Source organism: Bactrocera tryoni, chromosome 1 (genome assembly GCF_016617805.1).
Source record: "Bactrocera tryoni isolate S06 chromosome 1, CSIRO_BtryS06_freeze2, whole genome shotgun sequence".
Lineage (NCBI taxonomy): Eukaryota > Metazoa > Arthropoda > Insecta > Diptera > Tephritidae > Bactrocera > Bactrocera tryoni.
Genome location: NC_052499.1, coordinates 16,510,422 through 16,566,276, shown reverse-complemented (window position 1 = coordinate 16,566,276; position 55,855 = coordinate 16,510,422). Strand labels below are relative to the sequence as shown.

The following is a 55,855-nucleotide window of genomic DNA, read 5'->3' as shown; positions in this document are numbered from 1 at the left end:
AAATTTGGTTAGAAATACACAATTTGAGACAAATTCTTCGTTCGATATTTTTATCCATTTTCAAAATCGCAACGTGTTACTGAGTTGTACCGACTTAGCAGCTGCTGTAAATAAACTGCTAGACAGATCGCGCTCATATTTGGCATAGTAATTAAGGATAATCCTATAAACTTTTTTAAATATCATTTACCCGGGTAATTTAAATTACAATTTCCGGGAACTTTTTTGTCACAATGTATACTGACAAACTGTCAGAGTCTAGAATCACATTTGAGTCGAGACTATATCCGCAATTATTTGGATAAATTTTCGCACAATTTTAGAAATGATATTGCGGAACAGAGAGAGTGATTCAGCCAAGATCTAAAAATGTTGGAGGAAAGGTAGTATCAATGCTGATGGGATCGTCATATGATGGCAGATTACTGCTAGTTCTTGAAAAAGATTGTCGACTGGAAACGTATAAAATAAATGTTCCTAAAGGGGGTTTATTGAAATTTTGTATAATATATGTTTTCGATATTTTTTCTCTGTTTGCTGCTATGCATCCTTATTTTTTAAAACAAAATTGGCATCTGTTATTTTGTTTCATCTTTTCTGATTTTGGTAATAGGAAAGTAAATAAATATTTAAAAATTAACGATCGAGCGAACAAGTCTTATAAAACCATTGATAGCTTCATGAACTGTGGAAACAAATATATCCAAAATCGATATTATATCTAAGACAATAAAATCACTGTGTATCACTGTAGTTCATGCCAAATTTGCTATAACTAACTTGTCAAATAGAAAAGTTTACCATACAATAACTTGAATTGGATCGGTCAAGCACTAGTTGTGAACTAGTTTGATATTTTACTGCAGGGTGCATTTCTAGACACTGTATGTGTGCTTTATCGCTTATTTTCAACATTTTACTTCAAAACACATCATTTCAATATTTGTATGTGGAATAAAATTTGGCATTATTTTTACTATATAAATAAATCGTTCATACAATTACAATAAATAAATAAGTATATATTTACTAGTAATAGTAAATTATGCATAGGTACACATACAGCTAGATACTTATATGTCAACATATGTACATATATGCATGTATATCGGTATGTTTGTATGTAAATGCAGCTTAAGTGCTAGACAATTTCTTTGGTAAATATATATTATTTATAGTACCGCTTGCTACTGCACTTGTTGTTGTACTCGATAACTTGAGGTAGCAGTTACATGTTGTAGCTAGTATGTACATATGTAGATATTTCACTACTTACAGCTGGTTATGTATATACTACATGTTTGTATGTATGTATATGCTATGTGTTCTTAATATATGGTAAATGCCCGTACAACCACTTGGTGGCAACGAAATACACACTTATATATATTTATTTATATAAAGGGTGGTCCATTTGGTGAGATTGTTAGACACACAGACTATTTTGACAGTAATGGCTCGTATAAGAAAGGATAATATCTCTGTGGATTTAGCAGCGTACAGACGCTTTCAACTAACTAAAAGGATTGGTTGGATAGCTAACTCACCGAGCTTTCTCGCTTCTTCTTTTCAAGGAGGCTAACGCTAGTCTCCACCAAATCCACAGCGACCATTTTACTAAGGAGTGCATACTAAATCCAAATATTGCAGTCGATAACATAAAAATTTCGACGCTAAGATTTTTGGTGTTACACTCCACAGCCTGTATTCTTTCACTCCGCATACGAACTCGATTATGGTATTGCCAAGATACAAAACAAATCTTTAAGTTTTTAGTCGACCTAGGAAAGAGTTTTCTCTAAATGCTGTCACCAATCAACCTACAAGGCAATCAGCAGGCCATAAATACCGATATGGTCGCCTGCACTGCACTCTCTCCTGCATCTTGAGTGACTCTTAGGCAACTTATGGACTCTAACTACCTCCTCAATGAACATAGCTCGCGCCCGCCCCGACCCGACCTTCCGTTGAAACTGCACGTTTCCTGGACCTTCCGTTACACGATTTCGATTGCAATTAACTTGAGTTTTGCCTCCCCAAATAGGATTTAGATAACCGATTTAACAGCAACAATGAGAATAACAGTGTAATTGATGAGTACATCATTCAATTTCGTGACTAACTATTCCAAAACCAGAGTGGAAAAGAACCTAAGGAATGCAGAAAATAGATGTAATACTACAAGGCTCAGTACTTGAGTAACTGCTCTGGACTATAATATAAGACGGAGTATTGAAACATCACTTTCCGATAAAAGTAGAAATACGTTAACATTTGTAGTCTAAAAATAAGTTAATTTAAGATAACATAACGGTATAAAGGTTAATAACATGAATCTAATCTGCTAAACTCCCTGCAAGCCTGAAGAAAAAAAACAGATCGCTACGTTGTGCATAACGCGAACTTTAAGAAAAACTCCAACCTGCCACCTCTTGACCTATTCGCTGAAAACTGCGCAGCAAAATCGGCGAGACGACTGCTGGCTGCAGGAGAATTTACATATTGAACCTTCGGCCATAGCACGGTGAGTAATGGCAGTTTGGAAAACACCGACTACATGACCCCACTTTTCAACTGGGAAAGAAGATTCAAAGTAAACAAAGAAAAAGATGGCTGGCGTAAAAGAATGTTAGCTGCGTACAAGACTATAAACAGCTATACGGATGGCGCGAAAAAGGAACGATGGAGTTGGTCCAGGAATATACTGTCCAGAGTTAGGTATAAGGCAATCTTTTAAGTTGCCGGATCACTGCTCTATATTTTAAGCTGAGGTCTTTGCTATTGCGAAAGTCGCGGAACTGGCCTCTAATGCACCTGCATGCAATTTCAGAGTCAACATCTAAGTAGACAGCCAAGCAGCAATCAAGGCAGTAACTTCGTATCGCATATCGGCCAGAAGTGTCTTAAGAGACAGGGCAGCAATGGAAAGTGTTGCCAGAAGTAAGCAACTTCACTTCTCCTGGGTGGGAGCCCACAGAGGCATCGAGGACAATGTAATAGTGGACGAGGTTGCCAACAATGGTGTACGGTTAATATCCAAAAAACGTGATGAACATTAGGAATTCAAGCATTGTTTATACGACGATCTTGACAGAAGCATAATAAAGAAAATCAAAACTCGATGAAACGAGTTACCTAGGTGCAAAACTGCAAAAATCATGTGCAAAACGATAGATCGGAAGTACACAAAATTCCTATTGGCAACGATAGAAGATACTGTAGGAACATGATGGGAATACTAGCTGGTCACTGTCTGCTGGAGACGCACGGCCACAGGATGGGACAGCCAGATCGAGGAAACTGCAGAAAATGTCTAGAGCAGGACACCAGGAAAACAATGGAGTATATCTTGTGCACTTGTCCCGCATTGAAAATACTACTCTGTAACCATCTGGGGCCGACACGGTATGATACACTGGAGAAGGTATCGATAATGAGGCCGCAGAGTCTATTAAAATTCGCTTCAAGCGCAGGCATCCTAAAGGATGACTACTCCTCTTGGACCTAAACTCCATCCAGTATTTCAAAGGCCCGAAACTGGTCTATGCGTGGCTTATTGACCTACCAGATTAACCTAACCTAACCTAACTTATTAGGTTTAGAAGAAAAACCAATTCCTCCAGGGGAAACCAATGCATTTCTGAAAATGTGAGTTTAAAAAGTAGCAACATTGGTCCATTTTTCTTTCGAAATACTATAGGATACTTAATTACGGTTAATCGCTATAGGATCAAGTTAGATCTTCTTTAAGCTAACTTTCTTTGAGATAATTAATGATAAATGCACTATCATTACACACTTACTTTCTGCTTACCGCGAGGCCCAAGTTGTAACGAACTATTCGGGAACGGGAACGTTTCGGGTGCAGGACAACCTCGAGATAAAAACATAATAAGTCACTTAAAGTAGGAATGTTAATCTACCAAAAACCAGTATATGAACCACCCTTGAATTTATATTTATAAGAGGAAAGTTACTCTCAGTGATTCACTGTCAGCGGTATGGCCTTGCTCGACGATTCATCTGCAAGAAGGTTGAAATTTGTTAATATTATTGTGATTACCAAAACAAACACTTGAATATACACACACGCACACACACACGACTCACTTGTTAATGTTTGTAACTCACCCGGATTTGATGATGCTGTAGCGGTTGCAATTGTCGTCGCCAAACCATTGGACGGATCAGCACGACGCCGCGATGTTATTTTCTTCCAACCGCGCAAAAGTATTTGATTGCGATATTTCGGTGTGGTGAAGGTGTACAGCAGCGGATTGACAGCGGAATTCAGCGGCAATATGAAGACTACCAACCAAGCGTAGATATCGTCTGCTCGTAAAAAAGAAGCAAACACATATATACACATGCATACAAGCATGAGTATATTGCATACCGCGTCCAACATTGCGTATGGGTAATAAAATTTACGATTTCTTACTTACCCGAAATGTTATAGTTGAAGAAGACCCAAATCTTCATGGCAATAATAGGCGCCCAACACAACACATCCGTAAGCACAATGAAAAAGAAACGCACCGCAAATTCACAATCCAACAGGGAGAGCGGTGTCGCTTTACGTGTACGCCAAATGGATATGAGCAACGCTGTATAGAGTAGCGCAATCATTAGTAGTAAAAACAAATTCACGCCCAAGAAGATGAACGCCGAATATTGCCAACCCAGTGGATATGGTTCCTGTATGTGTAGCGGGAAGCATGTGCCCGAGTAGGTGCCATAGAATTTGGTGCTTGAGTGCCAAAGTGCAACCGGCGCTACAGCAATGCCCACGCCCATCAACCAAATAGCGAGTAGAGCTATAAAAATATTCTTAATACCGATACGGTGTTGACTGCGAAACGGATCGGCGATAAGTAGAAAACGTTCGAATGACATGAAGGCGAGTATCAGCATGGACACCTCGGATGATGTGACGGCCAGCGAGCCGATAGCGGCGCACTGCCAGGAGGTGATCCAATCGAGTGCAACTCTGTATGTGAATGGGGTAAAACAAGAAAAAAAAAACTCATAAAAATAAGTGTGTAGAAGATGGCAGCAAATTTAATTAGAAATGCAAGTTCATTTGGTAGCCATGAAGTATGAAGAAAGTATGAAGACACGAGTTTTGACAAGTGTTTAGACGACGCATAGACATGGGATTGCCGTTACGAAGAACAAAAAATTCACTTCAATTCATCACGTTATTTGAACAATACCGGACTGGTAGTTCAAAGAATGAGTAGTTATGTGTTCTTTTCCTAAAATATGTGGCCAAGAGTGCGAGATATGAATGTAGTATGCTTTTTTTTTTTATATAAGGGAACGTTTTGTTTCTCAGAACTACAATCGATGATGATTGCATATCTACGGAGCGATTAAGTTTCACATAAAAAGTCTGCTTGTCATGCTTTGTTTAAGAAATGAGACTATTATAAAGAAGAAACAATTCTCTAGCTTTAGCTAGGCTCGTTCTTTTCTTTCTTTCTCCCCATCTCGGTACCGAGATAACACTGGATTACGCTGCTTTTATGTAAGACCGATATCGAGAATCTTCTACTTCTACCAGCGTTAACTTTATTGAGTCAACTTTGAGTTCCAGTCTTTTTTTCTACTTTTTCATTGGCACATATGTATGTATATATGCAACTCAAAGCTCTGCATATAGAGCGATTTTTTCAGGTTTGAAAAAAGAAAGCAGTCGCTCGAAGTCAAATCTGGAGAATACCTGCAACCTAATTTGTTCAACGTGACGTGAAGACGACAGAGGTGTGAGCCGGTGCGTTTGTTTTGGTAGAAAAGTATTTTTTGACGTGAAACGTCTTTAAAATCGCGACGAAACATACGGGTACCAGGTTTAAAAAGTGGACCGTAACGAAAAGGTCTAAATCATCATACCTTAATAATTAAAAAACTATTAGTCTTAGAAACAAAAATATGGTGTGAATATTTCGCTTATATAGTCAGCTCGCTGTTATGACATTGAGTTCGTGTCCGGGTCGAGCGGTGCGGCGGGGAAGGCATACTGCGTTAGCTGTGCAAAACCGGCGCTCTCGCTTGTTTCTATTCAGTGTAACTCGTGACTCCGACTTTATAGCGCAGTTATTCTTTCGTGTGTTTATCAAGTTTATTTAAACCGATTGGTTTATACAAAAATAAGTGTAATTTGGATAGTATTTATATTTAAAATAACCAGAAAGTGATAATAAATATATAAACTTTTGCTATGTCGGCCTCAGCTCGTGCAAGAGCCAGCCAGAAATATAAATTACGGCTATCATTACAAAGAGGGGGCTATGGGCCACGCATAGGTACCCCAATTTCCGGCGCCGAGCGAGCAAGACGATTTCCGGAACGTCGCAAAGCTGCTACCGCCAACCTCGCGAGTACCTCTACCAATGGAATACTTATACTTATGGACGTAACGAATGAACAGACGATCGATATGTCTATTGGATCTGCTACGGAACTGAGAGATGTAAATATAAGTAGAAGCGAAGCAATGCAAAATCATTGGCGTTCAGCGGACAAACGCCTTAAAACGGTATTTGAAGAAAATACGTTTGGTTTATCTTGCAGCGTTTGTGATCGACTTTGGTTAGAAAGAGAATTAAAGAAAGTGAAAAATCGTAATATTTCTCTCCTTCAAACAAAATTACCCGATGAAAATGTGACGGAATTTCGCTTATGCAGTACCTGTAGCAAATCGATAGATGCAAATAAAATCCCAACGCTGTCGCGCTCAAACGGTTTTCGTTATCCTCCAAAGCCAAGCGGACTGTCGCTGCTTGACCCGAACAGCATTCGATTGATTTCACCGCGGTTACCATTTATGCAAATTCGTCGATTACGCTACGAAGGTAACTATGGTATAGTCGGCCAGGTAATCAATGTACCTGTCGATGTAAAAAAAATGGTACAGCAATTACCGAGACGGATAGACGACGATTTTGCTTTGCCCTAAAATCTGACATCCTGCTGGCTCGACAACATACTTTGCTATGGAATGAGGAACAATGTTTGGATATTGCTCCGGGACAGAACTCATCTCCGATTAACCTAATCTATGATGTGCACGGCGATGAACTATCTTTCCCTAAAAAATACTACGGCGTACCTCGTCAATTCGACCTCAACGTGCGGGTGACTCCGTACATGATGGCAACCAGCGATTTTCGACGTACTGATCGACGCGGTGCAACTCCGGATCATTAATTATTAAAATACTTCAAACAGCGTCAATCTTGTTTTCATTTCAATCTTTTACTTTAAAAGGGATTTGCTAACGTAGACGTTTCACGTTAAAACCAACGGCCGTGTGCTCCGGCACAGCCTCACCCGATATTTTTTTCTTCTCCAGTTCGATGAGCATGATTGAGGCATGTGACCGTTCTGTCGTTTTGGAAGTTTTGCATCCGTTTTCACCTTCTTCTTAGCAGGTTCACCGGGTGAAGTCCACTATTCCGACCGTTTTTTTGGATTCGGTCACACCTTCGAATTACCCTTAAATAACGTCAAACACTGAGTGTTAACATATTCATCACACCAACAGCTTTCTCATACCCAATATTTCATGCAGAAGTTTAGGCAAATTTTTGCGATTTCAAATGTCTCAGCTCACTTGCGCATTTTGAACGAGCGATCTGTCAATTATAGAACATAGACTTTTGTGGCGTTACTCTCCGAGATGGCCATTTTGGAGGCATCTGAGTGTGGCTCGGCAATGGCATCGCGCGATCAAGTTGAAAATCATTACCCCAATATTCGATTTCTCTTCCAAAAGCAATAATCGAAGCACCGACCGATAATATTTAACGTGTAACCGTCTTGGAGACTGTACTATCGAATGTGGGTCGATTTTATAAGTTTTTGAATGCTTTCGTTGCCATCACCGACGTTCTTTAGTTCAAATTTATATGTTAATTAATAGTCCACATCACATCAGTTTTCGAAATCTTATAGAGTTGAATTTAATTTTGGTTTCCAATATTACCTTCCCTTGCAGAGAAGAGTGGGATAAGGTGGTAGAAGAAGGCGCGGAGAAAAGCTTCTATATGGGAAATTCCAAACAGGTCCTTCTCCACCTGATATCTCTAACAAATTGGAGCCCTTCTTCTTCCTCTGCTTCCATCGGCGGGTACTGAATCGAAAACCTTCAAAGCTGGAGTGTTCTCCTCCATCCGGACAACATGGCCTAACCAGCGCAGCCGCTATCTCTTTATTCACTGAACTATGTCAATCGTATATCTTATCGTTCCATTGACTGCGGTATTCGCTATAGCCAATGGGCAAAGAACCATAAATCTTTTGCAAACCCTTTCTTCCAAATACTTCTAAGACCGACTAATCAGATGATGTCATTGTCCACACCTCCACACCGCATAGTAAGATAGGTTAGTGAAATAATGCTTTGAACTGTTAGTGGATGGAATATCCTACTGAGTTCCAGAACAGAGTGTTATCCAGATACAGCATAGCCGTAACAGGCACCACCCTACAATTAGACACAGGAAAATAGCGAATTTCTATGTCTTTTGCTACTTGCTGATATCTAATCGCCAAATGTGTTACAGACTTAGCTGAGTCTCGGCAGAATCAATGCCGGACTTGGTGAACAACGACATGCCAGTAGAGTGGGAACGCCATATAACGACTATTGTAGAAGCTATCAGGAGGTAGAAACGCAACTATCGGTTGGTACTGATCATCATCAAAAGAGGTGGTTCAGAGGGGAGCTAATAGAATGAAGGAACTTTAGTCCAATCTAGGTCGGGATTGCCTTTACGATGTCCAATTTTGCTTAATTACAAGCCATAAAACATTAATAATTAAACTCTTCCACTTACTTGTAATATTCGCTTCGATAACGATAATCCTGTACGCCAATTGTTATTAAGTAGAAACCCATTAATATATCAGCCAGTGCCAAGTTACGTATAACCATTGTAACGGCAATATTCTCATCGCGATAGATGAAACGTCCCCAAAGTACCATTATATTTCCTACCACCGTTACAAAAGCCATTATCCAAGCCGAGTAGCGCAGCACCGGTTTACTCAGCAGATCGCGAAATGATGAAACACCGTCACTATTCGGTTTACACATACGAACTTGTGGTGTCATCGAGCAAAAATAGAAACGCTCAAACACAATATACTTGAGATTGGACATCTGATTGATGGCATCGAAATCTATGCGCTCGAATGGGATTCCCGTCAAATTAAGATAAGAAATATTAAGAGATCCAATTAGCTGTTGGCTGATGTATAGGGGTGTGTGGCTGAGGGAACTGTGAAAATAATAATTATTTTTAATATTAGCAGCTATGCTCATTAAGTATTCATTAAGGGTGCATTTTGTTATACTCACAGCGCTTCCAGACAAGTACTACGCAGAAATACTTCACCAGAGAGTTCCTTCAACGGATTGCCAATGAGCCGACTAAAAAAAATATGTGAAAATAAGTGTTGAGTGTGGAATTATAAATGAGAATTATTAATTTTATTGATATTTTCACTACTTTTATATTTATTTAACAGTTTTATTGATTCTAAGGCATGGTCAGCGATATACGGCCAATCTGCTGAAGAAAAAAAAACGGACAAAAACAAAATTCGGAAGTAGTTGTAGCAAAATCAACTATCATCGAAATCATGTAACGTGTGGTCCAGGGTACGGGCTGTTTCGACGGAGTCGGAACAAACTGAGAGGGGTTTTAGGTGCGTTTAGTATGTTAAGTCAGGCTAGGAGTATAACCTGTTACAGCATCCAGAACGAAGTTGCATTTAGTACACGTCCGAAATTGTCTCAGTATTCATTGAAGTTCGTTGTTGTTTTGTAGGAATGTTTTCTTTTTGTCTCTAGAATGCAGAAACTATTTGGCGAAGAGTCATTATGTCCTTTAGGGAGACATCCTCTGACAATCCCCGATATTCTGACTTGTCTGTACCTTCTTTAGCTGCGTCCTATTGCATTCAGATGACCATATTGGGGCCTTATATGACTGGCCTGCTGTTTGACTTGTAAGTGGTCTGCAACATTTCTTTGTACATGTGGCAAATACTACCGGCTAGTGACTTGAGGACCTTGTTGCGGTTCTGTACTTTGATAATGGATGCGATTGTATGTGTAGTGAAGACTTTAACACTATGAAAGGTAATATCGAAAAGTTTGTCTTTGTTCACTCTTGGAATCGTAATGTCATCAAGGTCTAGTCTGCACTTCTTATTCCAATAGGTAAAAGTGGTCGCTGTGGACTAATCATAAAACAGTTTTAAACTCATTTTACTTTCGAACACATGTCATCGGTAGCGGACGTCAATGTCGTGCAATCATCAGCGTTCTATCAAGTACCATATTGATGGCTGGCTGAGCTCAGATGATGTGTGAAGCTGGGGTATGGTAAGAACTCAAGTGGCTTTACTACTGGGAGAAGGAGAGTAATCGAGCGATAAGACTCTACTATGTTGGGGGTATACCCAGATTTTAGAAGTGATACCATTCCTTGGAAATTTTTTTACTGCGCCTCAACTGTAGTCTTTGGACCTTACTGTCTTCTCTGTATTGATATCAGTAAGAAATATTCTTTCCAGTGAAGAAAGTTGGAAAGCAGGTGACAATGAATCTTACAATATCTTTGTATGAGAAGTAGGGGTGGAAGGGAATTTTGTCGATATTGGAATTTAATCCCATAGGGTTATTAGATCCTGTTTGGTGGAGAAATAGTAAGTGAATTAAAGTTATTGCTAATACGATGAATGGTAGAATGAAGTGGAATGTAAAGAATCGTGTAAGTGTAGCGTTATCCACAGCAATTTTTTTAGACTCGCTCTAAGTAAAGCGAAATAATTCTAGAGAGAGCTTAGAGTAAGAGCTTCATGTGAACCTTAAGAAGAATTAGTAAGAGAATATCGCGAAAGCGAGGAAAATTTCAACAAAAAAAATAAACTGAAGAAAAATCGAAATGCTTTTTTCAGAATTAATAAAGACAAAAAAGAAATATTATAGTTTATTTCACACGATCACTTGGGACGAGCCAGTCTCGTAGCATAGGTAATTATAATAATGCATAAAATTTTATTGGATCTAGTGTACATATGTATATAAATCGACAAAGAATACGTTTTGGGCTCAGCTACCGCATACCAGCAACCAAAAGTGCAACATAACATTTGCTGGAGACTACTGCAAGTTTTTAGGTCCGACCTTTTGCTGAATAAAACAACACAACAAACTTCGCGAGTAGGTGTGGAAGTTCACGATCAGGCACGTGCCAAAAGTATAACCGTTATATTTTTACTATAAAACTTATGGCTTGCTCCTATATTTCCACACTGCATTTCTAAAATTAAATAAAAAATGCAGCTTTATGCAGCACAGGCTAAACGTTATGCACACATTACTCATACGTCACGTAGTACCTATTTACATTTTCCCTTTTAATAGCGTATGCAATTTTTATTAGTTATTTAAAAGTGAATATAACAGTTATTTGCTCAAAAATTCCCAGTGTGACCCACGAAAAGGATTACACGTGTATTTGAACAACTTTTGTTACCTTGAAGCTGGCAATGTAGCGTCAAATATCTAGCGCAGGCCAAAAGCGGCATAACTAGCCTTGACGCATTCGCTCGGTGGCATCAATGGTACGTGCCGTTTGTTAAAAAATGCGCCGATATGAGCAAATTTGCAAAGTAACTGCCACAATACATGCACACATACACAGTTTTTATTGTAATACCGTTAGCTTCTTTTGCTGTTGATTTGCCAAATGCTTCAACAACACAACCGGCAACAGTTAAATATTTAGACATTTTTACCCTTAAATATTTGTACTCGTGTGTGTGAAGGCTTATGGTTATAATTTCGTAACGAGTTTGATCGGACAGGTCTGAGCGAACGCAAAATATTGTATCAATACTTTTTCCTAAAAATGATGGTAATTGCGCTGTGCGACTGTGAATAATTTTTACTTCAACGTGTTGTTTGTGAGATAATGAATTGGAAAATTATATTCAAAAGCAAACACTGCGGCAAACCCGGCACACTAATAACCAATAACCAAGCGGATGCACGAAAATTGTTAAGTACTCTTTGCTTTCTTACTTGCTGCTTTTATTTGTTTGCTTGGCAGCTGATTGAGCTTACAATTATTGTTGTGTGGACACTAATAAATAGAAGGATGTTCGTTATACTAATGGAGGGATTTCTACAAAACGCTGATTTTGAGTAATTTTTTTATGTCGGAAATACTGTCAAATTTGATTCAGGACTGGTCCAGAGTTCTGTGAAGTTCTCTGAGCGCCTTTCACTTGGAAGTGGCCAGAATCTTTTACACATGGCTCAAGTAGCCCACGACTTCCGGTCTTGGACCAAGTATCATCTGGGTAGACAAAGCCAACCGTGTAAAGGTGAGCTAAAGTGAGAAGGTGAAACATTCCTCCCCCTGGTTTTGCGCTGAGTTTGGGACCCGCCACGTAAAAAACACCCCCAATGAAGAAGGGAAAACAACCTCAGATGAGAGATTCATTAAACTACCTGGTTATGGTTCTAACAAACGGAAAACACGTCTCCAGTGTTTTAGACGTACATATGCTCCGAGGTCCTAGAATTGACTCGGCCCAACATCTTGTTGCAGTCAAAATACGCACCCGCCTTTGTGCAGCAAAAAATGCATGTCAACAAACATAAGGAAGGTTCGACGTCGAGAAACTGCAATTACAACAGTTGGCCGAACGATTTTCTACTCAACTTGCACTCCTGCTCTCTGAGAGTGGGAGGGCATTTCAAGATCCTTACCCAGCTGTAAACAAAACCATTGATTTTACGGAAAAGGCAAAACAACACGTGCGGGATGCGATAGATATCGAGACCTGAAGATGGAAGCGAGACGCACTAGCAAAGAGAAAAGAGAGAGGCCGAAATGCGTGCGTACAAAGAGCTTGACAAACTGCCCACAGGGTTAATGCTCGAAAATTCTACGAAAATATGCGGCGACTAACAGAAGTTTCCAGTCCGAAGAATACTAATTTAGAACCCCCAGAGGTGATCTAGTGACTGATGCCCATAGCATACTAAAATTATGGTGGGAACACTTCTCCAGCCTGCTGAGTGGCAGTGAAAGCATAACACTAGTAGATGGTGAACGCGATTCCCCAATCGATGACGATGGAGCAGACGTTCCATTGCCATGTAGAAGTTCGAACCCACCTGAAAAACAACAAAGCGGCGGTTGCGGATGGATTGCCGGCCGAGTCATTCAAACACGGCGGCGAAGAACTGATAAGGAGCATGCATCAGCTCCTTTATAGAATATGGTAATATAAGAAATATGCTCTGTCCAATCCACAAAAAGGGAGCCCCCCAATCTGCGAGCGTACTGTGTGCAAGATTAAAGTGCACCGTCAACAAACTGATTGGCCCACATCAGTGTGGCTTTAGGCCTGAAAAATCAACAACTGACCAGATATTAACCATACACCAAATCTTGAAAAAGCTTATTCCATCAGATACAATCGTAGTGTACAGCTGCTGACGTACGCCGAGCCTTAAAATGAAGCGCAGAATCACTCTTGCCAACAGATGCTACCTTGGAATGAGTTGGCAATTGAGAAGTAAAGTCCTCTCTCGAAGAAGAAAGGCCAAGCTCTATAAGTCACTCATTATTCCCGTCCTGCTATATGGTGCAGAGGCTGACAGGTGCTTGGCTATAACCGCGTAAGCGGTGTGTACGCCAATAAAGTAAAAGAAACTGTGGTATTGCCTGTCTGAAGGCAATCTGTATTAGAAATAAGCTTTCCAAATTTCTTAAGATGCTCAGGTATGTTTTTTGGCTTACAGCTACATAATATACCCAAACTCTCAACTATTTTTTTGCAAAGTGACTGCACTGTTCTGCTGAAACCAAGCAGTTTTGGAAGTACACAAAAAGTTGAACGTCGTCTAATTTTGGTTAACACAAAATAATCTTGACTTCTTTACGTTTCTATAAACATTAGTTTAAAAAATCCTAACGTTGCTGCAGTTTTTTCTTTAACCGAAATTAATATATGTATATCCAACATTGTAGAACAACGCAAATCTTCATCGCAAATAAACAAGGCTCTCAATAATGTTCCACTACATTCAAAAGCTTTAACAAAGCTGAAGTTTACTAAATCGTCCTCTGATAAATGGTTTAAATGTATAACAGACCTCTTATTTTCGCTTTTACCTCCCAACGGTCAATAACCGATTTAATAACCAATACTGTGCCCAAAAACTACAATTATATGAGAGACCCGTCCAAAGTGTTATACCTTGTATATTATCAAGGGAAAATAATTAGCATAAATTCAAGTCAGATTAACTATATACAAATAATTTGAAAAGGGTGAGCTTACAATAAACAGCCGGCTGTTCCCACGATATTCATAACAAATGTGTTGGTGCATACGCGTTCTCAAATGACTTAAAAACAATTAAATTTAAGAGAGACATACGTTTTGTTTTGGATTCATTGACTGTTGTGTCTCAATACCCGCTGGGAGTGAGTGAAGAAAGCCATAAAAGATCGCATTTTGAGGTTACAATTTTTTCAAATTTTATATACAAGTATTAGCTTACAAAATAAAAGCTTATTGAATGAATTATTTGTTTTTTTTGTTTTGCTGCGAGTAGTTTTATTATGGCTCATAGTGCTTAGGGATTTTTGAACAAAAAATTCGTCTGGTATGTTATATTTAGATATTTGCGTCTGTGTATCCAAGTCAAATATAATTTATTTGTATAATTATGTTTGCCCTTACTCTCATTGGAAATATTCCATTTTTCGCGCCACGCAAATTAATTAAGCCCTAACATTAATGCTAGCCGCATTTATCTTTCTCGAAACATATTCACACTTATAATCGTGCCAAACGAAAGAAGAGCAATCGATTAACATTTATGCAAAAAATGTGACTTGAGCAAAAACCACTCGTAATACAAATTTGTTAGAGACAATTTCAATCAAAGAAATTGCATATGCCAGCGAAATTAGTAGCCGGCTACGTTTACGAGTATAACACTTCTATTCTTTGGCCAGAAATGATTATCATACAGATGTATGTATGTATGTATGTAAGTTCAATTATAGATATGATACTTGAGACATTGTATTAGGTCACGCGCCTACACTAAAGCGCTTACCAATAGAGATGATGTGATTTTGACAGCTCGTGTCGGCCATGTTTGTCTGAGGATTTGTGTCAAATTTTGTCAGTGTGTTCAGTAAGGTTTGCCATTTCATCATGTTACGTTTGACTTTGGTACAACGCTGGCAAGTTGTTCAAAATTATTCCGTAAGTTCACGTTCTCCGAATAAATCACAAATTCACTTTCTTCGAAGAATCACCTCCTCAGATGTGTCCCATTTCAGGCTAAATGACTTTGTCAGAAATCAAAATTGTTGCTCTTGGGCTGAGGAAATTCATCATGTGGTTCAGGAAACACATACTCTATATTAAGTTGATCAGCGATTGCGTTCTAGATTTGACGGTGCCGTTAAATGACATCAATTTTCTCTTCTCTTTATACTTCCCAACGTGGTCATAACTGGCGTTAAACGGTACGAACATTCTGTAATTACATATATACATATGTATGTTCCAGGGTCAATCCTTCCCAAACCTGAAATGGAAGCGTGAGGACTTACAAAGGCGATATGGAGAACCGCAGTGGACATGGATAAGCCCATCCATGCGAACGAATAAATCAATAGAACAACGAAAGAATGTACACAGAGATTAGCAAGGTGCACGTGTTTCAGAAGGTATTCAACAATTTGCTTGCATGGCATGAGAAATATATCTTTCCTGATACTTTCTATGCTTTAAATCTTATTGAAATTTAGAAAATACTAGCGAAAATTCGGAAAAGCATAGAAATATAAATTATTTGTGAATAAAATGTTTGCAATACACAATATGTTGTTATGGCAATTATCAAAGCAAATATTTCATGCTCTGCCCATATTTGCCACGAAAGATACAATTTTCGACTACCTTTTCCACTAAACCAAGTCGTGTGTCATGAATAGTACATTCAATATTGACTTCTAAAGGTCTGGAAGAGTGTGGTTTATTTCTAAAGCCCAATGACTTTAAATAACCCCACAGGCAGTAGTCTAATGGTATTAAATCACAACTTCTTGGAGGCCATTCTATGTCACAATTTCTTGAAATGATCGAATCTTAAAATTTTTCTCGAAATAATTCGGTTGTTTCAAATGCTGTGTGGCTCGTAGTCCCGTCTTGTTGAAACCAGATGTTGTCAAGCTCAACTTATTTCAATTGCGGCATTAAAAAGTTGTTTTTCATCGATCTATGTCGCTCTCTATTGACAGTAACGGTTTCACCAGCTTCTTTTCGAAAGAAGTACGAAGAAGTACTGATGACTCCAACAGACCAAAAAACACACCAAACTGTCAATTTAGATGAAGATTTGAAAATTTTCTTTGGTCCAGAATCGCGATTTTATTTATTTAGCGCACCACTCAAAAGAAAGTGAGCCTCATCGGAGAAGATTATTTTCCTAAAAAAGTCGTTATCGTTTTTAAGTTGTTCCAAGGCAAAATCAGCAAATTTATGACATTTACGGTGGTCCAATGTCTTCAGTTCTTGAGTGAGAATATTTTTATGTGGATGCAAGCTCAAATCATTTCTCAAAATCCACCAGGTTGTGGATTGAGACGGTCGCAATTCTAGAGATGGTCTTGGAATCGACAAATTGCGGGCTTCAGCCATACTTGCCTGAACGGCAGCAATATTTTCATTACTTCGAGTGGTTCTTTGCTTTTTAGGCAAACAAAGAAATGTAAAGAAAATGTATACTCGAAATTTTCAAAAATTCGATGAATAGCGAGCGCGATTACGACCATAAAATGGCGAGAGGGCACCAAAAGTTGCAGTTGGAGAACGATTATTTTGATAATAAAATTGAATAATTTGTAAACGTACTTCTTGTGTATAATTGCAAACATTACTGAATGCAATGAAAAAAAAATACAGATCATGAGAAATTAAAAATGACCAGAACGACACTTAGAAATCATATCATCCCTATTGGAAAACCAGTTATATGTATGTACATCGGGATTTTATGAGGTCAAAACTTGTCTATTATAAATTGTAAGAATAAATTTTGTTACTGTCTTCACGATAAGAAACTTATCTGTTACTTGTAGTGTAACTTTTAGTACTAATTCTCTGAGCATATATTTTTTCAAGGGAAATCTTTTCAGCAAATCTCTCATTCGAAATCTTTATATTTGACCTTCTTAAGCCTCAATACTTTGGAATAATGATATTGAAAGCGTTTGGAATGAAATTTCTTAGTTTATTTTATGTGTTTATTTTAAGTCCTTAAATTCATTCGTTTTTTTAATTTTCCTTACTTTAACCACTAACTTTATAATTTTAAGTGATATGCATTTGCCACACCAAGCTGCGACTGCTGCACGAAAAAAATCGTGGCATATTCATATTTATAACTGGTACACTCTTCTGCAAAGTAGTCACATTTCATACTTTTGTTTGCTTTATTTTTCTGCCTGTTTATATCCATTGTAGCTTTGGGTTCATTAATTTTGTGGCATAACTTTGATATGAGCGCCTACTAATGAATTCGAAACACGCCTTTCAGCCAGCAATGTCGCTACGTCATCATCATTGTTCCGTCCACAGAGCCAAACTCACTTTTTATCAGCTCTTTTTTTGTTTGGGCTTTTTTTTCTATTCTCGTGTGCAGAAATTTGCATGAAAGCGTAAATATTTCTTATCTATCTTTTGATTTGGATTTGTCTGTTTTGGCAACGAATTTATTTGAGTGGATTCCAAAGTAAATAAGAGCAAAACAAGAAAGAAAATGATAATAAAGCGAAAAACTCTGATTACAATAACAAAAAAGTTCTAAAGGTTGCACATGCTCGCATATGAACCCCTGCATTGGGCGGGACGGTAGTCAAAAAAGCATGTTTCGGGGAAAAATCACACAATTCTTGTTAATAACATTGTTGCATTCGTGCGTGAATATGGTTTATACTCCTACAGCATTTGCTTGCATTTTTATGCGAATTCCTACCCAACCTGGTTGAGAATATTCAATTTCACGCGCACAAGGACGAAATAGTTGCCGCTCGAGGGCGTCTCAGTAAAATCGATATGAGGAGAATGAAAGAGTTGCTTGTGGCGATTGTTTTGGGAATACCAGAAGGCAGTGAAGTGTTAAATTATACCAACAACAACAAGGCGGTCTACCAACTACTATATAAATTAATTTGTTGTTCCACAAATGCGCTTGAATGCAGCTTGGGGATTCCCTGACCGTTGACGTCTGGTGCTTGCGGCGATATTGAAAGAACAATAACAATAACAATGACAAAAACAACAAATAATCCATTTAATAACAGACTATAATTATATAAATGTATATGGGCTTTAAACTACACTTATGTATATATCGTCACCTAAAATGCAAAACAATGTATCATCAAAAAAATCGAAATTCGCTATCAGATATAATAATCAATATATAACCATTTTATAACCAAAACTCAAATTTTGTTTCAATATGAGTTTTTCCTATTAATCGCCTGTAAACTTATGAAAAGTGAGGTTATGTTATTTTGCATTTTAGGTGACGATACGTAGAAACTTTGGTATAGAGAGAGGTTAAATCTGGCGTAAGCTATACGTTTTTCTCTGCCATAGCAATAAATTAGTGGTGAGGGATTATGAATAAATATATATTTAGAACAGCACGATCTTTCAAACGGTCAAATAGAATTTCCATAATATCAAAAGGGTGAAGTTTCGATAGCGAACACTATTTCGCAATAAACATGAACCGAATTTTGACCTTCACTATATGTCAAAATGATAATACTACGTTTTACTCTCCTGTCCTGCACTGGAGACAATTTTTAGCATTTCTTTCGTGGAACCGCGTATTTTGTGACCATATCCATAGCCAAAAGCACCATTCAACGTTGCTTATTTCGCTCAAGCTGGAAGAAATAACTGCATGAACTATGCTTGCCATTTTTGGCATACAATCTCTTGTTCTGAAAGAATTAGGGGTGGAAGAGAAAGGGGATTATTTTCTATATTTGAGAAATCATATTAAAGAATACTCTTTCAAGGGTCTTTAGCTAAGCTGTCATCTTACCCCAAAAATATGTTATCATTTCCACTAATCCACAGTTATTTAACCGTTACATTATTCAACATAAATAAAAATATATGTCTAAAAAGAGAGATCCCGACTTATACGTACTTACTTTCTATACAAACTAACAAGTTTATATTACTCAATATCTTATCGTTCTGATCTTCCCTGGAGCATTTTCTTCTATCTGAAAATTTGAACGCATCAACAGCCTCTTCAGATGACGAAGAACGTTGACCTCTTAGTTAATCTTTTTCATACGCGAATAAAAAGAAGTTATGCGGTGCCAAGTCAAGACTTTACGTTCGATTACACATCAAATCGATGTTATAAGTGCTCAAAAATGCAGTTGCTTCAGTGGATGTATGAGAGCTCGTATTGTCGTGGTAAAGAGTGATGAAGATGGTTGGTTTTCCTGATTTCTTGAAAGACAACTGACACAAAGATGGTTATGTACCATTCAGGATTTATAATTCTGCCTTATTCTAGGGGTATAGTTGCGACATATTCAGTTTTAGCAACAAAAAAAGGCAATCATTTGCTTGGAAGTGCTTCGTGTGCGAACAGCTTTTGTTAGATTCGGCTCACTTTGAAACACCCATACAGTCGACTACTGTTTACTTTCGTGCTCATACACATAAATCCACGATGTTTTATCTGTCACGTTGTCGTAAACATGATTCGAAGCACCGTTATCGTTTTCTCGACCAATCGATACGAGCCTTTTTTGAACCACCGACAAATTGTGTGAGATCCACGTGAAAAAAAATTAAATCAAAAATCAAATGTTGTTGCAATATTGAATTATGATCCTACTAATGCCTATATTAGTCTAAATCCCACGATAGGTCACATGACGACACTGCAATATCCGTTGCGCACAGCATCACCAATTTCCGAAACAAAAACTAATTTTGATCGACCTGCACGAAGTTCGTCTTGGGTTGGTCTACGACCTCAATTAAATTCGCTATACCATCGATAAACTCTGGTCTTTGATGGTGTTTTATCGCCAAACATTTTATAGAGTTCATCGATTCACTGTTGTCTAGTTGATTCACATCGAAAGTTGTAAAAAATCGCGCAAAATTGTTCGTGATTCAATTGAATTTTTTGACAGAGATGAATATTTTAAGTAACTGTAAACGACACAAATAGCGCTCATATGTCAAAATATGCTGGATAGGTATAACATCAAAAATGTCAAACTTTACGACAAAATTGTGAGTTGCCTGGTTACAACAATATGGTTGGCAAATCCCGAAATATAAAAGGCAATCTACGTTTGAGCAACATTTCATTTGATATGCATACGAGTATTCAGAAGCTTTGGACTGTCAGTCGCCACAATCGGTTTTGGAAAATAATTTTTCCATAATTTTCCCAACCGATTAAAAAGTATTATGCTGGGGTATAAAAATATTCGCTGTGAATTCTCAAGTATTGTTGGCTTGAGCGGCTTAATCATTACTCAACTGCATGCTTTTTGCTGTTCTTTAATAATGCAATCATGAAAGCTTTGACTCTTCTCCTTGCAAGCGTCGCGCAAAGTAATTAACCCGCTTTAAGATTATGAGAAAGTTGTGTAAGCTGTGTGGCGGCGGCAAGCCTTAATTTGCGCAGATGACCTTAAGATTTTATAATAATAAATTCAAAACTTTTCATATAAAACTATTTATAGCTTTTTATCACTTTCACTCGTCAGTTCTCAGTTCTCAGTTGTTGTATTTAAATTAGCTGCTTTTGTGAATTAGAGAAAACAGATTTATTTTGTAACAATAATAATGAATATATAGCAGACTAAAGGATTGCAATTTGAATGTATTGGTGTTTTGTAGTTTGTCAATTTGCAGCTGTTCAGTTATTTATGGCGACGTCTAACCTCATTGTTTATTTCGTAATCTTTAGTAGTAATTGCTATTTGAGAATAGAAGAGAACTCTACTTTGTTTGCCATTCAATGACATTTTTACGAGCAAAACAAATCGAAAAAACGAGAACTTAAATTTGCCGAGTTTTACATCGCGAATCGGAACAGTGTTAACTGTGTCGGTAGTTTGCAGGTTGATTATGAAAAACAATCTAGAATATCTAGCTGGTTGTTCTATCGATATATGAATATGTACTTATATGGACTCCATCTGCAGAACTTTAACATATCACAAAAACATAACTGTCTTGCTGTAATTATTCAAACGTTTTATCTCTATCAGGAATTAGACATATCATCTAAGACAACCTTATTGCAGCCAAATCATACAAGATTCTTCCGGTCCACATATGTATGCCTACAATTGATGCTTTGAATCGATTTTCAGAAGGCAGAAACTGTTCAATTTAATAATATGAATGTAAGCTAAGATTGGATAATGTGAGAGCTTCGTGTATCATCTTCAACAATGACAACGCTCTTAAATAGGGTTTGTTCAAAAAGCATGGCTAATTTAATATTTCTTAAGAAAGTGTTTATTTATTCATTTTTCCAGCAGTTGAATCGATAATATATTTCCAAGATTATCCAAACGGAAGTGGTAACGTCTGCTAAATTCTTTGATTGTGTCCTTTACAGTAAACAACTTTAGATCCCTGTGGATTCTCACATTATGGTGCGCAGAACTTTATTTTGAAAAGTTTGAATTACTTTTAAATTTGAATTCGCTGCACTATCCCAGATTTGAATACCATACGTCCAGATCGGCCTAACTATTACCTTATAAATTAGCAACTTATTCTTCGGACTGAGGCAGGACCTTGGTCCAAGGAGCCAGTATAGCTGCGCCAACTTTAATCGTAGCAGAGTTATTTTTATTTTTACGTAATCTTTCCAGGTGTGCCTCTTATCAATTGTAATCCCCAAATATTTTGCGCATGTTCTTGTTGGTAACAACTGACCATGTAAGGCCACTTGAGGGCAATTTTTGAGCTTGAGGATATATACTACTTGTACGGACTTTTCAGTATTGATACCACTGTTTCATTTGGTGAGCCATGATTCTAGAGCATTCAGATGCATCTGCAGTTTTCTAGAATCAGTATTAGGGTTGCCACTTGTCATTGTAGAGTCAGAGTTCACCACTGGTAGGACTGTATAAAGAATGTAGAGCACAGTGCCGAGTACACTGCCTTGGAGCACGCCAGCACAAGACTCAGCATCTAACATAGAACGTCCGAATGTGCAAGTACATATAACTTTATCAGCAAATAATAAGGTTTTGGTAGTTTTTTCCTTTAATTTTAATAATAAGCCTAGATGCCAGACTTTGTCAAATTTGTTTATGCATGAATATCTAGTTTTTGGCCATTAAAGTAATCACCTGCAGATATATTGCACTTCTACTAGCGTTTTTTTCCAATCTTCAAAGCACTCAAAAAAGTCATGTTTTATGATCTTCTTAAGCTCCTTTTTCGATGCTGTTTTGTCTCGTCAGTCGTAGCGTAACGTTGTTCTCTTCATGAGCCTCTTCAACTGTGGGGAATGCGGTGGCTGCGGCACTCATAATGTGTTGCTCATATCATGAGTTTTTGCATAAAAGTCGCGGTCTAACCTTCACCGACACATCTTCCACACACCAAAGTAACTTAAAGCGAAAAAAAGAATTTTTACTACCTGGAGAACACAAAACTATAAAGCTTTATTGAAAGGATACGAACAAGGTTTTGGTCAATAAATAGAAATATATACAAGAAACTGTGAATTTGGTTGACTGTTACTTTTCGCTGGGTGTTTCACTGTTGGTAGCAGGTGTAAGATTGAAGTAAGAAAAATGGTAGAAGTGTGACAAATAATTAGAGCTGATAGGGTTAAGTAATATTATAACTAGAGTTACTACGTTCCTAAAACAGGAATAATTAATTTTCATCAAGTAACAAAATTAGTGTACTGTATAATATTAAAAAGATACTTTTGTATCTAATGTTCTACATTTTTTATACCTTTTTTATACCCTGAACTGATTTTTTTACGTTTGCCATGAAATTTGTAACATTCAGAAAGAAACCAGGGAGATCCTAGGAAATATACATATAGATATATATTAGGATGTTTTTTCTTAACTATTAATTTTTTCAGTCCCATCAAGAAATTTCCTTGGAAATACCCTAAAAAAAATTCCTGAAATTTTGAGCCCTTAATATTAACATTAAGGACTAGACCAAGGCATGTAGACATTTTCCATAGAAAATACAGGACAATCCTGATCTTTTATCTTTAAATTTCTATAGCTTAGAAGCATTTTATGGCATAGCTTTGATTTTAGACACATATTCCTCAGAATTGAACACTCTACAAAAGAGCAACTCACACCGGCGAGGTAGTACGGGGCTCTAAACCTAATTTTTCCACGAAATTTGCATTTTTTTGTATATATCTCGTAAATGACAAGAGCTATAGAAAAACTGTACATGACAAACTTGTAGGAAAATTTATTTTCTACAAAAAAGGTCCAAAGTCAAAATCGCTATTATTAATACTTCTCGAGATATTCGGCTTTTTAAGTAAGGCTGTATGGAATTTTCATAGCTTTTTTGTTACAAATCATCATCAAATTTTAGGGTATTTCCAAGGAAATTGCATGATAGGACTGAAAAAAATGAATAGTTAAAAAAAAACACCATAAAATATATACATGATCCGAGAACGAGTTGAGTCTTTTTAACCATGTATGTCCGACTTAGTCTGTTCATATACGAACTAGTCCCTCAGTTTTTGAGACATTGATCTGAATTTTCGCACACACCCTCTTGTCCCCAAGAAGTTACTCATTTGTCGAAACTGATGTGATTGTTCGATATCGGAACATTATAGCATATGGCTGCTAAAGAAATGTGTCGATTCGTTTTGCTATGGGAAATTTTGAATATCCAGAAATTACGAGATTCGTTTTCTTATATACACACTTATTATCTTTCTACATTTTCACCAATCCGAAGTTAGTTAAAGTTGTTTTGTACTATTCCCAAAAAACCTTCCGTATGCCGAAATTGTCATTTCTGAATTCCGAAATCAAAAAATGCTTACTGCTTGATGATGTCTTACATAAATATAACAGAAAAGTTTTAAATTATATACATATCTACATTGTCAATCGAATAATTGAAAAGTTGGCAATTTTTGTTCAAGAAATAAATTTAACTTTCAAGCAACACTTTTAAGAACCACTACACATGCAGACAATAAAAATTCATATGCGATAAATAAAAAACACATTCACTGTGTCAAAGGAAGCGGCTCCGGTTTATTAAATAAACATTTCACAACTTAACTTATTGCTGACGCTGCGTCACCAACACATACACATATATCACCAACACATACACATATACATACATACGTATAAGTGATCCGTGTGTGCGTCGAAAAGGTTAAAGAAACACATGTAGCAATACATCTTAGTTGTAGGTGTGTGTGTGTTTGTCTAAAAACGTGATGTTCTGCACTTTCTAATCTCACTATTCACGGCCAAACACAAACATACACACGCACAATACACGAAGATGCCGCAGCAGACAGTCAAAGAGTACGTCTGGCAATTGTAACTTTATGAATTTTTGTTTTGTTTTGCTCGTCTGCCAATCTGTTGCTATTTGTGTGCAATTTTGTTTATGCTTATGTTTATTTTTATATTTACCCGTTTCTTTTTTGCTTAGTACGCATACGTACACATCCAAATACATATATAGGTATCCATATATGATCATTAGGGTGACCGATATTTCCTAAGTGGACACTTTTGAATGATTTTTGCATTAAAACAACTCCCTTAAAAGTTATACGTACTTAAAATTATGCATGAAATGTACTGTAGTCATATAGTACACCATGTCGTATGAGCGACAAAGAATGCATAAATCACTTGTATGATTGCTCAGTATATTTGATAATTAGTTCAAATGCTAATAACTTTAAGAGCAGTGGTTTTATGAAAAAAATCATTCCGACCTTTGTTTAGTGCAAAATAACAGAAAATCACGATTTAAGTAAAGGAAATGTAAAATAAATTTTGAATGTTTTAGATTGAAAATAAAGTGCTTGTTTATGTTGAATAATTTTTTTAAGACAAAATATGAAACTTTAGGTGCATTTGCTAAAACAAAAGTTATATGAGAAATAAGGAACACCCTAATGGACATAGATGTATCTGCCACAACAATTTTTATTATTGAATTTTAAAGTGTGTGCGCGTATGCGTGTGAAAGTGTATGTAAGGTCTATATATATTTCCAAATATATTATTATTGAATTTGCTTAAAACCGGTATCCCTGATTTTGTGGCAAATAGTTGTTTTTTCAATTTTTTGCAAAGTTTTTTATTTCGTGGAAATTTTCTCCTTCGATATGCATTTCAATAAATAATTTATCTTGACAAAACCATCAAATATTTACACATTGGGATTTCAGTTGATTTATGGTCACTCAAGCAAGCTAAAAGTAAGTGGATTACTGGCCAATGGCTTTAAATTTCAGTTAAAGCAGCATTTCTAGGAATTCAATTAAAACGAAGTGCTGAGCAGTTTAATTGTTTTTTTGTTTTTTTATATATTAAACCATTTATAATATATTAATATACTTTTTTATATACTATATGCTTGGCTTTTATAAATTCCTCTTTTTATTATACTTTATTTGTTTGAAAAGCATACACATATGTACATCTCCGGTGCCACGGGTCGTATACGTAATAAAACTTAATATGCGTACTCTTGTGTGCCGCTGTTTCTTAACTGCTTTCTGAGTCTATTATCATGCATGAATCACAGTTTATTATAACATTATGCAAATGGCTTTGAAATTGTTCTTTAGTTGTTTATTGAATATGTGCGATAAATTAGCCTCCTGATTCGAAGACGATAATGTTTGGAGCAGTGCGAACGGTTTGTAAATTATTTGAAAGCAATTTTTAGCGGTTTTGTTGTACCATAAATGTGAGGACGAAGTTCTAAGTTACTTACGATTATCAGTTATATATTACATTGCATTAATATTCGCCACATTTTTGATTTACCTACACTACTTATTATTTAAGTACTCCCTTCACAAAAGTTGATCGAATTGGTTGAGAACCGAATAAAAGGACCCTCTACGTATGAAATATGTATATTATTTTTTCAATATTTCTATAGGTTGTATATATTCAAAACTAACACACAAAACTTTTAAGTCGTATTTCAAATAGTTTTTAAGTAAAATATTTCTAAAGTGTCGTCGCTTAGTTCAATCAACTCAATCAATTTGTCTTTAAACTCATTTTTCTCAAAACAACAGTTTCCAAATTTGCTTAAGGAATTACTTGAAGACAAATTAACCGATCGCTGTTAATTTTTTTTGCATACTTTGTGTATATTTCATATAATGACCCAACAGTTCATGGAGCTGATCAAAAATAGAAATTTGACAGACCAAAATTTACCAAAATTTTTGAAAATTGTATTATTTTTTAATTTGCCGCCATTTTGTAGATATTTTTTCGACCGCAGGTCTTTGTATGAACAATATCTTCCAGAAGAAAATTTATTTTTAGGTTTCATCTACCCAGAAAGCCGCAATCAATGCATGAATGGAGGACCTTTCTTACCGCCATTGGAGATCGCGTGTAACTCCAATAATATTTAATTTTTTTTCTTCACAAATTTCACTGTTATTCAAGTGTATAAATATAAATCCGTAATTTTTTTATTTTAAACAAACAAGGTGTGCTTCTTAAATCCTGCACACTTTAATGATACACTTTAATGATAGAAAATCTCTTAAGCTAAATGCAGCAGGCAGATAGTGAACGAAAATAGTTGTATGGACTTCAAAGCCTTAACTAAATAAAATGCTGGATTTCAGGTTTCACTATCGGACTCTGAGTATGACGAAATACTAAAAATACTGTTAAAGCTCTAATGGCGATGCACTGCTGAATTTGCTTCCACCACAAAATACTTAATGATCATATAGGGTCAATGCTTCAAGTGCACAGTGAACTCACAGATGTTGCTTATACGCCGTGGCAGATTCTAAGAGACATACATATGTATGGCATATTTCATGCACATTAAAGTGCTTGCCACATTTTCATTTCTTACGGCAGTTTACCGTTACAGATTACTTATATGTGGCATTTTTAGGTTAGTACGAGTGTGTTCATAAAATTTAGCTTATTGCATTTGGTTTTATGTGGGCAGTTAAGTGGGGCAATATATATTTTTTTAAAGCTCAGCGTATCACTTCACACAATTGTTTCTTGTATTTAGTGTAAAACTCTAGTCATATATTATTTTGCCGCCCACAAACTCTCTAAACACACATACATCAAACTCTATGGACTATTATTCTTATTTAATAGCACTGAAAGTAGCATAAAAACACTGTAAATCAACATTCAGCATTGCCTTGCGATTTCAAGGAGTAACAGCATTTATAAGCACGCACCCTGGCGCACTCCTACACACACACGTATACACATTGGCGGTTTATTTGCTTCATATGTTTTGCTTAACGTGCTCGCTATTGCTCCAGCATGTTGCTGTTTAAGACACAGTAAAAGTTCAGCGAGACAAAAGTTGATGCTCCACTACTAGCATTGATTTCCGTTACGTGCCCCAACCATATTTGTTCTCGACCAGCTGACCATCAGTGCATGAATGCCTGTAATGTGGCATGTAATAGTTTGCTGCATTGCGTTCTAGTTTTTTCTTCTTGATATGACTTGCACTTGTCCGGTCAATGTACGTGTGCAAATGTGCAAATAAGCACATAAACTTGTTTGTACGAGGTGTGTTGCATAAATGGAACACGTGTCTAATTTTTTCCATGTGTTGTACCAAATGTTTTACGTCACTGCGTATGAGTAATTTTCATACTGCATTTGAATGTTATGTTTATCTATCCACACCTTGCCGTCTTCTTCAACGTACTTCTAAGACTTCTGTTTTTTCTACGACAGACTTAAAAGAAACATGGAAGGATATGAAGCATTAAGGTTCGATTATTACTCCAAGTATGATCATATCAGATTTACATCGCGAGTTTGTATGGAGTACAAAGTTCATTAAACATTCGCTTTTCATCTTGAAACAATCCGAATATATAATTTAGTACCTTGTACAGGATATTTTAAATTTGCCACGAAGTGTGTAACGCGCAGAAGGAAACATGGGACTATATAAAATTACATATGTATGTATTAGGTCGAGTAAGAAATAAATCCATTACTTTTCCAAACCTTGACTTTAGTATGCTGTAACTCGCGTTGTATAAGTACGTTTTACACAATATGGCATTAGAAAGAGAAGATTTTACACTAAAATTTTTTTTAAAGATATTTTCTAAGCGCTTGACTTAGTATTGTTTGGACCTGCGCCAAAGATGGACCCCTGAAAAGAGAAAATATGCCATATTCTACAATTTTTCTTCCATAAAGGGGAAATCGGAAGCCAGGTGGCTGAAAATGTGACTAGCAGTCAATCATGCGCAATTTTAGTTTCGTAATGCTTGTGCTTGTAATGGAAATCGCCCAGTCTAACCTGGACCCAGTTCCGATTTGCGAATATCTGGTAAACTGCAAAAAACTCGATTCATACACGTATGGTTTCTGATGATGAAAGTCTACTTATGATCGTAACCGACGGATTCAATGTCTTTCTTTTGTGTTTGGTGGAATTGGCTGGGAACTATCTACGAGCTGCACCTCTACGACCAACCTCTTAACTCGAACCTGTACTGTCAACAATATGTTAGGATCATCTGTGTTAAGCAATCGCCAACTTTGGCCAATAGGAGAAGAATTGTGATCTACCAGGACAATGTCAGACCACACACATCGATAGTGACGTAGCAAATGCTACGGTAGGTTAGTTGGGAAGTTCTTATGATCCAACTTATTGTTTGACCTGGCATCAGATGATTACTATCTTTTCGTCTCTATGGTGAAAGAATTTGATGGTGAAAAAGTCGCCTTAAGAGAAGCTTAAGAGTATATACTGTTTCAGTTTTTCTGTCATTATGAAATTACTTTCAAAATACTGACAAGTTGTCGAAGAAATGATTGCATATATCACCTAAATCATATAATGTTGACCATGTTAAATATAACCTTCGATTTAGTGGAAAGTAAAGGGATTTCCTTTTACTAGAACTTAGCAGTGAGTTGGTCGATTTAACCATGTTCGTCCGCATAAATATCTGTAACAGTAGTCTATCATCCTTTCTACCCAAAAAAATGATTATTTGTCGCAAAAACAGGGTTGCATTCAAAAATAGTAAACAAAAATCGAAAACTTCACTGGCTTATCAAACTTTCCTCACGCTTGAAATCGAGTAAACGTGTAAATATTTAAGCTAGCTTGCAAGCATTTAAGTGTTCAAGCATTCACCGGAATGTAATATAATAGTTTCGTAAATATTTATACATTTTGTTAAGGAAATTTACACGAATAAGTGACTTAAAAAAGTAGACGAAAAATAAACACGAATCCTAACTTTATAATGGACATTAGAGTCACAGTGCACTTACAGTGGAACCCAATATTAAAATCTAACGAAAAATAATACAAAGGAAACAATAAAAAAACTGGCTATACTAATAATCTTACTAATATTCCCTAAGAATGAATAAAATTCAGTTCAGTTCAAAAAAATATGGTTAAATTTAATTTTATCAGGTTTTGCTTTGTATAGTGCACAAACTTATATAGCTATGGTGTGAGTAAGCGACGATTTCTAGTAATTTTCTATTATTTATTATATTTTTCTATTATCTATTATATAGCTGTGATTTCACCCAAAAGTTTAGCTTGAGCTAATCAATGTTTTAGAATCCTCTCTGGTTCACACTAAGTTCGCGAAAATAATTAAGATCTCAATGTCACCTTTGATCTCTTCAATCTGATTTATAAAATACTTAAAATTTTTATAATGCGTTCTCTCAACCAATAAGTCAAAAAAGCTATTAGTTTCAGCTCGGCTAAGACAATAAAATCATACTTACTATATACAACGAAGTTTTACTTATACGGCTAATGAATGCAACAAATCTCTTATCTCTCACTAATATACTCTACACCTACTACTGTGAATACTTCCATTTGCTTGCACTTAATGTTTTTGATGCTTTCTTCATGGCATCTTGCTCTGCTGCAATACTTAAGCAAACATTTACTTAGCACACAACAATTCAAAACAACAAAATGAGAGACAAGTGGAAGACAACTTTTTACTATCACTTTTTCCTGCCGAGGGTGCATTTAATTTATCGTCTATAAAAGTAAGTGTTGAAATCAGTATGAAAGAGTGACTTTAAGAATGTGCGAATCTAGAATGCAAGCACTCAACTGATACTAAAGTTTTAACTACTCAAGTAATAATTGAAACCATTTGCTGCTATTTTAGGCACTCTAAAGGGGTGTTAAGTAAAAAAGAATATTATTCAATTTCAGAAAAGTAAGTAAATAATTAATGAATATTTGATTAGCATTCAATTTTTCATAGCTTCAGTTCCACAAATGATAAACAATTACCACTGCATATTTTTCGTCCAAAGCATAAACGTTTATAATGTAGCTTTTTCCATCACACCAAGATTATTCAGGTCTTCTTTTGAGAACTAGATTATCGTTATACTGAGCTGGATTACAACTCATGCTAACTGCATACGGAGCTATTAAGTCAGCCGGAAAAAGTTTAATAAGTTCGAAAGATTATCCAATTGATTTTCTCTTCTTTAGACTGACCCTTTCGAAAAAACTTTCGATATTTCAATCGGTATTAACCTACCAAGACGAAATATCTCCTGCCATCAAACAAACAGTCGTCGCACTCGCTACTTGGCACTCACGTCACTGTTGACAGTCATAACTTTGAAGTTGTAGATAATTTCGTCTATCTTGGAACCAGCGTAAACACCACCAACAATGTCAGCCTAGAAATCCAACGCAGAATAACTCTTGCCAACAGGTGCTACTTCGGACTGAATAGGCAATTGAGAAGCAAAGTCCTCTCTCGACAAACAAAAACTAAACTCTATAAGTCACTCATAATTCCCGTTCTGCTATATGGTGCAGAGGCTTGGACGATGTCAACAACGGATGAGTCGACGTTGCGAGTTTTCGAGAGAAAAGTTCTGCGAAAGGTTTATGGTCCTTCGATGGAACGATGAGCTGTACGAGATATACGACGACATTGACATAGTTCAGCGAATTAAAAGACAGCTAGCTAGGTTATGTTGTCCGGATGGACGAAAACACTCCAGCTCTGAAAGTATTCGACGCAGTACCCGCGGGGGGAAGCAGAGGAAGAGGAAGACCTTCACTCCGTTGGAAGGACCAGGTGGAGAAGGACCTGGCCTCGCTTGGAATATCCAATTGGCGCCACGTAGTGAAAAGAAGAAACGACTGGCGGGTGGTTGTTAACTCGGCTATAATCGCGTATGCGGTATAAAGGATCGTAAATTCGGTGTTGAATTTGTGGTGGGAGAGAGACTCCGTCGCCGAGTACTGATATTCACCTCGGTGGATGAATGTCTAGCCATAATCTGAACAAAGCGACGTTCTTCAACATCACGCAGATTTGCGCCCATGCTCCGACGGAAAAGAACGACGATGAGATCAAAGATGTCTCTGCCCCCGCCACGATGTCAAAAATGTGCTTGGCGACTATGACGCCAGGGTGGGCAAAGAAAGTATCTTTGGCACAACGGCTGGTAAATTCAGCCCCCATGACAAACATCCTCAAATGGATTAAGGCTGATCGACTTTACCGGGATCCGAAATATGGTTAGCTATGGTCTACGAACTAGATTCCAGCATAGGAAAATTCATCAACCTAGCTGTCTCCGGATCGAAAAGTCACCAACCAGATCGATCATGTTGTGATAGACGGAAGGCACGTCTCCAGTGTTTTAAATCAGCGTACGTTCCGAGGTCGTAACATCGACTCGGGCCACTATCTGGTTGCAGCCTAGATCCGCACACGCCTCTGCAGCAAAAAACGCATGTCAACAAACACAAGGATGATTCGACGTCGAAAAGCTGCAATCACAAAACACAGCAAGACGACTTTCTACTCGACGTGCACTCCTGTTCTCTAAGAGCACTCGTGAGCAACTCGCTATAAGGGAACTGCAGAACGGCACAGCTGCAAACGAAACCATTGATTTCGGAAAAGGCAAAAAAAAAGCTGGTACATTGAGGAATGCCGTGTCGCAGTGGAACGAAAGCAGACTGCCTACCTCGTAACGTTGCAATCGACCACAACACGTACGTAATGGGATATATATCCAGAGTTGAAGAGGAAAGCGAGACGCATTTGCAAACAAAACAAGAGAGAAGCCGAAATGCGTGAGTACGAAGAGCTTGACAAACTGGCCGACAGGGGTAATGCTCGAAAATTCTATGAAAATATGCGGTGACTAACATCGGAGAGAGATGATCTAGTGACTGACGTCCAGAGCATACTGATATTGCGGAAGGAGCACTTCTCCAGTCTGCTGAATGGCAGTGAAAGCATAACACTAGGAGATGGTGAACCCGATTCCCCAATCAATGACGATGGAGTAAACGTTCCATTGCCCGACCAAGAAGAAGTTTGAAGGCAATTACCCATCTGAAGAATAACAAAGCGGCGGGGACCGATGGGCTGCAGCAGAGATATTCAAATACGATGGCAAAGGGCTGATTAGAAGCATGCATCAGCTTCTTGGTAGTTCTATCGAGCGTATTGTGTGAAAGATTAAAGCCCACCGTCAACAAATGGATTGGACCTTATCCGACCAGGTATTCAGCATGTGTCAAATCTAGGAAAAAACCCGTGAAAAGAGAATCGGCACGCACCAACTCTTCGTCGATTTCAAAGCAGCTTTTGACACCACGAAAAGGAGCTGCCTTTATTCCGCGGACCTCTCCGAGCCGTTCGATACCAAATCACTATAGCATTGAGCTGCCATACAAAACGACAGATAAAAAATAAAACAAATATTATTGTATACCCTGTTTTGCTATAAGAAATGCACTTGTGAAGGGTACTCGTATTACAGCTTCGGGGCAATCGAAGTTGACATTTAAGTAATTAAATTGCTTTATGCTCACAAATTTAAAAGTTATATATTATAAATATAAACAGTAAAAATATGTGAATTTAACAAATAATTAATTGCAGATAACCATAGATTGCAATGAAAGCCTCATACAATCCGAATTAAATCATTTGAAAGACACAAATTTAATATCACTCATACGCACTATAGCACCAAACAATAATACATTTGGGAATATAATAGAAAAAGCAAACGATTTAATTACTCTAACCATAAATAACATAGTACTTATGAAATTGTGAACTAAAGACGCTACATACTTACACATCTCTGATGTCATTCAAACCCCAAAAAGCTCTCGGATGAATGTGGGTAATACGATTGTCATTGAGATTTCTTCAAAGTGACCCATAAAAAGCCGTAACGCGACATGAAATGATACAAAAGCAATAAAGTTCATATCAAAACAAATTAATCACATTTACTAACAATATTAAATACATAAATAAATATGGTATAAGCAAATGTGAAAATCATTTGCGGCACACACCGCACAATGAAGGGTGACGATTTCGCTGAGCAAAAAAAGAGGCACTAAAGCAAATGCGTGTGTTTGTTTAGACAGCGTCCGCAATATATTTTGTGCTGACGTGTTTGTTGCTTTTATTGTATACTACTGTTGTTGTAATAAAAAATCGAATGACAGCAACAAATCAAGAAAACTGAGGTGTCTGCAACGCATGTAAATTATCGCAACAGCACGGACACTTTGTTGTTGTTGTTAGTGTATTTTGTTTTTTTTCTATTTCATTGTTTTATTTTATGCTTGATAATATATTCCGTCCGTTCTGTGACGTGATTGCATGCCAAACTGTCTAGGCTGGCTGCACCGATTTACCATAATGTACTCGATATTGACACTAAATGTCGTGCAAGCGCCCCTCACTCGGTGTGGTGACAGTGAAAAATGATTGGTATTAAATAAAAACAATGTAGACAATTTATTAACTGAATATTTATACACAGACGAAATTTTGCTTGTCTCTGGCGAGAGAGTGCTTGCCGGAGGGTGGGTGAGTGTGTGTATGTGAAGAGGTAGATGACTGAGCGGCAGGCAAAGCATGCCACAATATAATGGCTGAGCATTTAAGTTATGCCACTCTTTAGCTTTTGCTCGAGGTAGCAAAATCACATTGTTTACTTTCAAAGAATTCCATGCAAAAGTGCTGGCAAATTAAAACACCAATGCGGGAAATTTCAATGATTCAAAATTAAAACTCTTTACTGGCAGCTTATGTGTTGTTTATATTTAAGCATTTGCTTACGGTAAAAAAATCGAAAAATTAGCGTTAAATAATTAAATTTGCTATGCGCTAAAAATAGTTTTATATACTTTCGTTGTATATTTTTGATGAAAACAAGTGTTGAGCGTATTTTGAAGTCATCGATGAACTACAACGGCAAAGAGGCAGGTTTTCATAAATATTTTTTAAGATATATACCAGATGTACCGATATGAAGTGAGCGTTAAGAAACAAACTTGTTGGTGGAGGACATTTGTTGTGAACGAGCCTAAATTTTTTTCTGTTTGGTTGGCATGACATCTAGCAAACATATTCAATAACCTTAGAGTCATTAAACAAACAACAGCATATTTTTTCATTGTGTTGAAAATGTCAAATTTCGTACCGAATAGTGACGATTTGCGGAAAGCATTAATTTTTTGTTTCCATTTGAAGAAAAATGCTGTAGAGTCGCATGGAATGCTTGTCGAGGCATATGGTGATCATGCTCTATCAGAAACAACATGCAAAAGATGGTTTCAATGATTCAAAGACAATGATTTTGGTGTGAGAAATGAAGAATGTGGAAGATCACCAAAAATTTTTGAAGAGGCCGACCTGCAAGCAATATTGAATGAAGATGATACTTTGTGCCAAAAGAAAATGGTAGCCATTTTAAATGTTGCACAACAAACAATTTTAGACCGTTTGAAAGCTATGACAGAGATTCAAAACTGTGGATGCCACGCATTGAATGAAAGACAAATGGAAAACCGCTAAAACACTTTTTTGCTTCAAAAACACGAAAGATAAACAGTTTTGGCAAAATTTATTATTGGCGATGAAAAATGGATTTAGTTTAAGGGTGTATCACGAGCTTCCAAAAACTGATAAAACTCTTAATACTAATCGCTACAGCCAACAAATTATCAATTTGAACCACGTATTGATCGTAAAACGACCAGAATGCGCAAGAAAACACGGCAAAGTAATTTTTAACACGACACTGCATCGGCACACAAAGCCAAATCGGTTCAGGATACAATCAAAGTATTTGGCTGGGAGCTGCTACCTCACCCGACATATTCATAAGACTTGGTCCCTTCCGATTAACATTTGTTTAAATCGATGTGATACGCATTTGCCTCTTGTATAGGTTTTGTCTGGAAAGTAATTGGGCTGATTTTCTTCGGCCGCGACTGTACTTCGGAGCGTGCGTGCACCGACTGGATTCGGTAGAGGGTGTTCCCAGCTAACGAACGAGCGGCTGGTCAATTGTCTTCGAACACCTGGAGAGTCAGGACAAAAATTCTCGCGCGACGTGTTTCTGAGAGTGGTGCAAGCCGAAAATGAAACGTTCGTTAGAACAGAGATAGGCGATTAAATTCTGTGTGAAACTCGGTAAATATGCGACAGAGACGTTTGATATGATCAAGCAGGCTTATCCGGATGTTGTGTGGTGAGTTTCGGGGGCGCCAGGACTTTTTGAAGGGCCGGGTCGCTGATGAAGTCCGTGCTGGGAGACCTGCGACTTCTTCGACAAACACCGAATATGCGCTCAGACCGTCGACTAAGTATTCGTTTGATTGCCGAGATGTTAAATTTAGCTGTGGTTCATAACATTGTGACCGAGAACTTGAACATGCGCAAGGTGTATGCGAAGATGGTCCAAAAAATGCACACTGACGATCAGAAATTGCGGCGAGTGGAAGTGTGCCAAGAAAATTTCAACATATGTGAAAGTGACCCCCAATGTTTTAATAATGTAATCTACAGCCCAGATGTGGCCTCCCAGACTTTTTTATTTCCTTGCCTGAGAAGGCCGATGAAGAGTAAGCATTTTGAGCCGACAGAGGAGATCCAAGCAGCATGCTCTTCGGCTCTCAGGACTATTCCGGAGCTTGAAATCGCTGGCAGGACTACATCGATGCAGAAGGGCCCATCTACGAAGTCGCAATTTTTTTTGCCAAAGAACGCGCATACCAAGATATCTTAATTTTTACTCAAGCTATAGCTTGTGCGGATGGATGGACAGGCAGACAGTCACCCGGATTTCAATTTTCCTCGTCAACCTGATCATTTATATCTATAACCCCATATCCATCTCGCTTAGTTTTAGGTGATACGTACAACTGGTATATGGACAAAACTAGTCTCTCTGTAGCAACATGTCGCAAGAGTATAAAAGCTATGTTCAAGTATTTTCAAAATCTACTTACAACAGATTCAAAGTGGCAAGATTAGCAAACATGTCCTCTGAAACGTACTCAATGGCGTTCGAGTTCAAATAGCTGTAACGAAATTAAGTGCGGCAGATTAGATTAAATTATATACTTTGGAAAATATTTCTGCATAATTTTTGTTTTAATTAAAAGTGTGAGATTAAATAAAAATTTAAAATTAAAATATAAAGGTGAAAACGTTGAGATGCGAAAAATAAGAGCAATCGATTGAAAGGAAACATAATATCACCGCCCGAAATGATTCTGCAAGCGCTATTGAAAGCGTGCGTGAGGTAAACAAATATGATGCAACTACCCAGTTAGCAAATGGAGTAAATTATTTGAAAGTTTCCGCAGAATTGAAGAATAATTTTGAGTTGTGTATATTTATCAATTTAAAATTCTTTCAGATTTTTTTCTACATAAACCTAAGGATAAAATCCTTAAGGGGTTACATGGGTTAACAATTTTCAAAAAATCGAATTTCTGTATAGTCTTATGAAATTCTACAACACCTCTACTCCTCTATTATACTAAATTCACAAGTTGATCAGCGTAATAGTTTCGGAGATACAGCATTGAGAACTTGTGCGCTCGAGTCTAGCTAGGCTAAGTGTATCGCCTTTAAACGCGTTTTACTCGAAACTGTGTTTTTGAAGTCGGTTGGCAAGATTTCTCGAGAACTACTAAACCGATCTTCATGAAATTTTACACAGGACGAAGGGTTTTTTTTTGGTTACAACTATTTAAAAAAAAAATCGCAAAATTTTCATTTTTTGTAAAAATGTCTGCCAAAAATCCAGTTTTCAGTTTTTTTTTTCATCCAAATTCTCAGTTAAGGTTTTAACTAAAATACTCTAAAGTGAGGTGTGACCTGTTCCCCAACGGGGCGCATCTTTTTTCCGAGGGGTCACCGGAAATGGCCTCGCAATGGCCGAGTTTAAAATATTTTTCAAAAAAATCAGAATTTCTTTGTTAATAGCATATGTTTCTAACAATACAAAATTTTAAAAAAATATCTAATTTTTATATGGAAAAAAATTGTTGAAAAAAGGCTGTTTTTTACGCGAGGAAACCCATATAACCCTTTCAGAAGTGTTTATTTGGGTTATTGGTTAAACTGGTACGCAAACACCTGAGTGGACTTCAGCAGGCAAGATCCATGCAGTTTGTTATATGGAAGCTTCTACTAGAAATAATGCTTCAATACTTAACGTTAGTGTTCATATCCGTTAGCACCTTTTTCACCATATATTTAGACCTGGTTTCGGAATAATGTATACACTTTGAACCGTATCTAATTGATTGATGGTTTTCATGTTGAGTTGGATATTTTCTATATTTACAGAGAAAACTTAGGGTAATGTATACTTCTGTACGTCGCTAGAAAGTAGAGATTTTAACAAAAAAAAAAGCTTAACGACTTCAAAAAAAAAAGAAATTTTTCAATTGAGAAACAAAATAGAATGAAAAATTAATATTTGGGTTATGAAAATGGAGTTTTGCAATAAATTGATTTAAGAAAAACCTTGTTTAAGAAAAAATTGTAAAATATAAATAATACATTTTGAGGTTATGTGAAAACAGTGTTAGATGAGGTGCACTTGGTTGCGAAGTGATAGACTGTTTGGCCGTTCTATACACTCCTGTTCCAAAAGCTGTGTAATTTCGTAAGCTCAGATCACTTTAAGTGCCGCTTGACTGACCCGGAGTATGGCATTACTTGCATTGCAATTGTTAAGGAATAAGTCGGACCATAAGTCGTTGGATAAGTTCTTACTACTCTTGGCTGGCAGTTCTTATCCAGTTAAAGTTCGTTCCAGCGTGTACTGAACTAGAGGGAAAGTTCACTATCTTTGGGACAGGGTTTTTAAAACAGATTCAGAGTTTATTTTATTATCACTATTTCTGTCAAGCTTTAATTATCGTGAAATTAAGATTCTTACCAATATTTTCTACAAAAGTTCACCGAACGAGGTGGTCTGATGTCTCCTCTTGAAAATAGAGCCAAAATTGGGAAAATAGCCAATAATATACCGTTTCTACTCAAAGTTAGTGCTAAGCTAAATTAGTTTTTTGAAGGAAGTGCTTACTTGAACCATAAAAGTGTGTCTCTAAACTTGCATTTGCTGACTTTTATATTTTAATTCCGTGGAAAATTATTAATAATAAATTTTGAGGTTATGTGAAAACAGTGTTAGTACAAATAATGTAAGTCTTTTTTCAGCTAGAACTTTACCAATAACCGGAAGTAGAAAAAAATCGTTGTTTATCCCTAAAAAATCAGTTCACTTCCCAGCCTCAGATCGCCTCTCAATTATTTTTTCTTCAATTCAATTTAATTATATTCTCTCGCTTTTCAACCTTTTTTACTTTCCATGGGATTCAACGTACTATAATTTTTTCACTTCTTTGCTATCTTCAAAGATTTTAGCACTGACTTATTATGTTCACTTTCATTCAAGCTCAATGACGAGTACGTCAATCGTATAATATACAATATAGTTGGCTAACGTTTTCCCAAACATTGACTTTTACGACGCACACAGACACACTATCTCACAAGCCTAAGCAAACCGAACGGATATTAGGCACTGACTTTAAGTCAGTACGCTTAAAGCACACATTAACACCTACATACATACTCACATTTCATAGAGACGCAGCATGTGCGGAAATTTCTCGTTACGCAGTGTGAGCAAATTATCACTCAGCACCAGCCATTCGAGGCGTGGCATGTCCACAAATTGCGCCAACGGCAACGTACGCAATTGATTCGAAATGAGAAAGAGCCACATCAGAGACTTCATGCCACGAAATATGCCAACTGACAAAGTGCTGATATTATTTTGCCGCACATCCAATTTCTCCAACTGATGTAGGCCATTGAATGTGCCTAGCGGCACATGCGATATGTTGCAATGCTTCAGTACGCTGCCGAGCCGGAAGGTAGGCGTTAAAACAGCAAAAGAAAAGAAATTATGTATAAATGTAAGAAATGTGAGGTTAGAGAAGAAACGAGCCAAAAACTTTGTTGCTACAAATCGTACAACCAACGGCATAAAGATAGATTGGGGCACAAGCTCGTGAAAGGTCAAAGGCCTCAGTGGCTTGCCGCTAACAGTGTCTACGCACTTCCGTTACTTACAGCTTCTGTAAGTGTTTCAACCCAATAAAGCTATTTTCACGCAGCGTCAAATTACTGCGGCTCATCATCAAACACGTCACCTGCAATGGAAACGGACAAAATTGGTTGCGGTTTGGCACTTAAGTATTTAGCTATGCCTGCATGGTGCTCTACAGTTACCTCGGCACTTAAGCGCGGTATGCGCGTCAATTTCGCCTTGCGTCCACAATACAATATCGTACGCTGGCGACAGGTGCAAACACCTTTTGGATATGTTGTTATTTCTGTAATATAAGAATGTATTTACATAGCATAAGTCATAAGTTGCACGGACTTTATAGCATATTAAATGCTTGCGGAATGCCCCCGCAGAGATGTGAAATGCGACACTTGTATGCTTACTTACGAATACTTACCGCAAAACGCAACATCTTCGTTACCATGGCCTGCCGTACGGCGTCCACCATTTTCGGTGTCAATGGTTGCCGGTTCCACCGGTGTCACACCCACTGTCGTCACATTTATCAATTGAGCCGCGGTGCCATTGCGCCCGCTGCTAAATGCCTTACTCTGCTGTTGTTGTCGCCGCCGTTCAATTGCATTGCCGACAATTTTATCGGTCAGCGCCTTACTGCCATAAAGTAGGCCACACTCCACCGGGTGCTCGTCGCTGCCATCCTCGCAATCTGTGCGATTGTCGCAAATTTGACGCTGCGGCACGCACAACGTGTTGCCATCACAGGCGAAGGTGCCTTGCGGACAGGGTCCTGCAAAGAGACGGTGTGATAGTATGAGAGCGCGGAGGCTAACCAAAAAAAATTTACAGTTGAAATTTTAGTAAAAGAACTCGAGTGGCAAAAAAATTAGTGAGCAGTGCGAATAGAAAAAATAGCAATTAAAGGAATAAGAAATGTCTGAATAAAATTGTTGCCAGATCCAGCGTTGAACGGCAAATTAAAATGAATAAAAAAATTTGTGTTTATAGCATCACCAAATACTTTTATTGCCGCGCTGGCGATTGTTCAACCGCAGCGCACGTTAGACGTTTGCAAATTAATGTAACCGCTAACTACCCGCAGCAGAACGTTAATTTAAAATAATTGAAATGAACTTTTACAAGCTGTCTGCATTTTTATTTGCACAAAGCGTACTCCTTACCAGCGAAGTAAAGGAGGAAGGGTGGTGAACTCAATTAATTAATGTCCGAAACAGAAAAAATCGATTTCTTAAAGTCCACTGGTGAATATAATATTGGTGGCTTCAAGAAAAACTACAGTCGCTGTTCCAAACCACGAGGGAAGATTGAATGGTTCATGAGCCCCCAAATTCTCGTCTTGGAAATAATATATGTCACACTGATCCAGTAAGTTAACCTCTGATAATACGGAATTCAGATGAACTTGTCATCGTCATTTGAAAATTATAATCACAGCTGCACGATCTGTTGAGAAAGTCTTGTTTTGGACTATACAGAGTTAATTTACCGCATATCACGGGCTTATGTCAAGTGCTTTTCTCGGCTAAAGAGGGCTAAAATCAATTTTTTCGCCTCCTTTCTATCAATTAGTTCCGAATAATAAGAGGTACGTGCGTTCCAAAGTAAAGAGGACTTTTTGAATCTAGCGCCCCTGATGGCGCCATCTATATGTCGACTGGTGCGTTAGAATCTGATATCTTTATTGATTATCCAGTAAGAATTTCAGGACATTTCATGGATTGGAAGTGAAGTTATTGCGTTTTAAGTGTCAGTATGTTTGTGTTATCGGTGCGAAAATGAGCTTCGAACAAAGAGCCAACATTAAATTTTGTTTTAAAATTGGTAAAACTTTTACCGAAACTTTTCAATTGATGAAACAAGTTTATGGCGATGATTGCCTATCCCGTAGCAGAGTGCACGATTGGTTTCAACGTTTTCAAAGTGGTCATGAGGACATACGTATAAATGACGATCAACATGTGGGCCAATCGAAATCCGTGATCACCGGAAATTTCATCGAAACTGTGCGTGAATTCATCAAAAATCTGCCGAAATCATCGTTGAAATTCATGGAAATGGATATGAGCATCTTCAAAACATCGATTTATCGCATTTTGACCGAACATTTGGGCTTACGAAAGGTGTGTGCACGGTTTGTTCCGCACGAATTGACTGACGACCAAAAATTGCTAAGAATTCAACATTCGATTCGACGCTTGTGACCGATTATTTAAAGAAAAATTACATTTTAACCATTAACCCCGTATTCACTTAATATGGCACCGTGCGACTTCTTGCTTTTCGGAAAAATTCATTTGCTCATCAAAGGAAAGCATTATGCAGACGTAGAGGCCATTCAAAAGGCTTGCACCGGCATACTGGCGGCCATACCGGCCAACGAGCTAAAACACTCGTTTGACATGCTTTTGGACCGTGCAAAAAGCTATATTGAAGCAGAAGGAGACTATTTTGAAAAAAATAAATTGATTTTGCCGAAAAAACCATTTGTTCTGTTTTTTTTTTTAAGTCCTGTTAACTTTGGAATGTTGAAGATATAAATAATTTGAGGCTTGTATGCGGCCTATTGTTTATTGTGCCCTCTCCTCTGTCTCACAAACTCACCCTCGCCCAGTACGTTGATAAATTCCACTATCATGCTAGGTCTAATTCGGATATATGGATCTAAGAGCCTGCCTTGATCCTGCGTGTACATACTGCTGTGCAGTGTAAAGTCAGGTGCTCTGATAGCGGCTACACTCATGATAAGCAAAAGCTTCTTGAGCCTGCAGTGCCCAGTTTAAAGTGTCCAAAGTAGCCAAAATTTGTTTCGCGTGAGGTTAATTATACTTTCAAATGTAGTGAGGTTGTAGCCACCGACTAGCAATATGCCTGTGAGTTGTTGCCAATATTTTTGCCAATCTATTCTCTCAACCTTGCGTCGGAAATCTTTCAAGGTAAGGTGATCAACCTCAACGCAGATTCCTTGTTTCGGTCCCATCATCCAGCAAGCAGCTGCAGAGCGAGCAAGCTCGTCAGGTAATTCATTAACGGGTGCCGCTTTGTGACATAGCACCTAGATGAAGACCCTGAGATTTCAAACGACTTTCGTGCTCAAAATGGATAATATGTTTATAATATGTAATATATTTATATAAATGCTGGTCCATTTTGAAGTTTCCTACTTTTTTTTAAGAAAAAACACTGTAACTTTAAATTTAATGGGGAATATTTATGTTCATACGAAAGAACATTCTTTGGCATTTATTTTGTGAAGATTATCTCCTTCATATGTTGGTGGTGGCTTCATCTCAGATTGTCCATCCATTGAGTCTAATTTTCGACGACTTGTCTGAGCACGTGTGATATTATCCGCATAGATTTTAGACTTTACATATCACTACTGGAAAAAATCTAACCGTGTGATATCACACGATCTTGGTGGCCAATCGACCGGCCCAAAACCGGAAATTATCTGCTCACCGAAGTGCTCTCTCAATAAATCCATTGACTGATGCGATGTGAGGGAAGTGGCGAAGTGAGATTACGAACTTCAGTTTCAGGTATAAAACAGTCGGTTTTCATGACCCGATAACGGTCTCCATTGACGGTTACGATCTCACCGGCATTAGTTTTGAAGAAATATGGCCGGCCGACAAGCGACACCAAATCGTTGATTTGTTTTGCATGAATCTTGAATTTCTTCAGGTTGCTCTTCGTCCCAAATGCGGCAATATCGCTTATTTATATATCCATTGAGCTAGAAATGGACCTCTTCACTGAACAAAATTTGCCTCGAAAACGTCGGATCTTCTTGGAACTTTTCAGGCACCAGCTGTATTTTCTACGCTTTCAATTTAAGACGTCGACGTAAAATGTGCCAAGTCATTCCATAAGTCAGTCCGAGGCACGTCGAACAGGAACGTACTCGAATCTCTACGATCTTCGTGTACACTCTCAACTGGGGCTGATATGTATATTTTCTCCACTGGTGGTCTATTCGGTCGAATATTATTCAATAATGAATGCTAGGCCTCAAGATGGGTGATGCTGTTGCGAATAGTAAGCTCAGTAGGCTGATTATGTTGATCATACTATAAGTTGAGCGAAGCACGCGAAACACGTTCTTTGCAGAACGTGAATTTTCGTAATATGAATGAATTTGTAAACATTGTTCAGGCATTAGTTTTTCCACGATAAAATGCCAAACAATGCTGAACAGAAATAACATGACAGCTGAAGGGGGTATTCTAGTCTAGAAATCAAATTTTGGGCAGTTTTTTGAATTTTATTTAAAAAAAAAAACAAAAAATATTTTTACAATCCATGGTGTTTTTATTGATATATTAAGAATACAGACAAAAAATTTACAAGAAAATATTAAAAATTAATAAAATTAATTTTGAAAAATGGCGACTGCCTGAAAATAAAAATTATTTTTTACGTTTTTTTTTTTTTGAAATTCCTGAATTTTTTTAAAATATTAAAAACAAACATTTTGACACGTTTGAAAAATTCGATACGGCCGAACCGGGCTAGGTACTGAGTCACTAAAGTAACTGTAGCTCTTAAAATAATTTTAAATTTAATTAAACATTAAGTATATGAAAAAAATCGAATTTTTCAAAATTCTAGAGTAGAATATCCCCTAATTCTTCAAATTAATTTTCTAAAATGTTTGCCATAACATAAACAAAGTAACTAAAGTCACGTGGATAATTTGCTAACTGCACATAAATGTTAATGCACCCATATGTACTTAGTTTTCTTAGCTGTCTTTTGTGACTTCACTGCGAAGAAGCGCTTTAAGGTGACACATAAAAGTTTCCAATCGATTTGCCAGTCCATTTTCCCCCGCCATGCTCTGGGATCAGAAATCTTACCTAACCTATCTTACCAGCCTATTTGTCTCAAGCCAAAGCAAACCAAAATTGATAAACATATAATATAAAAAGTTTATATGTAGTATATGTGTGGCTACACATGCTGTAATATAAGGAGCTTCTAATTTGTGCACAGACATAGATGCTTATCTAGTGGCATTACTACAATATTGAAGGCATTAACAATTATTTGATATCTACATTGGATATAAACGTTCAGTCGCGTAGAGTATATCGGCTCGTTATGGAACATATGTATAGTCGGTTTTATTGTATTGACTGAAACATTCACCGGCACAGACAAACGAGGCATAAGGGCAATAATTTGCATTAAACACATATCGAAGATTTTGCTTAAATTGCGCGGCTGCTTCCTTCTGCTGTTAACGGTAAATGTCAGCCATGTTGTAGTAATGTACGAAAAGGCTTACATAAATAGTTATGTCTTCATTCGCGAGAACGAATATGCATTAGGGTAGTACTAAGGGTAAATGCATGAAAGTATTACAATGTTTCGGTACAAAATTCAGAGGGTATCTTTATAAGATTAAGGAAAGACAAATTTGTGTGAAATATCTTCGAATGTTTAGTGTATAGCAGTAGACTTTTTTAACTACTATGCACTATGTCTGATAATAATTTAATAAGGATAAATCCTCCACATATTTATTTATACATATATATACGGTAGTCGAAAAAGTCTTTTCGTATTTCTAATCAAACTTCAACTTATTTTTTTTCATTTATAATAAACTTTAATGAACCAAATATGTACCACTTTTACTCGACCACTTTTTGCCATTTTTCCGCTAGAGACATTATTCCATCAAGTAATTCTCACAGTCTTCTCTTGAAGACAACTTTACTCCATAGTTCTGCATTGATCGAAACAAATGGATGCATGGTCAGAGCTATACGGTGGATGCATCAAAACTTCACAGCCAAGCTCTCCCATTTTTTGCCGAGTCATCAAAGATGTGTGTGATCTAGCGTTGTCGTGATGGAAGTCGAAGCACTTTCTGTTGACCAGTTCTGGCCGTTTTTCTCGATTGCTTGTTTCAATCTCATCAGTTGTTGACAGTAAAATGTAGAATCAACCATTCGGCTAGGCTCGAGCAGGTCATAGGAGATGATTCCTTTTCCATCCCACCAAACACTCAGCATAACCTTTCGAGGCGTCAATCCTGGCTTTGCAACCATTTGTTGAGCTTCACTAAGCTAGGACCATAATCTTTTTCCCTCATCATTGTCGTATTTGCTCCACTTTTCGTCTCCTGTTACCATTTGCTTCAGAAATAGGTCGATTTCATTTCGTTTCAGCAAATAATCGCAGTTGTTAATTCGGTCCATTAAATTTTTCACAGAAAATTCATGTGGTATCCAAACATCGAACTTCTTTTTGTAGCCAACCTATTTTAAATGGTTCAAAACCTTTTGGTGATGAAAGTTAAGTTCCTTAGCTGCTTATATGACAGTCCGAATCAATCTTTTCCATAATTTTTCGATTCTTTCAACGACAGGTCGACCAGAGCGAGGTGCATTCTTCACATCGAAATTTACAGAACGGAAGCGAGCTAACCATAATTGTGCTACACGAACTGATACAGCATCGTCTCTGTAAACTGACAAAATACGAAAAGACTTTTTTGACTACCCATATTTGTTGCTGTATTATTAGCAACGAAAGCACAGACGGTCAAAAACCAAAAATGTGAATTTTTATGTACAACCCTAATGTATAAACAAAGCTATTACAATCTATGTTAAAATCAATATCATATGCCGTTTCCGCCACTGTCAAGAAATTGACTAAACTTTAACTATTCGGTGATTGTTATAGTCGAAGATATTTCCATATTGTCCAGAATGGCTTTGAATTGATTTTATGAACGACTTATTTGCCACATAACAGAGTAATAATAGCAATAATAATCATAAACACCAATTGGCGTTATGAATTGTTGAAAATGCGTATATTTTCTTTTATGTTTCTTGCTTTGTACTAAATTAAGACATTGAATATTAAATGGCTTGCCAAAAAGAGCGGAATTGAAGTCTAATTGGATTGACGAGTTGTTAATAATAGAATCACTTTTAAATGAATGGTCGTTACTTGTATTTTAAGTGGTTTCGGTATGATAATTAATTAAGCGAAGGATATACCATCTGATCAAATTTGACCCGGACTGAGAAAACAAAGCTACATTTTCACATATGTATTTTAAAACAAATATTTATTGATACCTTTTAAATAGGATATTTTTGGGGAAATATAAACGTGTCGATGATTTAGGGATCGTCTCAGTGTGAAATTTTTTAGAAATCGATTTTTTTGTTGCGTTATTGGAAAGAATACACTACGCTGTTGACAGTGATAACTTTGAAGTCGGATATAATTTTATTTATTTTCGAACCAGCATTAACACCAACAACAACATCCGCCTCGAATCCAACGCAGAATAACTCTTGCCAACAGGTGCTACTTCGGACTGTTTAGGCAATTGAGAAGTAAAGTCTTCTCTCGACGAACAAAGACCAAACTCTACAAGTCACTCATCATCCCCGTCCTGCTGTACGGTGCATGGTCAATGACAACATCTGAAGAGTCGACCTTACGAGGTTTCCAGAGAAGGTTCTGCGAAAGATTTATGGTCCTTTGCGCGTTGGCCACGGCGAATATCGCACTCGATGGAACGATGAGCTGTACGAGTTATACGATGACATTGACATAGTTCAGCGAATTAGAAGACAGCGGCTACGCTGGCTAGATCATATCGTCCGAATAGATGAAAACACTCTGGCTCTAAGAGTATTCGACACATTATCCGCCGGGGAAGCAGAAGAAGAGAAGACCTCCTCTCCGTTGGAAAAACCAGATGGGAAAGAACCTGGTTACACTTGGAATTTTCAATTGTATCAATTGCTGTTGTAAACTCGGCTATAACCACGTAAGCGGTGTCTGCGCCAATAAAGAAGAACCAGATTCCATAGATTTGTTAGTTGTCAAACGTATTTTTGTAATCTTTATTCGACATGCTTCTTGTAAAATTTTCAAGTCTTTTTGACTTCAGTCTAGCATTGACTTTTTTCATCTACAAAACAATTCGCAATTCGGTTTATCGTTTCAGTTTTTCGTATCTCTAAACGCATGAAGTCGAAAATGTGCTTCGTAGCAAATCTTTTTTTTTTAAGCGGTAGTCCAATACTGGTTGATCTAGGATTGATCACTTAGTCGAAACCAAAAAGGCTAAGTCGATTTAGCCTGGTCCATCTGTCTTTACGTCAATCTGTCCGTCCATTAGTATATACACGAACTAGTGTCTAAGTTTCTGAAATTTCGATCTAAAAATTGTCACCCGTCCCTTTCTCGCCGACAAGTTGTTCATATGTTGAAATAGTCGATATTGGAGCACTTTAAGCAGGACAAAGTTCAGGACAAAGAAGATCAAAAATCACGGTTAAGTTGTCTGTTTTCTGCGATTTCCGAGGTCTGGTGCACTCCGAATATTTTCCTACCGGCCAAAATGTCAACAATAAATACTATTTAGGTGTTATGCGTCGTTTGCGCGAAGGTATTCGTAAAAAAAGGTCAGAATTATGGATCGACAACTTTTGGTTTTTGCACCACGCATACTGCAATGATTTTCCGTGAGATTTTCGCCAAATTTTCAGCCAATATCGTGCTGCAACCACAAAATTCGCCTGATTTAACTCCGTGTGCCTTCTGGCTATTCAGCAAACTCAAACGACCGCTCTGGGAAACCATTTTGAGTCAATTGAAAATGAAAAAGAAATTGACTTTAACAACTGTTTCGAGGATTGGAAAAACGTTGGCACAAGTGTATTGAGACCTAGAGGGATTACAATGAAGGTGGCGACATAGATTTTGAAGCATAAATTAAGAATTTTAAAATTATGAACAAAATCTTACTATTTTTTGCTCACAGTAGTAGCTGCCAAACAAACTGAACGATCGGAATAAATCATTTGTATGAAAAACCTTTTCATTTTAGGGGATATTTTCACGAAATATTGCAGGGGTTATTGTCTAAAGCAATGACGCAATCTCCGAAGAAGTTCTTCAGACTTAATTACTTGCCATATAGATATCATACAAACTGAACGATCAGGATCAAGTGTTTTTTTTAATTTAGCGAAATATCTTTATTAAATTTGACATGAAATGAACCGAACAAAATCTAATTCTTGCAAAGCATCTTTTGTATTTGTGAAGGGTATTATACCAGTTAACGCTTTTTCTTGGTTTCTTGGTATGTGCACTAATCATTACTGAATGATCTTCTTGATTCAAACTCTCTAATATACTCGTTTTTAATCTCTGCAAACCAAATGAGAGACAGTCACTTAATCCACATATAATTTATATACGAGAATCCACTCACATGAGATCCCACTTTGGCTAAGTAAACGTGACAGAAATTTACTCCTTATCAATGTATCACATCGTGTTGGCGAATTCTTCGTGAACCACTTTGCTCGCAATTGCAACGATTTAATCTTAAACGCAACGCTTATAGGCACCATTGAAGCGAATGGCTTAACGGTATATAGAAATGCGGCTACCGGCCGAAATGAACAATATAAACGCCATTTTATAAGAGGCGTAAAAATACGACAAGAATAACAAAAAAGCAATTAATACTTGTAACTTTATTAAGTGGTTACAGCAGGCGGCAGCCAGAAAGCAAAAACAACAACATATGTGCGCACATTAACAATTATCAATTTCTGCGATTGTATATACTATATGTATATACGCACATATGTACTCTTATGCAGTCACAGTCACGAAGACAATAAGCCATAGCGCCTAAAAATATGTTTCTTCACATACAAATTCACTAGAATATGTTGTTAAAGAGTCAGAATAAGAAAAGGTAAGGGTATGAGTGGCAGCGGGTCGTGAACAAATCGAAAAGGGCATTAACGGCAAACGTGCGCCAGAATCCGAATAGCGCATTGCCTATTGCCATAAATAGGTTAATTTGAACGCCTGGCCCTTGGGAGGAAAAGAACGGCGCTCGCACGGCATATACATATTTCACACCGGACAATGGCTGAATTACAAGGATACTGCCGCAAAAAAAAGAAGAACATTTAACGAAAAAACAAAAATCATGAAAAAGAAGAGGCAGCAACAAACTTTCACACAAACCATGAAAAAACAAGAAAATAAAGGCGATTTGATAAATAGACAAGTTCAGTTTAGTTAGTGTGCTGTGTGTCAAAGGCCAATAGGTGACGCTCACACGCCTGTCCAATGCATTATAAATAGCAAAATAGACTAAGTAGACAACTGACACTACTGACAATGGTCAATGGTCAATGAGTATTGAAATGCAATGGACAAGGTTCCGAGATATTTTAGCAAATGAAATTCAATTTCGCTTTGACGCAGGATATGCCAAGGTATGGAGTTGATAATAAACAGGCAACAGCAATGATATTGATCTGGCATTAAATTTGCGTGAGTTTAGAAACATTTTTTTTTCTTCCATTTGCCAATGGAAATATTGAATAGCATTTTTATGTGTTATTGCGGCTATAAAATTCTTTAAAAAGTAGCAGCATGTGTACTAGGGTGGGCATGAACTAAGAAACGAAATTTTTAAAACAGGCTTCCTAAACCTCAACCACTATGTTGAGGGAGAGGAAGGGCGTTGTGCTAATCATTTATATGGTATACATATTTTATAGGGCCTCTAATGTTACGAACTTCGTGGCAAACTTAATATATCTTATTCAGGGTATAAATACATGACCAATCCTTTTCTTATCCAAGATTTTTTATAAAAGCGTAGAAAAAACCTGTTTTTCAGAACTGTTTATAACATGGTTTGTCTGTTTTCAAATGTCTATCAAATTCCATTTATTTATATAGTAAATATATTTATTTTATTGGAGTGATAAACTCACAAGAGTTGAAAAGGGAAACGGGACGCATTTGCTGACAAAACAAGAGAGAGGCCGAAATGTGTGAATACGAAGAAATAGACAAGCAGGCCGACAATGGTAATGCTCTCAAATACTACGAAAAGATGCAGCGACTAACAGAAGGTTTCAAGACCGGAGCATACTCTTGTAGAACCCCCAGGGGGATCTAGCGACTGATGCCCATAGCATACTGAAATTATGGAGGAAATACCTCCAGCCTGCTCAATGGCAGTAAAAGCATAGCACCAGGACTTGGTGAACCCGATTACCCGACCATAAAGATGTTCGAATAGCAATTACCCGTCTGAGGAACAACAAAGCGGGGGGGGGCTGATGAATTGCCGGCCGAGCTATTCAAATACGGCGGCGAAAAAATATTCAGATTGTTGGGAAAGGACTTCAGTGATAATTGTTTGTCGCGAGATTGGTACAATTCAAAGGGGGTCGAGAACGCGTTGACGACGGCCAACGTCCAGGACGTCCATCAACTGATAACAACAAGTCAGTAAAATGAAGGTGCTTGAGAATCGACTATAAACAGTAAGATATCTTACTGGCATCGTTCGAATATCAGAAGTAATAGTAAAAACCATTTTGAACGATCATTGGACCTAGGAAAACTGAAAGCATGACTGCTTCCAAAATCACTAAATTCTTTGGAAAACAGCGTCGCGGTAACGTCTGTAAAACAACGTTTTCCGACCAAAAGGATGTCATGAAACGTATCATTACTGTGATGAGTCTTGGATCTATCCTTATGACCCGAAAACAAACGATCATTCGGTCGAATATCATGGCAAAGGTGAGTCGAAATCGAAAAAAAACTTCAAAGCAGGTCAAGGTTATGTTGACAGTTTTCTACGATTATCGAGGTGCACTCCGGATTCCTTCCGACCGACCAAACTGCCAACGAGGAATACTACAAGTATTTGAGTGTTATGCGTCGTTTGCGCGAAGCTATTCGTAAAATTAGGACAGAATTATGAGCCGTCAACACTTGGTTTTTGCACCACGACAATGCAACGTCACATACTGCAATGATTTTTCGTGAGTTTTTCGAAACATTTTCAACCAATATCGTGTGGCAGCTTCCGTATTCGCCTGATTTAGCTCCATGTGACTTCTGGTTATTCAGCAAACTCAAACGACCGCTCTGGCGAAACCGTTTTGAGTCAGTTGAAGACAGAAGTTGAATCGCCACGTGCATTGAAGGCTATTCCGGAAATTAGTCTTAACAACTGATTCAAGAATTTGAAAAACCATTGACACAAGTTTATTGGGGCTAAGGGAAATTACTTTGAGGGGGATGACATAGATTTTGAAGAATAAATTGAAAATTTTCAAATTATGAATAAAGTCACACTATTTTTTTTTTCACTCATAGTAGTATTTTTTGGAAGTGTCGTAACATAGGTTCTCGGTAAGATTGCTTCACTATTCAAGATTAAAATATATAATTAATAAAATAATGAATAAAAGTTTTCGCGGGACTATTAATGCTTACATTAAAATTTTTTTTAATTTTTACTGAAAAATGTGGTAATTTTATGATTGCAAGCGCTCCTTAATGTATTAAAATATGCGATATGTAGAATATTTTATTATATTTACATATATACTTATTATAGGCGTTGCTTTTTATTAGGGTCATGAAATGGGCTCAATTTATTTGCATAAAAAAGAAAAATTACCAAAGCGTTAGTCAAAAGCTCGGCAAATTATTAGTGATATAGACAATGTATCTGTTGGGATACTTATGCAATTATGATTATTGATAAACATATTAAATTTACCGTAAAATATGAGAAATTTATTATATGAGACTTATGTTTCATTCAAATGGAACGCCACTGAATATCAATATACATACATATCTATAATACTTGAAAATTAAAAAATATAAGGTAAAATTTTTTTTTGAAATCAATATATACTTGTAGTCAAGGGAATTTTTTTTGGCTTTTTATGACTTTTTATGACCACCATATCTCTGAACTGGATCCTATGAAATTAAAAAAAAAACAGATTTAGTTAAAGTAAATATAGCAAATCGAAGGAATAATCAAAATTAAAGTTTTTGATAAAATGGCGGTTTCTAAAAACAACCGATTTTTGATCAAAATTTTTGGACTTAAATTGTTCATAAAAAAATTTTTATTGATTAAAAAGCAATTTTTATTAATTGATAAAAAATATATTTAAGAAGGTCGTGTTAAGATTTGAGACCAATCGGTTTAGTCGTTTTCGAGTAATGTTGGTCATTGGTTTTGAAAGCACCATTTTGAGAAAAACGCATTTAAAGTTTAGAATGCATTTCCAAGCACTCTGAAACGTCTTTTCAAATTTGCGTGTAACTTCGAAAATATTGAGCGGAAACGATATGAAATTTTCTGAGTGTATTTTTAAATATATGTACATTAAAAAATTAAATAAAAAAAATCGATTTTTGGAAATTCCAACTGTATATTACCCCTTAAAGCAAAATTTTTTTGTTAAAATCGGCAAAGCAGGTCTCGAGATTTGCAATTTCACCTAAAGTTGGACAGTGTCATGCCCATCGTTCAATTTTCACCACATCTCCAATAAAAGCTTTTCATACCATGTCGGCGGTAAAATTTAATGTCTCTGACGTATTTTAGTGAATATGTATTTTAAATCTATTAGAGGCGCTCCTTTCTATTCCGAAACCGTTTGTCAAATTAGAGTTTTCTATTATTTAGTACTTAGTTATGCTATTTATACATTTTCAGTTAATGACGTTTTGTGGGCGTGGCAGTGGTCCGATTACGCCCATCTACGAATTCGTACGTTTTTTACCAAGGAACCTGTATATCAAGTTTCGTCCAGATATCTCAATTCTTACTCAAGTTACAGCTTGCACTGTTGGATGGATGGACAGACAGACAGTCAATTAGGTTTCGTCTCGCCTCGTCATTTATAGCATACAAATAATGTACATTAGGGTGATTCAAAAAAAATTTTTTTTTTTCAATTGGTACTCGCAAAAATAGGTTCCTAGACACCTCTAAGAAAGCCTCTCCAAATATGAGTTTTTAATTGTAACGGGAAGGTCTTCCGCCTAACGGTTTTCTATTTTTTCTTATTATCAGATAGAAAAATTTATATCTCGCTTCCAACTACTTGAAAAAATATCTTGTTAATTAGGTTTTATAGGAAATTGAATGCTCTAAAATATGGTTTGTTATGATTTTTTCGTAAATCCAACCGTTTAAAAGATATTAACGGTTGAAATTTGACTATTTTTGGAAAAATTCCTTATTTCTTATGAATTTTATAACTCAATGAAAAAAAATTATTATGAATAGATTTTTGGAGAGGCTTTCTTAGAGGTGTCTAGGAACCTATTTTTCAGAGTACCAAACGAAAAAAATTAATTTTTTTTTTTTTGATCCACCCTAATATGCATTGATGTTTGACGATGAATAGCTCGTAAACGCTTAACTTAATCGAAATATCATAGTAGACCATTTTTATAGAGCAGTAAATTTCCTACAAAACTATGTGTTTCATCATTCATAATAATTTTTTTTTCATTGAGTTATAAAATTAATAAGAAATAAAGAATTTTTCCAAAAATAGTCAAATTTCAACCGTTAATATCTTTTAAACGGTTGGGTTTACGAAAAAATCATAAGAGACCATATTTTAGAGCATTCAATTTCCTACAAAACCTAATCCCGTTACAATTAAAAACTCATATTTGGAGAGGCTTTCTTAGAGGTGTCTAGGAACCTATTTTTCAGAGTACCAAACGAAAAAAAAAAAAAAAATTTTTTTGAATCACCCTAATGTACATATATAAACCTATATCTATCGCTCTGAGTTTTAGGTGATGCATGCAACCGTTCGGTGAACAAAACTATTATACTCTATATAATCATGTTGCAAGAGTATAATAAATAAGGATAGAACCACTGATAGAATTATTAACGCAACAAAGTCTAAATTAACTGTCTTCATTCTTAAAAAGCAGATGTCAGTAGCGCTTTCAAATTAATGTAATCTAATACATTATTTTCGGTCAAAAGGCTCTGCAACTTTTTCTCAAAAATGTTGCCTGAGTAAATATTGTTTAGCTTGATTACTTCAGTTAGTGGTCTTAATTAGCAAAATCTCAAATTAAATAAAATAAATTAGGAAATATTGTATCATAGCTACTTACAGTAATTTATCACAATTTACACTCTCATTATCAACCTGAAATCTACGCTCATTATGTGCACAAATTTTTAAAATTATTTAGCTAATAAATTGCGTACTCGTAAATTACATTTAATGGCGTTAAATACTCACCTAAACTTAAATAGAATATTATTGCCGAAAGTGTAATGACCAAGAGCAGCAGACAGCCACCGATTGCGATGCTGCGTCCATAAACCATGCTTTCAAAGTTTAACCAGCTGATTTTATTTATGACAAGCGAGCGCCGTAGTTTAACAGTTCATTTGTTGTGAATTGAAAATCCTTAATTTTCTCCCACACCTCGAAGCCCGCCTTCACTTGGCGTTCACATTTTTATCAAACTTAAGCGCTTAAGGCAGCATAAAAAATGCTTAAAAAAAATAAACGCTTTTAAAAGTTGAAGCGTTGCAGCAATGCTTTGTACGCGTCTTTCCTTTTAACCGTTAACCGTTTTAAATGTTATTCAGTCACGTGACAACAATCACTAAACAAAGCGCTTCCGCGTCGTTTAACGATTAATCAAACACATTGTTGTTGTACTGTTAAATTTGCCGTTCTTGTTGTTGTTCATAGTAGCATACGTTGATAATGCTGTCGCTGCTGCTTCTTCAGTGGCAATAACTATCATCACAAACAACATTAACAACAACTTCAGCGACATGTTAATAGGTGTTGTTTGTTTGCCTTTTTTGCACAATCTATTTACACTGGGAAACCCATTTTTTTACACACGTCAACACTGCAAAAGTTCACTTCATTTATGTACATATATGCATACACACACATAAATATATACTTTTATATTAACACACAACAATGTAAATATTACTTTGTACTGCATATCGTCAGCGTCTATAAAAGCTTCACAAATAATCCATCATTATCAGCATAAACATCATCAAACTCTATGAAATCTCCATTAGACAAAGTGACCGACGTTTTGGTTAAATGCTCGGGTGGCAGTTGGTTTTTCACTTAGCTCCCTTTATATTATCACTCGCTTTTGTTTTTATA

The 55,855-nt window shown here is 36.8% G+C and overlaps 1 protein-coding gene across 1 annotated transcript; it reads right to left on the bottom strand.

Annotated features, from left to right (window-relative positions):
• Window positions 1-3,934: 3,934 nt before the first annotated feature.
• On the bottom strand, window positions 3,935-55,040 carry LOC120766687 (relaxin receptor 2). The gene is made up of 12 exons (XM_040092333.1): window positions 54,953-55,040; window positions 40,291-40,593; window positions 40,007-40,110; window positions 39,848-39,927; window positions 39,349-39,633; window positions 36,697-36,768; window positions 33,519-33,590; window positions 9,368-9,439; window positions 8,844-9,287; window positions 4,446-4,990; window positions 4,132-4,332; window positions 3,935-4,023 (listed from the first exon to the last, which is right to left on the bottom strand). The coding sequence occupies exons 1-12, from the start codon at window positions 55,038-55,040 to the stop codon at window positions 3,980-3,982; spliced, it is 2,310 nt and encodes a 769-aa protein (XP_039948267.1). The 3' UTR covers window positions 3,935-3,979.
• Between the last annotated feature and the right edge of the window lie 815 nt (window positions 55,041-55,855).

Coding starts and splice junctions, on each gene's coding strand:
- LOC120766687 (XM_040092333.1), bottom strand. CDS start 55,040: ATGGTTTATGGACGCAGCATCGCAATCGGTGGCTGTCTGCTGCTCTTG. Junction 33,591..36,696: donor CTTGCCACTTTGAATCTGTT/GTAAGTAGATTT, acceptor GTCACTTTGAAG/AAATCTCAATGACAATCGTA. Junction 4,333..4,445: donor CTTCAACTATAACATTTCGG/GTAAGTAAGAAA, acceptor TTTTACGAGCAG/ACGATATCTACGCTTGGTTG.